Source organism: Oxyura jamaicensis, chromosome 2, assembly GCF_011077185.1.
Source record: "Oxyura jamaicensis isolate SHBP4307 breed ruddy duck chromosome 2, BPBGC_Ojam_1.0, whole genome shotgun sequence".
Classification (NCBI taxonomy): Eukaryota; Metazoa; Chordata; class Aves; order Anseriformes; family Anatidae; genus Oxyura; species Oxyura jamaicensis.
This window is the reverse complement of record NC_048894.1, coordinates 100,928,711-101,000,799: the sequence shown is the minus strand read 5'-3', so window position 1 is coordinate 101,000,799 and position 72,089 is coordinate 100,928,711. Positions and strand designations below refer to the sequence as shown.

General features: G+C 36.6%; 1 protein-coding gene across 3 annotated transcripts; it reads right to left on the bottom strand.

Annotated features, from left to right (window-relative positions):
* Positions 1-23,680: 23,680 nt before the first annotated feature.
* TMX3 (thioredoxin related transmembrane protein 3) lies at positions 23,681-48,838 on the bottom strand. 3 transcript variants are annotated; one of them, XM_035318045.1, is made up of 16 exons: positions 48,641-48,783; positions 48,409-48,469; positions 44,363-44,402; positions 43,141-43,264; positions 41,517-41,562; positions 39,320-39,400; positions 38,382-38,481; positions 38,071-38,148; positions 34,737-34,803; positions 32,559-32,657; positions 31,678-31,735; positions 30,809-30,862; positions 30,446-30,502; positions 27,599-27,728; positions 25,387-25,455; positions 23,681-24,353 (listed from the first exon to the last, which is right to left on the bottom strand). In XM_035318045.1, the coding sequence occupies exons 1-16, from the start codon at positions 48,759-48,761 to the stop codon at positions 24,087-24,089; spliced, it is 1,452 nt and encodes a 483-aa protein (XP_035173936.1). In that variant the 5' UTR covers positions 48,762-48,783; the 3' UTR covers positions 23,681-24,086. The 3 variants fall into 3 exon arrangements, with proteins under 3 accessions (XP_035173936.1, XP_035173938.1, XP_035173937.1); XM_035318046.1 differs by having other exon boundaries at positions 24,087-24,353; positions 48,745-48,838; XM_035318047.1 differs by lacking the exon at positions 44,363-44,402 and having other exon boundaries at positions 48,641-48,687.
* Between the last annotated feature and the right edge of the window lie 23,251 nt (positions 48,839-72,089).

Genomic DNA, 72,089 nt, shown 5'->3' with positions numbered 1-72,089 from the left:
AAACAGGAAACAGTGATATGCATTATGGAAAGGATTCGCCACTCAGCTCATGGCCTGTATAAACAGCTGATGTGTCCTGACTGCTGACCTCCAAGGGAGCTGAGTCTCCTTCTGGACAGAAATGTCTCCCCTACCTGCCTAACAGTGAGGAGCACCAAACAAACATTGATAGTCCCTCAGTCCCAGCGGGGGATGCTTTTCCCCTTTGCATCCATCTCTTTCCCTAATATTTCACTCATTGTTCGTGCAAGATGTTCTCTCTGCAACACTATTGTCTTACTTACATATCCAACAGTCCCCTGAAATGTACAAAGAAGATGATATGCCTGAAGCAGGCCTGAAAATTCTGCAAAATGACACATTTATGAGTAATTTATGCTATTTTGACTATTAAGTTTATTTAATATTTTGACTCTGGACCTTACTGTACAAGCATCTATGCAGTAAGAGTTTTGAGAGGATTTTTTAATTTATGGAGTAATTGTTATTAAAATAGTATGGATTGCATTTGTTTTTTATCGTACTTTGAAAATTATATATTACTTGCACTACTATAGAGTGACATATGTTGAGCAAAGTCAAGTGGAATGCCTGCTAAGTATGAAAAATCTTAGCTTTCAATTGCCCATTATGCCACTAGGAAAGGGCAAGAATTGAAGATGAGGGCATAGCAATCACAGAAAGAACACCTATGAACTTCACTGATGCAGCCCCACAGAGTCACTAACATATTCGGGAACAATAGAAAAGTCAGACTAATCAACCATCCAAGGAATCTTTTCAAGAAAGGGAACACAAAATGACAGCTGAACAGGGGACTAAGGGAAGAATCAGCATATATGTGAATTATGATTAAAGTGTTTTGGTGAAAGTGTCATCTAGTGGATGCTGGGGTAACTACAGTGGTTAAAAAACACTAGCTGCTCAATTTAGGCACGTCAGTAGGCAGCCCTAATGTTCACTCTTTGCACTTGGTCTTATAACTGTATTCCTTTGATCACTGGACCTAGATAGAGTTCACCTTATTAATAAACTTACAATTTTGCAGAAATAACAATAAGTGATGGAATAAAAAGTTACCTGACAAGTATGGATATTTGAGGGAGCCATTAACTGGCATTACTACCTGCTTCCAAGATTTCAGGAGTATTCATGCTTAACGAGAAATGTGGATAGAGAAGGAAAAAATAAAAATAAAAATGTTAGGAATCTGCATAAAGTATATCTGACCTTTAAAAATTTCGTATTACAAGGGCAATAGGCTGTCAAAGTAACATGAACTTTGTTACAGCACACACCCAGAAGTTTCTTAAAATTCATATATCAATTTGCAGTGAGGGAGTGAGGGTGCCTTTCATTAAAGAACCTGAAAGCACTGGCAAGTACTCTGTTGAGTGTGAGCAAGTATTACAACATCTTATTTACAGATGAATTACAACGAAGAAATGTTTCAAATGAAGCCTTAGACAAGAAGCCGGTGTGTTTTAAGATGTATAGGGCAACTTTGTCTTTCTAGAACCTGGAGGAAATTAGTAGCATTAAATAATTACAGGTGGTTTCTGAAACAACAAAACTACCAGTCTCTGTATGAAACAGAGAAACCAAGAACTGCTTCAAGGCAGCTCCCATCCAAGCTGGTTCATAGGACTTACCTTGCATTCTTCTGGAGCTCCTTGGTCTATTGTATTTTAGACTTATACTGGGCTTACAGTGACTGTGTAAGCCCCTGTTTTCACTCCATTTGATAGGATATTTTTTCCCAGTGTCCACAGTGCCAATGTGAAAGACACACACCTAGAATGTTGCAGCATATGCAGAACATAGAAAGGTCAAACAACTAGGTGTACCTCATAAAAGAAAGAAACATCATTTGTGCTTAAGGCACCATGTCATCGCATTTAGAACAGAGACAAGGTAAAATAATAGCATGAGTCATAGTGCAGGCCTTAATTCTGCACTTCATCTTCACTCTGTAGTACTTCCATAGTATATTTTTAGTTGGTTCTTTTTTTCATATACTTTATTAACAGTAGCAATTGTAACTAGGATAACTTCCTCAGAAAAAAATATTTGTATAAAAATTGCATAAATTGCAATGAATAAGTTTCAACAGAAAGAAAAAAAAAAAAAAAAAAAAAAAAAAACGTTTGTCTATAAAATGTTCATAAGCTAGAATTTATAGTTTAGTAATTTGCTAGGTAAAATACTTTGAGCACTGTAGGTTCACTTTCAAAGGAGCTTGTTCACAACCGTATTAAAAACGGAAGTAGAATAAGCTAGTAGTACTGTAAATTCAAACCTCAGGTCACTGAACAGTAACTTTCCCACACCTATAAATCACCAGGCCTGTGATTACAACCTGGTCTAGCTGCCCAAGCAATGTAGTAGATATGGATCTCTTACCCAGACAGGCAATGCTAATTTGAAATAGATTCAGTTTGAGCAGTGTGAGTTCAAAGAATAAATCAGAGAAGGACATTTACTAGGTTGGATCACAGGAGGGTTTTTTGCTATCTTGAAGAATTCAAGTTGGTACCTGTTCCACACCTTAATTTAAAGCTTCATCTTTGAATAAAGTCTACTTCTTGCTTAAAAACCTATTTTCTCCTCTTGTGATTTTTCCTAGATTTTCCTTTAAAATTTCTTTATGTAAGACTAGAGCTCAGAATCCCAAGGAACAGTTCTAGAGTGTAGATCTCCATCACAGCAAGCAAATGAACAAACAAATTGAAATATTATTCTCAAGTGCTGATACTTTCAATAAGAAGAGCTCTTGTTTTCACCTGAGAACTCTCTAATGTTAAAAACAGAAGCAAGGAAGTATTTTGGTTCTAACAATCTGAGTTCAGTACCTGACACAGCTTTTTCAGGATTTCTAAGATTGCCCATGCATTACTTATTCTCCATAAATAAATACATAAATAAAACACGGCTCTTTGCTGTTTTTATTAAGAATCAGAAGTTAAAATTAACTGGAAGAGATTCTTAAAATTATTTGTCCTGTTTCAAATCTCTATACAGTATATCTTCCATATATATAAAACATGGTGTATATAGAAGACAGCGTTGTGTACAAAGAGTAAGGAAGACCCTGATCAGAGATGCAACACCCAAATATTATTTAGTTTATATATACACATACAGACACATATATAAATATAGACACTCATTCTTCAATGAGAAATAGCGTAGTTTCTTATAGGCTCCCGTGCCACAAAGATTTTGAGGGGAGACGAGGGGGAATGTCTAAAGAAACAAAGACATGTCAGTTTTTTCAATTTGTTTGCAAACTTATTTTATTTATTTACTTTTAGATACTTTTAGATTGCTGGGCCTGGCAGCTGGTCATTCTCTGCGGATTCAGGAAGACTAGACAGCAGATCTGGGCAACACATTTTCTGGAATGTCAGGTAGTGACATTGCTCTAATGACATTTGCATAAGCTTTCAGAGCCTTCCCAATGGTAGAGGATTAGGAATTGGTTTTATTGAACCATGGAGCTCCCTTTTCAGCAGTATAAGCACAGCACAAGGTACAGAATGGAAGGTTTCAGACAATCACAGAATGACTGAGGTTGAAAGGGACCTCTAAGATCAACTAGTCCAACCCCCTGCCAAGAAGGATCACCTAGAGCACATTGCACAGGATGGCATCCAGGTGGGTTTTGAATACCTCCAGAGAAGGAGATTCCACAACCTCTCTGAGCAACCTGTTCTAGTGCTTTGTTACCCTCACAGTAAAGAAGTGTCCCCTCATATTCAGCCGGAACATCCTGTGCTTCAGTTTGTGCCCATTGCCTCTCCTGTCACTAGGCACAACTGAAAAGAGACAGGTTCCATTCTCTCAACACCTTCCTCTCAAATATTTATACACATTTATGAGGCTTCCCCTCAGTCTTCTCTTTTCCAGGCTAGACAGACACAGTTCTCTCAGCCTGTCCTTATACAACAGGTGCTCCAGTCCTCTAATCAGCTTTGCAGCCCTCCTCTGGACTCACTCCAGTATTTCCATGTCCCTCTTGTACTGGGGAGCACAGAACAGGACACACTACTTCAGGTGTGGCCTCACCAGGGCTGAGTAGAGGGGCAGGATCACCTCCCTTGACCTGCTAGCAACACTCTTCTGAATGTAGCATAGGATACCATTGGTCTTTTTGGACACAAAGGCACATTGCTGACTCATGGTCAGCCTGCTGTCCACCAGGACTCCCAGATACCTTTCTGCAGAGCTGCTCTCCAGCAGGTCAGCCCCCAGCCTGTGCTTGGGGTTATTCCTCCCTAGTTGCAGGACCCTGCATTTGCCCTTGTTGAATTTCTTGTTCCTCTTGGCCCAACTCTTCAGCCTGTCTAGGTCCCTCTGAATGGCAGCACAGCCCTCTGGGGTATCAACTACTCCTCCAAGCTTTGTGTCATCAGCAAACTTGCCGAGGGCACACTCTGTTCCATCGTACAGGTTGTTGATGAGTAAGTTAAACAAGACTGGACTGAGTACTGACCCCTGGGTGACACTGCTAGCACAGGCCTCCAATTAGACTCCACACCACTAAGTACAAAAAAAGAGAGACAGGGAGATGGAAGTGCTGATTTAGGTGGAGACAAGCAAAGTGCAAGGCAAAAAGAGAACAACTGCTCCCAGATGCTGGAAGTACCTTCATGTATTGTTTTTATATATGTAAGAGGCTCCATTCCAGTTTGGATTGCTCATCCAGTTCAAGCTCTGTTCCTACAACAGATTTTTGCCACTAGATTATTACTATGTCACAAGGAACTCAAGTGAAACATTAATGGCAGTGTCTGAAAGATGGTCAAAACACAAGCCAGGGCTAGCATGAAGAGAGACGATGTGCCTCAATAGGAAGTAGTAAATGTTTCCAGCTCCTATAAAAGCATGGTGTACAAACATCGTATGAGAATGATTCAGCACATACTTCCAACTCCTTTACAAACCCAGCTGTACAAACAAGTATAAACACCAACACCTATTTTTGAAGGCTCTGGTCTCCCATTTACCAGAATTTCCAGAGTCAATAGTTTTTGTTTCTTTCAAAAAACCAAATATTATTGGTTTTGTTTGAGATCTCTACTTTTTGACAAGATGATCTTTGATATGCCATTTAACAACTTAATACAGAGTGGCTAGAATAAGATTTTTAACAATACAATTTCATTTTTTTTTTTTTCTCCAACAGTTTCTGATATGCAATTTATACTTTACTAAATAACAAACTTACAAAATAATCATTAACATTTTATGAAAGCTACATAGGTGTCACCATTTTCATAATAATAATTTAAAAAATATATGGAACTAACACATTAACTTAGATTCAAATGCAACTCTTATTCAGTAAGCATTATGTATAGGAAAGGTGTAGTGCACAGTACAAGCATTTTGGCAAAACATTAAGTAGTTATTCTGGATTCAGCATCAATTTATACTATCAAAATACATTAGATAATTCAAAAGCATATAGCTGTTTGGGGTGGGGGGTGTTAATTTATCAGGATATGTTAGATAATGTCATTACGCTCACTAGAGGGAATATTAAGTGTTAAAAGTAAGGTGCCTGCGGAACTTGTCCATCCTTTGGTCCGTCCTGAAAATTGGCATAAACAAGTTGTTTATGCAACTCTTAGTGAAATCTTCTCACACATTATGAAAAACATAGTACATAACTGAATGTGCATCTTATTATACCAAGACCACCAGTAATTCATATCTGACTGCCTAAGTAGTGTTCCCTATTACACTCAGGCAAAGTCTTCACCTAACACATATGAGCAAAAAATTATAATACTGAATTGTTTATGTATGAAATTATTTTCAATAGAAAATTCTGAGTAAGATTCTGCTTTCAGTTCCTTTTACAGGCATTTTAATAAATTTCTAAGTGCACAAACCTCCCAAATTCCATTTGATATACAGACAAAGAATCTAGCTCATACCTTTAGTCTTAGCACTTCAATATCAGAACAGTGGAAAATACTAACACAGTATAAAAACAAAATAAAAATATATGGAATGGCAATTTAATTGTATCATGAAAATAAGCAGGGAGACATCTTCACACCCAGGTATCATATATTTCAAGCAGCACTTTCCAGTTTTTCTTGTCAGGTTTTAAATAGTACTATATGTTAAGGACATACTAAAGCACTTTGGGCTAGTTTTCTACATATAAATATGGATGCTCTCCTTGTTGGAGTTACAGTAGTCAAAATCTTAGTTTGCTGTCTTTTAAGCTAGCCAGCTATCTTCAGTAATGTCTTTGTCCAATCCTGCTTTCAATTATATATATATATATATTTATTAAACATCAATTTCTCAATTTCTATACAAAGAAAATAAATATTCACAAGATTTATTCAAAATTGTTTTGCTCTGCTTAGAAATCAATAAGAATATAAAAGTCTACTCTTTGCTGGATTTAAACACCATGTGTTAGAGAATGTCATCCTAACATTTTATACAATAATGTGAAATGAGTCCTCTTTTTATAAGAACATATCCAGCTGAGCAATAATTACACTGAAATGTGCCGTCATCTTTCCAAAGAATAGTAATTAGGAATATGAGCCTGGATGTCTTGAATGCTAAGGGAAACATTTTTTCCTTTCCAGCTAATGATCATCCAAATAGTAAATCATTCAAAGAAAAATGGCAAAGGGTGTTGTGGATAGAGATTGTCATCAGCCTTGTGCACCAGTTTGAAACTCTGCCTTTTTCTTTGCAAGAGAAGGAATGATGTTGCAAAAATTAAAGTTCTTCATGCTTCTTCGGAGAAAAAAACAAATACAACTATTTTATCTTTTAATTTATTAATGTCAATATTTAAAGAAAAATCTTCCATATTTCTCTTCCTTTACTGATATGTGAAAACATCTTTAAGTTAGACTATCCTTTATATAGCAGAGAGTATAGCAGAGAGTCAAATACTAGCTCATACAAAAAGTAGCTATGTATCTATGATTATTATAACAATTTAAACAAACACCTAAAAGCATAGGCATGCAAGTACCTCTCTGTCTCTGAAACCAATAGTCATCACCAATGTTCTTTTTTTTTTCTAATAAGATCAATTTTTAATACTTGCATACTAGTGAGAACAGATTGCCAAGAGGAATTAAAAATTACCTGAGCTTTATCACTGCTCCACTGCCCTGGAAACAGAAATCAGTCCTGGGCACATGGGTAAAAAGTAACTAATCAACAAGAATCTGGAGCTATTTTAATTAATCTATTTAATTTATTGTCTCAATGCCAGGTAAATATTTAAATAGATTAATTTGTACCAACTCTTGCTATTATTTTTATTATTTTTCAATTAATACTGCAAGGGTTACTGGAACCTTCTTTGCACTTTTTCAAATGATACATGACAGTCTGTTATATGAACAATATATGAACAAAATATGAATAATGTCTTCTTGAGACTTATCAGAACCAGCTTCCAGAGATATAGAAGAGGTTGCTTCAAACCAAACAGTGGTGTGACTAACTCTTATCTCTCAAATTACATTTATGTAATCTAAAGACCTCATGACAAAGTTTTCCCCTCTCCGTCACATAGGTGAAAAGCCAGTCTTAATTAAATATGCATCTCACTTTTTTTTTTTTTTTTTTTTTAAATCTTAATTGCAGCAAATTTATGAACTGCTCGCTTCGTCCCCCCACCATAAACCAGAACTTTGCAGTCAAAACCAATAGTTTTCCTCAACAGCTAATTTTTAACTTGTTCGGAAAAATATTTTTTAGAACATAGGACATGTTGTCCCCAATGAAAGCTTTATAGAAGTTGTGAAGGAGGAGACAGGAGAAAGGACTGAGAAACTATTGTTTAAAACAAACAACAAAAAATGTTTTTATTTTCAAATATTTTATTTTTATTTTTTTTTAAACAAATAAAGGATGTCAAATCTATTCAAAATTGATTATTCTTCTAAGCATTTTTTTCCTTCCTGAAAGCAATAATATAGTTCAAGGTTTGCATTTGTTAACCAATGTATGGCGTAAAAACCATGGGCATGTTAAGACACAGAGCAACACATATTTCATCAACCTCATTGTGATGAAGCAAGTTCATACATATTCCTGAAGCATGTTACTTGCTCACTTTGAAGAAATTCCAAAGGCGTGATATGATGCCTGCTACTCATGCTCACGATATAAAAACTTCCAAAACTGATAACTCTCCACAGCAGTATGATTTAAACAAAAACCCAGTAAAAATAATATAAGAAGATATGACACAAGATTACAATAATAATGTGTTAAGGCATTATGAAAGATTTACAAACACCTTACTTACAGCCTGTGTTAAGAGCTACAAGCAAGCTAATAACATACAGGTCATGGTTTAATCCCAACAATAACCATATATATATATATATTTAACTGTTTGATGTTTGACATACAAAACTGTAATTACAGGGATAATCCATTTTAGCTGTGCGTAAGTAATAGCAAACACTTTATAAAAGCCTCATGCTCAGAAAGGAGAGGTTTAGCAGCACCTCAGAGAGGTGCTAACTCTTTGCTATCTGACATTTGTCATTTACCATGGTCAACAAAGGATTCCTGTAGAACAGGTTCTACATTTATACTGAGCTTCCATTTGCCTTCATTAGGACATCAAAGAGCTTCCAATCTCAGAAAACACTGATCTGGATCTAAGAACAGGTTTGTCACTGACGGTATTAAAAATAAAAAAATAAAAAATAAAAAATCTATGGACAAACATATATATTATACTAGGATACACTCTTTACAACTGTTTTCCAGTACTGCCTAACTTCCAACTAGCTTTTTGCTCCCCTTTGTGTATATAACAAAATTGCAATAAATGTTCCACACTGGAAAGCAGAGATTAAATCTTTTAATTAAATCTAACATATCCCTTAAATGCTGCCTATATCGCTTAATAAACATGGTTTTCCTGCACGTTTTCAGTCCCTATTTCAGGGAAACCCTGTTGAAATACATCATACATCATACGCATTTACATGTACAAAATACATCATACGCATTTGTTTTAGAGTCTTTTATAATTTGCTGAGAGTTAGATAATGCTTTCCTGTGCCCCAGTTTCTATTGTTATAAATTAATCTCGCATGTCCTTGATTATACCATAAAAAATCCGCATTTAAATCTGTATTCTGCTACTGTACTGACCTTTAAAAATATTTTTTATGATGATCCATCAACATATTATGAAACATACAATAATTTGGATATTTCTGGCACGTTAAGAACTTAACTTTCTGAAACACTCAGTTAACACTCTTTCAAGTTCATTTTTAAAGATGCATTCAGAAATTCTTGGAGTAATAAAAGTAAAAGTGACAAGCAGATCATAACAGAAAAATAGCATTATTTCTTCTTAGACCTACTCTGAACCTGAGTTTTCCTTCCCAGACTTCAGAAAAGAGAAATTTAAACAGATTAATTAGTCAAGTCTTTAATGGAGGGGATTTTATTTTATAAACAGAAAAAAAAAAAAAAAGACTAATGTTTCAATCAAACTTTAATGCTAATTAGACTGTTAGAATATGAATATAACTTTTTTATTAAATAACCACCATGCAACAGTGAGGTTAAATATGAATCTAAACACAACTAGGAAAAAAAAAAAAAAAATGTAAAGAAGCTATGATACAATAGAAAGCATTCATTATAATCAGAAGTGATGAAAAATGTAGCCAAGTAAGGAATATAGGGCACATTGTTGAATCTTTTGGTGACTTCTTTGTCCAACATGATTACTAATTACTTTGAAAGAGGTAGCTGAAAACAGTTATAACACAGAAAACACATAATTAAGATGCTGTTTTTGTTGTTGTTGTTGTTGTTGTTGTTGTTGTTGTTGTTTCCTCTATTCATGAAACTAGCACAGCATTAAAATAAAAATAGTGATAAAAAAAAATCCACTATTATAAATGCTTTTATCTTATTTCAAGCAAATCCGATATGAAAGTCAAACCCATCATGGTCTGACTGCTAGTGTCCAAATTCTATGTGTTCTAAGAATGATACAGACATAAAAGTTGATATATGAACAACATTTAGTCACATGAAAAGCTGAGACTGTTGACTTCCTTTACATTGGCCTTTCCTTTTTTAGTGAAGGAAGCTGGCTTACAGTATACAGCTCTATTAAGTTCTCAGAAAAGGAATTTAAAAGTTTTGTTGGAAAAAAAAATTAGTATAGACAAGCCAACGCTCCATTGGCTCAAAGCATAAAAAACATTAGTAGGCAGCTTCATTGAAGTTGCATTTAAGTAGGAAATATGATCTAAGAATCCTAGACAGTCAGGTTTATGGTAATTACATGATGGATCGCATTAGGAATGTTTCTAGAACAGAATAGAGTATATTTATATTAGAAATACATATATTTACAAACTTAGCTGAGTAGAACAGTATAAGGAAAAAATACTGAAACTAATAACTATCTAAATATAGTCTGCTTTGTTTTACAGACTCTGTTTTAAAAAGAGGATTGAAGAGTATCCCAGCACAGAAAAATATAGCATATTCGTGGATGGACCATAAAAGTGACATCAAATGCATTAAGTTACAGTAGTCAAACCCTCTAAAAAATAAGGGCTGTTTTTGTTGTTGTTTGTTTGGAAATGGCATTATCCACAACATTCCAAAGCCCACTTGGAACCACACTGCAGGATAATTTTCAAGCAAATTCACCATTTTAGATGCATGCAATTGTTATACCTGTCTGTAGTAAGATATTATTTTGGATTACTCAAGCAACAGCTCAAGATGGTAATCAGAGCATTTTCAAAAATTTGTCTATAAAAATCAAATATCAGCAGATAACTTGACTCTACAGCTAATATTGCAAACTTCTGTCAGTTAAACACAGCATTCATCAAACACCTTTTAGAGCTGGTCAAGCTCTACTAAGTCATTCTTGGTAGTAATAGAATAGAACAGTTCAGTTGGAGGGGACTTTCAAAGGTCATCAACTGCCTGACCGCTTCAGGGCTAACCAAAAGTTAAAGTGTATTAATGAGGCATATTAACAGGCATTGTACAAATGCCTTTTGAACACTGACTGACAGGCATTGGGCATCAACCACCTCTCTAGGAAGCCTGTTTTAGTGTTTGACCACCCTCACAGTAAATATTTCTTTCCTAATGTAGTATCTCTTTTGATTAGTTGGGGTTTTTTATTGACAAAAAAAAAAAAACTCAAGTGTAAGAATGTATGTTGGAATTTTACACTGCATAGCCTATTTTAAAACATAAAACATTGAAATCCACTTCTGGGCTTTATTATTTGGTAGTTAAAGTGCTGAGTCACAAAGCACATTCTACCTATTGAGTGGTGGGGCTCACAAGGAGAACATTTGCAAAAGAGAAAACATTACAGGCAGAGACTTGAAAACATTATTTTTCAAAAATTCTTTTGAAAAACACTATGTTTTTTTCTCATTGAAATATTTCTAAATGTCTAATTATATTTCAGAGACTTCCAGTGGTCTTACACTAGAAGTATTGGATTAGACTGTTAATAATTAAGATTCCACATTAACATACTGAGCTACATTCAGACACTTGGCATTTACTAATATTACCATATTTACAGAGAGTCACTGCTGGAAGGTTAAGACTTGAAATCCCTATTAAATTCAATAGTTTGTTTTCAGAACGAACAGTCCAGAACTGTTTTAGTTATTATTTAAAAATGCATGTTCACTTCAGAGATGCTCTTTCAATTTTCTATGGAATGACCACCAATGGTATTTTAAATCTATTTGTCAGAGAAGACAATTTGCATTTTCCCTATTAAGCACCCTAGTAATTGAGTCACATGCAGCTAAAAATTGAAATATACAAACATCTGATGGTTATAATATTTTTCCCCACTTTTATTCACCAGTGTGATTCTCTTCCTGATTTCAGACAATTGAAAGAATGGATAATTAAACAATTCTTTAATATTGCTCTTATGTGTGAATACACAAAACTGAAAAGGTACAAATATTAAAGAAACATTATAATTGTTAATAAAAATATTTGCAATCTAGTAACATCTGTATGATCTAGATATGAAATTTTATTAGTGGTAAATTTATTTTTAAGTTTTACATCACCTAAAATCACAGTGACAGTCACATAGCGACCGTGCAGATACATGGGATCTGTAAATTTATAAACATATATTATTTACCATTACACGACAAGTTACCCTAGGACAGCATGAAAGTGCTGAACAGCCTGTTAATCGGTGGAATCCAAAAGCACTGAGACAGAAGAACATGGTCTAAAAATTCTGTTTCTTACAGCTAGGTTTTACAGAGTTGACAGGGAGATATTATTTTTCTTTAACAATCTGTTAACTTAATCTGTTAAGTGTAACTTCTGTAAAAGTTAGATATTGCTATCTTAGGTCTTTCATCTCCAGAGACCACGGTTCAAATACTTAAATGAACCACAGTTTATCAGATCTTAGCTATGATGCTGCAGGACCAGACAACTACAATTTTTCTGGGAGACCTGAGCTGTGGCACAGCTTAACCTACACTCATTATTTTGCTTACATAAAATCAACCATTTCAGCTCACTGAAGAAAACAGACACCTATCTAACCAGAAATTATGTGAACTTAGTGGCTAATTGTCTTAATGCCTAAGCTTTAATAATCACAGGCAAATTAACTTTTAATTTGTGATGTTTAGGTCTTTCATTGTACAAGGGAGAGACTTTGTAGAATCATCACTTCTGCTATCATTTTCTATAGGCAGAAATTTAGAACTTACACAACTAGAACTTGGCCAGCATAATGCCTGTGACAAACAAATGGTTCCCCTAAAAATTATCTTGCAAAAGGTAGCAAACTGCAGTGGTAGAAAGCTTTGAAGAATCCATAGAGACCTTATGGTTCTGCTTAAATTTTAAAAAATTGAATTAATTTGGAATTATTCTTGAGAATATTACAAAAGCATTAGTCATGTTTAAAACAAACAAAATGAGATGTTTTCATTATGTGAATTACCCATATAGCTGATCAGTTGTACAACATTAGTTGTACATACAGTTGGCCCATTAGTTTGTTTCTTTTGATGTTTACGTTAAGGAAGAAATGGAAGGAGGAAGATGTCTCAAAGGATATACCTTGGCTGGATGAGAATCAGTGTTGCTACAGCATTCTGGAATATATAATATTAATTATGCTCAGTTAAAATAGTTTTGTCAAGAGAACAAACACGTTCTTTAGTAACAACAATTATTTGCACCACAGACATTGTGTCATTACATCAGAATGACTCACTTTGAGATAACATTCATATCTGCATTCTCTAGATTTCACTCAAAACCATAAAAACAGGAGATGGTGAGGAAATAAAGCTCTCTCTCTCTCAAAAAAAAAAAAAAAAAAAAAAAAAAAAAGTATTTTTTCAGTCTGAAAAATATATGCCATGCATCAATATTCTAATTAACTGGTATCAATTGCTGATCCAAAGATAGACTATATGAACAACAAGAGTAGCAGATAAGTTTGTTTCCAAAGTATTTTAATCATATAAATTAATAATTGGTTTGAAAGAAGGAAGTAATTTGCAAGAGCAAGTTTATCATCTTAGGTCAGGACAAAATTAATTAGCAATTGTTTATCTGCATGGTTTGCATTGAAAGGAAGTCTTAAATTCTTCGATAACTGTAGTAAAACTTCAAAAGAGGCAAATTTAAAATTTGCAGTTTCTAAATATGTAACTGAAATTTAACAAATACCCAAAGCTAATAGAAAAATGTTTACTTACTGCATACAGATATGCTAAATCTCAAATCTATATGTGTAAATTACTTTTAAAAAGTTTTCCCTTTATTTTAATAAATTATTCTATTAATCTCATCTTGGCCAGTCCAAACTAATGCACAAACTAAGATGCTAGACTGCCAACATGTTGGGTCACTACAGAAAAAACATCATTACGAAACAGCCTGAAAGGCCACACAGTAGTTTGAAGATTTTTAACTACAGATTGTTTCTTCATCAGCTGATATTTTCTGTATATTTCTGACTGCTGCTACATAGAGAGAGAAAGAAAGGAGAATCAAAAAAAGCCTGGAAAAGGGCAGTGGAAACATTGTAGGATTGTTAGAGGGCACAATACAAAGAGATGAGACAGTGAAAATTACAGGAAATAGGAAAATAAGAGAAATTAAACAAAATAGATACGCTAACGAATAGATATAAATGAATAACTGGTTGAAGAAAGCAATCTTTTCAGCCAAGTTGTGGAAATCATTGCTTAACACATCACCATGCATCTCTGGCTGCTACTGGCTAAGGATGTCTTGCTTTTCTGTCAAGTTACTAGGAACAAAATATGTATACATAGTATCCTATGTTTCTCCAAGATTACAACCACAATGTTCTCATCTAACTTGGGTTAGAGGGGAAAGTACTTCCAAAATAAAACATTGAAGACATCTGAGATTTTTCTTTGATCCTTTGAACCATGTGGTTCTTAAATCTATCCTTCTCACAAAGCTCTTATATTCTCATACAGAGAATTCCACCGAAAACTGTAATTGCTACATGCCAGACTAGATAGACAGTCTAAAATTCATGTAGTGATCTCTCAGCGTATGAGACAGATTTCTCTTCTAAAATGCAAGTCTGGAAACCCTGTTCCTTTTCATAATGCAACTCCTATTATCTGCAAAGGTGGCCACGCACAAATGGAAAGGATTGCTGTATCTGGCCTCAGACATTGTGCAGTCTGCGTGTTTAAATGTACTTGCAGAACTGTAAAGCAGAACTTATCTACAGATGTATAACTTAGTGAGTCATCCTATCACTGTGACAGTGATTGCACATGGTTACACTCTGAGAAGTGTGACCTTCCTGTTCCTATCTAGGTATACTCTGTGCAAGATGCATTCTGTCTAATGTCAGGACTCAGATTTTTCAATTTTAACTGTCTGCTGGCAGGCTAATGTTAAGATACATCACAAAAATACTGCTGCAGTGCTGAGGGAGGGATTGTGGAATATCAACCCACGGTTTCTTTACTGTGGAGATTCAATCAAATCACTTTTGTTTTCCAAATAGAGCAAGCAAAGAATTAAATAAATAGCAAGTAAAAAAAAAAAAAAAAAAAAAAAAAAAAAAAAAAAAAGGATGAAATAAATACCTAAGACAAGAAAGTCAGCTTATTGTGGAAAAAATAAATAAATAAATAAATAAAAATAAAATAAAAAACCTTCCTTTCCCACTCTTCTGCTGCTTCCAAATCCACATCTCTTACCATGGCATGCTGTTCTGTCCAAGGAACTATACTCACATGGATAAGTTCCTTCATCCACTTACAGTAATGCATTTCCAACCGTTTGTACAGCCCTAATTTGAAGGGCGGTGTACAAAGGCATGAGGATAGAAACTCCTTAGGCCAGCGTTGTCATTAAAGCTGCAGTATAACGAAACTATGGCCTAAGCAACTTGCCTAAAAGTGCACTCCACGTCAAAGGAAGATGGCTAGAAACTGAGCTTAATGTTCCATGGCATGTCTACACTCTAATTTAAACATGACAGGGCAAGTTCATTGCCCAAAGACCAGCCTGCATCTGTGATCATTAACTCACTGTCCCCAAAACAGAGTGGCCGTGTCCTCATGTCAGCTGAGCTTGTATGGGCCTGAACAGAGGAAACAGCTTACGGGCTTCTATGCCTCCTCACCTCCATAGCTCATTTATTATGATACATCATCACAGCAATGCAATGACTATTTCCTAAAGTGTGTTGAAAGTGTCCTTTTCCCTATGTCTTCAGTCATTAAAACTGAAATCAGAAATTAAAATCAGTCATTAAAACTACCCAGAGTAGCATACAGACAGCACGTCAAAGCTGAGGCTCCTGAAATCTCTGCTACTTCCATGCTTAGGCTCCTTGTGGCCAACTTCCAGCACTTTCTAAAGACGGACCACCAGGGCTACCCATGCCTTTGTAGTGGATGGTAACAAAGCTCCTGCTCAGCAGAAGCTTCTGGTTCTAGAAATTACATCGGACAAGAAACCAGTGCTGGAGCCCATCTGTACTGGATCACACTGAGAATCTGGGGCTTTTCTTCCTTCTAAAAGGAAGAAATGAGAAGAACTACCACTGTTACGGAAACTTTTCACTATTTCTTTCCAACATATCCTCATGTCTTATAAACACTCCTTTAAGAAGACTGACATGACAGATTAATATATTATTTGAATGTGAATGTTACGAGCTTTATTGTTTTATTACGCACTGTCCTTAAAACTTTCCCAGTCCCCACTGCACCTTAATATTAGGAGTATTCTTACTTTAGATCACCGTGCCTTTACACCTCACTAAGTCTTGCCACATATATCTAGCCATGATCACACCTTTTGGACATCAATGTTATAGATGTCAGTATGAGAAAATTCCTCCCACCTCACAAACATTTACAAATTATTTACAATTATTTACAAATATATTCATTACTTGTTTCCTGGGATTATGATGTAGATAATAATTCTCCATAATGTAAAAACGTCTGCAATTTGATTTTCTGTATATGTCCTGAGCCTTTGCAAAGCTAGATGAGCAAACGGAGGTGTTCTTTCTAGGACATGTAAGCATTTACATTTCTGACAACTGTTGTCTCAGGAGGTTCTTTCACTGTTATGACCCATTAAAAGAATACCGTGCTTCTTCACTGGGCTTGAATTCCAGGTGCTTACAAGAAACTAAAACTTAACTTGAATGTGCTAATAGCTTTCCTCTTGAAACCCACTCAAATTTTAACAGCTTGTTACAAAGTGTAAATACATAAATATGCTATTCTCAGGTCAAGATGCATAACTGCATTTAAAACCTGTTCTAAAAATCATGTATTACTCCTACTCTGCTAGAAATCCTTCTATTTTAATGCATAACAGTATGATATGATACAAGAATCTCCCAGCTACTTAAAGATCCATTCCAAAGCATATTTTTCAAACTTCGGTACATCTGTATGTCAGAGACACTCAACACAGAACAATACCCCTGTTTACCTTTTGGAAAAATACTTCTCCTTCAACCTCCTTTGAAAACCTCTTCATATTTCCTACTTCATTAAATAACTCTCAGGACAAGACAAATTTTGAAAAGCTAACTATGCAACATATTGTGTTACCTCTTGAAACCTGTGGCATTTAGGACATGATTGAAGGATTTGGGGATTTCATACATGAGTCAAAAATTTAAAATATGCATTTCTTATGCATTCTTTTTTAAAAAAAATACTTATTTTCAAGAGGTTGGAGAAAAAAAGGAAGGGGAGATATGCATCATAGTGTTTCCATCTGAAGGTTTAACTAAGTTCTCAAATGTTTTTCTTTGCACCAAGCATAGCTTTGCATGAAAGCAAAGCATAATTTATAGTTTTCCCCCACTAAAACTCAGACACAGGTATTAATGGTAAATCTCCCAAAGGCAATTAATCTCTTTTGCAGCTCAAGAGAAATTAATGCATTGCCAGGGACTTGTCTGGACCAGCAGGTATTTCTCCCATCTTCTGTATACCAGGAAATACCCCGAAATACAATTTTCATTGTAATTAATTGATAAGCTTTCTAATGTAATTAATAAGCTTTCTTCCACCTGAAATAAAAGGAAATCTTTTATCCCAAGTGGTAATTCTGCTCCTAGAAACCTTAAGCTTCTATAAAGAATATGTCTTCACCTCCTTGGGATACAATCTACTGTATGATCACATTTTTTCTATAATTCCTCCCATTCTATCAAACAATATATTTTGGGACAAGAAAGTTACTCTGATACTTGAAGACTGAAGAGTTTGTTGACAAAAAGAATGTCTACAGATATCTTATGTAAACACTGATATTTTAGGATTTTCAGTATATTTTATTTATTTATTTCAGAGTCTGCTTTTAGAAAATGTTATTCAATCACATTTAACATAGACCTGAGGACAACATCATATATTGGGTGAGTTCAGTGGTCCTGCAAGAGGCCCTAAGAGGTCCAATTGATTCAGTATGGAAATGTAAGATCAAAAGATGTATTTTACAAAAGCGAAGAAAATAAAATTTGCCAATGACTAACCAGAGCATCAGTGTACATTTTAATTATTTATTAAATTACAGAGTACTGTCAGGATATTCAAATTCTTCTAGAGAAGCACACTAAAAGAAGACTTCTAAAAATTAGTCAGTTCTAAGCCCAAATGACTCAATGATAAAAAAAAAAAAAAAAAAAAAAAAAAAAATTTGGGAGGGGTTTAAAAATTTTAGTTATAAAAAAAAAATTTTTTTTTTTTTTTTTTTTAATCCACCCCCAAAAAAATTTTTTTTTTTTTTTTTTTTTTTTTTTTTTTTTTTACACTGAGTCGATAAGAAGTTTTTAGTCTGCCAAAAATACATCATCTGATTTGGATTAGAATTCAACATTTACTGTACAAGTAACAAGAATAAATTTGCAGCAACGACTGGAACATTTTTTTTTTTTTTTTTAAAAAAAAAAAAAAGCTTTTATTTAAGGTAAAAATGCAAATCCCACATTATTGATTAGATCCCTAATTCCTGGAAGCATTAAGACTACAAGTTAAGACTACAAGTTGATAACTTTGCCTATATTTAAATATAGTTTCAGTCATCATTCCTTTAAATTAGTGGTGTAGCAACCTAACATGAAACAGAAGAGCTATTTTTGTTTATTTTTTCACTTCAGATGAAGAACATCAAGCTATAGTACTGTGAGTGACTTGCAGTGTATGCTTCTACTGAGAAACAGCATAAACCTCAAAAAATAACAGTGATTGGGTAGTAATGCTACTATGTGGGGCAAACTTACCCAGTCAAAAGTTTACTTTGTAGATAAAAACTGAATGAAAAAGCTAAAACTTTATATTAGTAAAGTAAATTATTTCTTTTGAAAGGACTTACATTAGCTGCATAGCTAGTAGGTGTTTATATTAACCGTAACTCAGCTATATCAAAACATAAATCACAGACAGAAGAAGTGGAGCAGGGTGCATCTATTCTCCAATTCACACTTCTGTCTATGCATTTTCATCCCCTTCACATCAGCCCTTGAGCTTTCCATCTCTTAACTCAAGGGAGACTAAAACCGTCCACCTGTCCTAGACATGACAGTTGTTAGCCCAAAGACTATGTCTACCTAGCAATAAGGGTTGCTGAGTACCAGAAGTGATGCAATGAAAGTGAAGTGGCAGAAGCACACACAATGAAAGTAAAACCATATTTCGGTAAAATTGCTGAATTAGTGTACCTCTTGTCAGCTAATATAAATAATTCTCCCTTCTCCAATTTAAACTTATGGGGATATGCAGCCAGAAAACAACATTCTCTCTCTCCTTATTAATAGTCTTTAAGGTTTCTTCATTCCTCTTCAAAGGATCTTCCAGGCCTCTTAGGTTTTATTGTTAAAAGCCACAATTCTCCATTCAATCGTGCTCTGTGTAAAATAGCCTTAGATTATTTATCCTTGTTAAACAACTGCAAACACTTCTATGTTCCTAGGTATATAAGCAGAAAGAAGCTTGCTAGCATCAGAGAAGTTTGCACAAGCTGCTAAATGGTTCTCTGTGTCAGTAAATCAAAATAGAGGATAGTAGGAGTAATCCTTTAAAACGGTTAAAATTTTAGAAACCAGAGGAAGAATATTGTTTTGGGAATACCTACACCACCTAGGCAGACTACAGAAACCTTGCAACTTAAGAGTTCAACAGAAGTGTTCAACACAAGATTGTCAAAACTGTCTCCATCGGTTATACCAATATAACATGCAGCAGTTTCATGTGATTCAATCTGTTAGCAACATACTCAGTGATAACAAAACAGCAGAAAGCTGCTGTGCTCCCTGAAAAGATCTGAGTGCCAGAACTGCTCTGTCACAATATAATACAACCTGAAACATCTGAAGTCTCATGGGATATTAGCAGAACTTTAAGGATGTTCTGGTTTTGCAGCATCCTTTTCACTGACTTGAGCATTTGGCTGTGCGGTGGTTTTACCGTGCTAGGCAGCTGAACACCACAACCACTCTCGCTCCCACTCCTCAGATGAGGAGGGGAAGAAGTAAAGGAAAGAACAACTCACGGGTTGAGATAAGGATAATTTAATTAAAGGGAAAAAAATATTAAGGAAATATCATTATTAATTCAACAATTCAACTAAAGGGAAAAAAGGGAAAGGGGAAGAGGGAGGGGGAAAGGGAATAACAAAACAAAACAAGTAAAGACTATGTGGAAGTGCAGAGGAAAGAAATTACTCTCTACTTCCCACAAATGAGCGATGCTTGACCACGTCCTTGAAGCAGGGCCTCAACGCACGTAGCCGGTGTTCGGGAGCAGGACAGACGTTTTTGCAATGAGAGCCCACCCCTCAACTCTTCTTCCTTTTTCCACCTTTTATTGCTGAGTGTGACATCATATGGCATGGAATATGCCTTTGGTTGGTTTAGGTCAGCTGCCCTGGTGATGTTTCTTTCTCACTTTTTGCCCACCTCCTAGGAGGGTTAGAGAGAGTCCTGATGCTGTGCCAGCACTTCTCAGCAGCAGATACAACACCGGTGTGAAACCACTGCTGCTACAAGTGCAGAGCGCAGCGCTGTATGGGCTGCTGCAGGGAAAGTTAACATCCCAGCCAGACCCAGTACAAGCTGCCATCAGAACTACCATCCAAGCAGAACTCAATCCAAGCAGACTACAAATGTGCTGACAAAAGAGGAATTGGTAAAATAGTTCTGGGCCAAAAAAGAGCAAGCTAAACCTTTCACTTATACATTTTGTGAAAATTAAGCACCTCCGTGCAGTCTTCAACACATCAGATCTATCAAAATATAATTATGCCATCCTTTAAGCAGTGAGCACCAGTGTGGACAGCATATGTCAAGACAACCCAGACAAACACTGAAGCAGTAACAGATTGCACATGGCCAAGTGTCAGGACTACCCTAAATTAATTTCTTTCCCAACAAAATGTGTAATAGAACAGTTTACCTCAGGTTCCCTTTAATAATGAAACTATTGTAGGAATTTGCAAGTATGCTAGTAGAATTAATTGGTATTCTTTTTTTTTTTTTTTTTTTTCAAAAAGGCATTTGTTTTATTTAGTGAGCATCCCAGATGTATAAAGAAACTATTCACTCCTTTATCTGGAGAATATTTTCAAAATATTTAAGTGAAGATATCAGACAAGATGAACTGATTGTTCTTTTTAAAAGCTGTCAGCTGCATTTCTGAACTGAGTTACTCTGGGCCTAAAGTACATTTATAAGAAGATTCAGGAAATACTGACTCCTACAGAGTATGTGAAGTCTGAAGTTCACACAGTGCAAATTAAGCAAAAGAAACAAGCACTTTTATATATTTTTATTATAGAAAAAAAAAAACTTACACTTGAATTCAAAAAGCAGCAGTATTTCATGAATTTGAAGAAATTACTACAGTGAAGTTGCTTTAAGAAACCTTTTGAGATTCAAGAGAAAAAAAAAAAGTAAAATGTCAGATTCCCCTCAGATAGCACTCTAAACTATTTGCATGACCACAGTAAATCCCTTAATTGCATATAATTTCTGACACACCCAGTATATGATGCTCTTCTTTTCCCTATGCCTTGTTGAATACAGCTGAGAAAAGTATTTGGTGAAAATGGCAGTACATTTCAAGCTAAATTTTCAATAGTTCAGTACACATCTGATTGATAATACAATTAAGAAGTGACTGAGATACGTGTTTTTGTCTTGACTCCTGCAGTTGAATGTTACAATTGTAATGGATCCCAGTGTGATCTATTTCTTACACAGTATTTATAATTTTTAGGTCCATACCTCAGAAGATTTCTCAGCAAGGTCTTGGGATACTACTTTGATTATAAACACAAAAATAACCACAATAACGAAAGCTCACAGCTGAAACAATTCCTTGCAGTGCAGCAGAATTCAGGTTTGGGGTGGTTTTTTGTTGTTGTTGTTGTTTGTTTTGTTTTTAAATTACACATTATGGAATGAACAATGGTGTTCCACTGACAACTTTTTTTTTTTTTTTAGTCAAAAGCCACAAGTTTCCAGCCTGAGCCAAAATTAAATGTAATTGATTTGTACTTGAAAACTTATGAAAAGAGACAAATGAATAAAGCATCTTATTGCCTTAATAGTCCAGCATTTTGATTATTAGCACTGACTTGTGCTGAAGTCCAAGGAAAGTTACAGGTTTGTCCTTAAGTGACTTCTTTTTTCAGACATAACACAGCTCTACATCAAGTAGAAGATGACTCAAAGCGCATTTTTAAGCATCCTACTCTTCAGATACATGCTAAAACTACTTCTCAAAGTATTCTGTAGATTTAAAAAAACATTAAAAAGCAAGGAACTCAACTTACTATTTACAACCAACTATGCAAATATAATGGAAAAATGAAAAAAGGTGAAAGAAAAAGAAAGAAATGAAAGAACTTATCAGACACCTGCTATTCAAAATTCTATGAACTCATCCTTTCTTCTCCTCCCAAATGGAAAAAGAGTTGACTTAAAATCTGACACGGAAATTTTTCCAAAAAAAAATCCTGATCTCCTTAGGCTTTGTTTACGATGGTAACAGAACTTTTTCAACTCATGCATCTATGTATTATTATATCCTTCACTGCAACATTAAGCCAGCTGTTACCAAGGTACCAAGGTACTTAACCAGAAGAACCAAATTTCTTTCCTACAATGAAAAATTATACAATAATTTTAGCTGGTTTACATATTATTATACAATATACAAAATTATACAATAATTTTAGCAGTTTTAGCTGGTTATGATTTATATTACCATCAGAACTTGTCTATTTAAGCTTGCCAATGACTTAATTTAAAATTCTTTAACTTAGTGATACAGCACAGTAATTTCATGTGCGATCAAGCTGCCTTACGTGAGAAAATAACCTGTATTATACAGAAATATTACCTTAAAAGAGGAAAAAAACAACATGACTAAGAGGAGAAGCAACAGAAGTTTTGTTTCTATGGTATTATGACATCAACACCAAAGGCTGCTTTGTATTTTATCCTTGGAGATTAACCCTGGATACAAACTAGTCCTTTTCACAGTCACTGGGTTGTAGGTAAAAGTAACTTTTATAACTAAGTAGGTAACAAAAACACATTATACTGACCAAGCTGTATAAATGTTAATGTTTCATTAACTTCCTCTTTCCAAATAGGTAACAGTCTCAAACAGAAATACCAACACCAACTACCTCAAAGATACCTAATCTGAATTAAAAACTGTAAACATGTTTACACCATTCAAAAAGCTTGTCACTTGGGAGTTCAGCAAAATGGTTAAACAGTGCTTGCTTATGCACCTTTGCCAAATTTATCAAGTTGTACTGTGGTTTCAGAAAAAGTGAAGATAATTTTTTTACTAAAAGTCTGTGTAAGCACTCATACAAAAACAATTTAACAGGCAGTCTTGTTCCAAAAGTTTTATAACGTAGTTCTGCTATACTTTTAGCTGTTAACACATCCTGTATCAATTAGACATTATTGACTGCCAATAATTATATTAGTACATGATAAAACAGTCCTATAATTTATAACAATTTATATTTAACTTGATAAAATATTTTTTCAAAATAATGTGCAACAGGTAGAACACGTGACTTCCTGGAAAAACTCTAAGTTGTCTTCAGCTGTCAGGTTCTGAAAGACTTGACGGGTGTCTTTTAAACTTTCTTCGTATTCCGCCTTAATTTTATCAGTGTTTATCTGGGCTATATTAGTAGTTCATCACATATACAAAGGTCAAGTAGCATTGTCTTTATCTCGCTGTTCTGGAAATGAACAACCCAAACCTTCCAAAACAAAAGGTGTCAAATCGTACCTGCAAATTCCTTCTTTGATAATCATTAAAGACAACTAAGAGAACATCTTTATTTCAATTTTTTTTCCTGTCAATATCTGAGAAAATTTGAACACATGCAAGTCAAAACTACCATAATGCAGACAAAAAGGTCCTCTTTCATGAAGATCATCAATAAATGACCATCTTCAATAAATAAGTCTATTTGGAAATTCTAGAGAATTTTTTGCTCAACTAGTCTTTTTTCTTTTCCAATAGGTCTTTCTGTTTAAGATCTCCATCTGAAAGTTCTGTATAGTTTTCATTCTTTTCCTCCTCTTGTTCTTCCTCACTGCCTTCATCTGTGAGCTCCCGATCACTGTTCTCCTTTTTAGCTGCCTCATGTTCATCTACCCCTCCATCTGTATCAGCCGTGCAGATTCCATAACACATAATGCTGATGACACCCAGGGGCAACCCAAAGAGAAAGCATCCCAGAAGCGGTGAACTCTTGAACACTGACTGTTGGAACACAAATTTGAAGTCAAAAAAACTGTCACTGAACATTCAAAATTACCACATTATTTCTCTTATTATTCTGTAGTTTATTCAGAAACATCTGAACTGAGTGAGCTTGCTGCAGAAAGAAGGTGTCATTTTAACTATTCCTACTTTAAGTTTTTAAAAATGTCTTAGAACTGATACTACAACATTCCAAAAGGATGGTTAACGTGAATATGCCAACTACGTATTTTATTGTTTGAAGCTTGATAAACAATTGTTTTAACAGCATTAAAATAACACTTTAAAACATTCAGTTTTAACTCTTATTTGTACTTCATTCTCAAAAATTAGTTTGAGTCATCACAAATGATCTTGAGAAACACTTAAAGAGCTTCCTATTAAAGAGTAGCTTGAAAGACTTCACTGAACAAGAGGAAGGACTTTTGGTTTCAGAAACTGGTGCCTGAACACTGCACATTGACATAAGTTTGGAAGTTACACAGAGAAACATGCAAGTTTCAATTCAGATTCACAGCATATTTGTTTGTGTAGGACAAATGAAGAAACAAATTTACGTACATTTTCCCAATAAAGTTCTGTTATGCATTGCTAACCTCTAAGAAGAATTATAAAAATATTTGTTTCAAAACCACATCAAGTATAGTGTTTAATTCCCCTGTGCCCTAACTAATTAAATTGAAACCATAACATTTCTCAGAACATTAAAGTGCTATTACTTTCAGTTAAAGGAATACACGAAGGTCACGAAAAAGATTCTGAATTCTTCTTGTTCTATCCTTTAAAATATATCTTATACTTTAATACAGAAAAGGAGTGAAAAAATAAACTACATATATTCAACATTTAACACACTGAAAAATATTATTCAGACTTTAATCAAGTTAATTAGGCTTAAACTTCACATATATTACGTGTGCATGCACATGTGCATATAGGAACACATTTATATGAAGCATTTCTAAACTCTCTGAAAAACATTTGCATCTTTACTGGCAAGGTTACCATCTTGCTTACAAAAAGTAAAACTTACCACTACAGTAGACTTGGCATCATAGATTATTCTCTTGATTCGTTGCAGAACTCCATCACCACCCTGTGCCTGAAATTTTAAATGGAACCATGTCAGGAACTACTGACACTTTTCAGTTATGATTCCAAAAGTTCACTCTTCAGACCTTGCAACCTTAAGTCCCTTTAGAAGGAAATGAAAAGTAATTATTCTTGCATCTCATGCTGCCCAGATACTCCAACTTTTCAAGCGTGGATAAACATTTCAACAGCCTCAAAAATTCTCTCACAATTGTTTTAGACAATAGGTTACAAGTCAACTGTCACTCTAACACATCTCACCATAAACACTAGAAGAAATTACCAACTGTTCCAATGCAACAATTACAGAATTGCGGAGATCTTCTGAACTTTCCTGAGCTGAAGGATATCTATTTATGGGTAATGACAGAAGCAGTTAGAAAAATCTAAGAAGCAACAAAAACATACATAGGTGTAATAAAAAAAGCTTTTGTCTAGCAATGATAGACTCTACCAGTGTTACCATCTAACTTAGCAGAGCCTTCAAAATACTATACGAGTCTGAAGGTAATTTGTGTATTGAACAGGATGAGTCTTCACCTTTCTCAACATGCTGGAGAAACAAATAGGATGAAAAATTACATTTTGGAGGAAGTCAACTAATCGAGAGCATGACCCTGACCCAATCCCTCCAAAATTACAAAAAAAAATGAAAGACTCAAAGAATGCTACCTAGGACCATACAGAAAGGAACAAGGTGAATAATCCAACACCTCCCAAGGAATGGAAATAGTGTTATACTCTTCCAAAATTTGACTGTGGTTCAGAAAGTTTGTGTTCTATACTAGTTTACCAGCATACTTTAAAGACTGCCATTCCTCAAAAACTGTACCATCTCTTGGGCCTCAACACAGCTGAAGTAATGCCATTTCTGTCTACAGATACCAGCTTAAATGAAATCACATCCTGTATGAGCCCTGTCATACACATGTACAAGATGTGAATTCAGACAGACCTTTAATAATTCTAGCTGAAATATGGTAAACAAGACATAAAGGATATTATGACAAAAACACAAGGCATCACAAACACAGAATTAACTAAGTGTTAACTAAGGTTAACTAAGTGTAATAAAAACATAACTCAGAATTTTAAAGCATAATAAAAAATATTAAAGAAGTGAGAACAGAAGAACAAAGAGCCACCAAATAAGTTACTGGAATACTTCTCGCCTTGCAACTTGAAACATAGCCAGTAAAGCCATGAATAGCAAGCATATTATAAGCCTATCCATATTATGTTGCTACATCAATTTGTCAGACTAAGTAAACCAAAGTACTCCATATGACTGAAACAGCCTACAGCCTTACTTATCATTACACCATCTAGTAACTTAAAACTGCTTGTATAACATCATGTGGGATTCAGCTAATACAGTAAGCATTCAAAACAAACTGAACTGTCTTAAACCAGCACAGGCTGCTTCTTCCAGAAGGCAGCTGAATGATTTGTTAGCACTGCCCCCCCTCATTGCAAGGCTGTCTTTTTCTGTGAGCACAAATGAGAGTTCTGATCCACAATCTTTCCTCATCCATGTAACATAGCCTTCTGCCCAATTTACAGTCCACTGAATGTACAAACAAACCTGAGTTTGTTTTGCCAACATTAAATGAAAAAAATGACCAAACCATCAATTCCATGGGGATTGATGAGGTTTGTTAAAAGATTATTTAGAGCAGTTAGGGAGTAGTAAAGTTGTGTCTGAAATATGCAAAGGAAGTATACCACTGCTTTTGAATTTGAACCTACCATTCATCAAGCTACTGGATTTACTAATTCATCCCCCCCCAAAAAAGTTCATTTATGTACTCCACAGAAATTTTATTCAAATATTTAAGGCAAAACTACAGAAGAATAAAAAGCTCATCATTTAACAGTGAGAACAGTAAAAGAAATCAAGAGAAGTTAACATTATGCTCTACATAATAAAGCCTCTCTTGCTTTCTACCTGAGGTACTACAGTCAGAATTGCGAGCAAAGGCACTCCTCAAGAACTAAGAATCATGCATTTATTGACAGTACCCAAGACAAGAAGGCAGAACAGGAATTAAAAACACATGACATGGCAACTGGAGTAACCAAATTCTTTTCCTACTTTAACATCTAATGAAATAAACACCAGCCACAAATTTGAAGTCACAATAAAGACTTACTTCAGCTGTGCCATCCAAGATACTGTTAATAAACTGAACCATGTCTTCTGTATTCTCAATGTGCCTATCTGGTAGAAAATACTGCTGATTGGAGGTATTCAAAACAACAATAGTAGGGATTGTCAAGTCACTGGAAACATAAAACAGAAATGTTAGAGATTTAAAGAAATACTGCCTACAACATTGCAATTCAAATTTCTACATCATTTAATGTTATTCTACATCATTAATACTCTTTTCTTGTGTGTTCCTTAAAGACAAGAAGGAAGGAGGAACTTAATGGTACAAGAATTTTTCTAATTAATATTTTTCCTTCTCATCTGTGCCAGTGAAGCTACCGAAGTTTACTGTAATTTATGTGCCCATATTGACTGTAAATCAGATATCTTGTGACCTGAACATTAATAAGATTTCAAATGCAAGGCTACTGTGAGATGTACTGTTAGTACAACACACTACTTTAGCGCACAAAGGCAAAACTTTAATTCAAAAATTCAGTCCCAGTTGATCAGCTCTAATCAATCACCTGTGTGTCAAGTCAAGAGAGCAAGACATACCAACTGAAGTTCTATTACGTAGTTTTTAGATATAGCAGACAAACTACAGATTTTTTGAAACCATTATTAGTCATCAGTCGACATTCACATGCATAATCATTGCTAAGGATCACAGAATCAGGAAGGGAGCTGAGGAATTCCAAGACACCTACAGCTGACATTACAATGATGCTGTGTACCTCAGCTTCTACAGAGATGCATCTTTTCTTTCAGTAAAAGACCTAATATCCTGCTTTCTTCTTTTGTGCACAGTTTTAAGTACTATCATTTTTAACTCAAGAGAAGCATTCTCATCCACTGCTGGAGAGAGAGATAAATGATAGTATCTACTAGTGGAGTTATAGGCAAATCAGTAAGTTTATTTCTACCAGGGACTACTGGTGGAATTAGTTTGTCCTTTGTGAAGAAAGGGAATTTGTTGCTATGAGCATCTACAAGAATAAAAACGTATTCTGCAAAAGATTTGTTGCGCTTCCAGAGGCTTTTTCTACCTGTTTCCACTTGCTGCCATCTAGTGGAAAATTGAAGGAGTGGCAATAACCTTTTACTCAAATTATTCAGGTAACCATGTGAACCACTTCTACCACTGAACAGATTTTGCTGCTTTCTTTCAGTGCTTTTAAATTATGCTGGAAATGTGTATGTTTCAATCAGAAACTAAACTAAAAGCCTGTTAACAGAAAATTCCCCCCCCCCAAAAAACACAACAAATTGTAAATTCATGCATTTTGTATATTAATTTACACAATCCAGTTGAACAGATCTAGCAGTTATTACCAGATTACCACTACTGCTGTAAATAGCAGTTCTGTCTTCTTTCCCTTCATTTTATTGTTCCTAGGGAACTCATCTCCCTCCCTAGCTCCTTTGCACATCAGTTCTGGTACTCAGCAGACTACACAGTAAGACATATTTTATTTTTTTTTTGAATCAGCAAAATAACCCCCCATATCTCCTTGCCAGAAAAACAAACACTTATGCCATATAAACAAGAAGAAACATCTCAGCTGACAATCAGACATCAGAGCCTGCACAGGCAAGGCAATAATGAAGTAAGGAGGGTCTCATTTCTGGCAACTAGAAAGCACTGTATCAGTAACCATGCCACTTAACTTCAATTTAGACACAGCTGTTTTCAAATTACTTTTATTCAGGTACTAATCTGAATCACAAAAATATAGACTTAGTGCCTCCAGACTCTCCATGTATTTCCTAGAACTTTTAGTGGCACAAACACATTTGCAGTTTAGAATGGAATATTTGCATATCCATCTCAGTTTGTTATTCTGACCTTGTAGGCCTCTTGTGGTCTTAGATCTAGCATCCGCAACAGCTGCACAATCAGACATAAACAAGAAGACAGACACTGTGTAAGATGGACACTGCATACTTGTGCAGATACTCAGGCTCTGTGCTTTGATCTCTCAGAATGGGGCTTGGAATACTCTTCCATTACATAGCAATCTGTTACCCTCTTCCTTCACTCAGAAGGCCAGATAAGTGGTCAAAAATAAATGCCAAGCAATGTAACTCTCCTATTATGTATTTTTGAAAAATATGGGCAAATGTGAAGCATCTTAAGCTATTTAAATATTTCAAAAGGTAAAAAGTACATACTAGGTGCATACAGAATCATTTATGCATTTTATACTGCTTGTCTACATGTACATTGTTTGTGTGCTATTTCAACTCTCAAATCCATGGTGAAACCAGGAATTAATGATATCCGTTAATTGATACGCCAATTGATACTTCTAAACAGCTAAGACACCTATCTGTGGTATTAGGAAGATGTACAATCTCAGGCAAATCCTGTACTTCATTCTTCAACTGCTTTTCAGAAAACGATCGCTCAAAAGCAAGAGCCACTTAAACATCAGCCTTAAAAATGCACCAATAAGAATGAATGTGCTTCTCCAGAAATAAAAAACACTGCTAATGAATAAACATTTATATGTCCTGTTACAACTTGACATAACTTTTGATTTTGCTAGCGTCCTGTAAATTTAACCGAGGGGAAAAAAAAAAGTACTAATAGAGTAGTTAATTTAAGAAAGTAAACCTTAAAGGTGAACACTGAAAATCAGCACCACCAGAAGGCCAAACTTCTAACATTAAATTATGCTACTTTAATTTAACAAACAACTGATACTATGTTATATACTGACTTATGAGGACAGAAGTTTTTTTAATCCATGAAAGGCAGGACTTCTTCAGAAGGTTGTTTTAAATTATATTTAATTAGCAACAAATATAAGTAGAAAGAATACTGAAATAAGAATTTACTTACTCCATTAGTAAGCTATTAATGTAATCATTTCCATCCATATGGCCAAACTGGAAATCCCTATAACAAATGCATAATAAAAAAAAATAAAACAGAATAATGGATTTCAGCATCAAAGTAAATTCGTGTTTAAATAACTGTCACTGAAGATGAGAGCACACACTCAGAAATATAATGGAAAAAAACCTGACAATGCTGTAGGACGGTCAGCCACCCAAAACACTGCTAATGGAATGGTCTTATTAAAATCAGCATACAAATTAAAAAAAAAAAAAGATAGTGTAACATTTCTCAGGTGAAAAAATAACAGTCTTGGGAGGGTTAATGCAGAAGTTAAATTAAGATATTGTAGAAATGTGTGTATACCTGTGAAAGTGATCCCGATAATCTCTAGCAACTTCCCGAATAATAGATTTTAGTCTGGGGGAAATAAAAAGAATAACACTAAAAATCCAGTATATACTCCATTAAAATCCAAACATTTAGATTTCCCCAATAAGTGAGGAATAGTATCTCATCAGCATTTAGGATTCCCTACCCCTCGAACAGAAAAACACCTTGTTCATCTTGCCCTTTTTTTTAAGGGTTGAAATGGTATCTACCACATAATGTCAACATTAGAAAAAGACTGTCGTACTGTTTTGCTCCATGACCTTCTAAGACACCAACCTTGAGAAAAAAAAAAAAAAAAGATCTGGGAAAATAGTATATATGGTATTTGAGTATTTTCTTAGCTTACTTAACATGCACAATCAGAAAGAGACAGAGGAAAGTCTTGTTCCTCCCAGTCTCTTCAGCAAGTTCTAACTCAATCTAAAATGCTTTTTTAATGCAAGTTCTGCAAGCTAATTGAGAACCATTAAATTCATTTTAATGCAACTGAGATGAAGTCTTTTGTTTAACTTCACCAAATTTGTCTCAGAATTATGTGCATTCAAGCACTGTTATCCATGTTAAAAAGCTATGCAATCACTGTTTGTTCCTGTGATCTCACTGGTAAGTGGGAGAAGAGTGATCCAGAAACATGCATCACACCCCTGAAAATTCACGAGCCATAAAATGAGTCAAGTCAGTATGCCAAAGTCATAATCTAGAGAACATTCACAAGTTGAAACCTTCCACTTAACCTAGCTTTTCTGAATACTTAAACTTCTAAAATTCTGTAAATCAGTGAAGTAGTTTTCCACCATACAAGCACATTTCTCTCATAGTGTCACCAATACTGAATTCTGTACCTGGTATGTTCCAGTGAAGAGTTTTTATCATCAATAACTGCAATAGCCAGAAGTTTTCCTAAAATAAGGAATAGAATGCTTGAAACCATTTAAAAGCAAACGCATTTTCAGATGGAGGATACTGCAAAATTTCTGCAAATACTCTTCAAAATGTAGTTATAACTATTTTTTTCACAAGCATATAAGAACATAGACATTTTATAACCTTTAAAACCTCAACAAAGTCAATTCATGCACTGAATATAAACTTCTTTTTAAATGGGAGGTAACTTATAAGGTATCCTGACCTGGAAAGAATCAACAGGGATAGCATTTCTTCTGCTACTTCAGTGTATGCATGCCTTTAAAAGCAGTAGAAATCATTCCAGAAGTCACTTGAATGCAAAGCTCTCATTTAACTTGAAAAAAAAATTACCATAGAAATGCTAAAGTACTCTGAAACAGAGACAGGTCCATTTTGACGCTTGGTAGTCTTCCTTCCTCACCATATCTAGAGGTATCTGAATCAGACATACATCTAAGTTCATCCACATTCAAAATTTTAAATTATGTTCATAAAACCGTCAGTATTCCAAGAGTTAACATATAATTCATGCAAAACCTACACTGCTGTTAAATTAAAAGCATTACTTAGCTTTTGTGAATACGACAGGACATACGTATCTTTATGTTGTGAGTAAAGGACTAGTGCAGGCTTTGGATGAAGACTCTAGTTAATATAAAAGGTCCAACTAACTTCAAAAAACAGCAGACATCATTAACTCTAACTTTCAGAACAAGCAGTTTTTCGTTTTAGTACTGTTTCTTAGTGTTCTTTATTTTTCCTTAATGCTTAAGTTTAGTTTCAGAGATCACAGACTTTAAATGTAGCAGCATCTCACCTGTATCTCCAAGTTCATATAACGTGAAGCCATCTACATTAAGGTAACCTTGAAATCTTTCTCGGTTTATCCAGGATGACAAATCACCATCTTCATATTCTAAAAAATAAAGAATGCTAGAAGTTAAAGATACATCATGAATTAACAAATAACAAATACATTTTTTTTTGTAAAGTGAGCAATCGGATTTATTGTCAGGTGAGCAGTATGCTCCCATTCCTAAAATATTATCAGGCAGAATACTAAGTTTATAGTAAACTACATTCATTGCTAAAATGCTCCTATTGCATGACCAGCTGGCTTTACCTCAACTGCCCCCCTATTCCCTCCCAAAGATTCCAAAAGAAGAAGTGAAAGGCAGAGAAATAATTATTTATTTTACTCTACCAAGGATTTAGGCTGTAACCCCACATATTAAATGTCAAAGTTTTATTCTGTTAAATAAAAAAATGTGAAAAATTGATTTATGACTCCTTTTTGATCCTGTCAAGGATAAACAATACTATTCTAGGAGACAACTATGACCCAGTACAGAAAGGAACAGTTTAAAACCCTAGGAAGAGTTTCAGACTAAGAGAAGAGATACAAAAAAAACACAAACCAATTTTTGTGAACATCAAATGAAACAGAGGAGTCCAGATAAGGTAGATCCATTAACAGCATTGTGAATGTGAACGCAAATATTTACGTATAATTCACAATCATTTATACTGAAGACTGTAATTTTAAATGCTAGATGTTCTGACCCATAAAGAAACATGTGATGCACAGATATATACACATACATATATAAATGTATACTAAATAAATTGGCATTAAATCCTAACATTGGGTAGAGTGAATCATCCCTAATTTTAGGTTAACGCTGAACTGTCATAAGATTGTAACATGCAATTTCAAGTATAAAGCTTCCCACGGAGCTACATCCCTTACTATGGAAAATACAGATGAGGCTAGAACTTAGAAATGAATTTTGCTAAACCTTTTCCTTTTACTGAGATCTTCAATTTTTTTTCTCAATTGTAACAATTACACATACAACCTTATCCAGCCTCTCATAATGTTACACGTATAACTTTATCCAATCTGTTATAGTATAAATCAAACAAATTATGTAAACTGTATATTTCAAGTTCTTTATGAGTAAAATTTTTACAAAATAAATTAGAAAAAACAAGCTTAGAACACATATCCTCTTTTTATCTATATGATATGCATTCTGTCAGTGGGATTTCAGAATAGTACTACTCTCAGGTGGACGTTCTAGAGTCTACAAGCTGAACAAGCCAGAATAGTTTATGCCACCTAAAATCGTGCATCAACTGTTGCAGTTACAGTTCATACCCCCTTCACCTCTTTTTGGGAGACACATTTTTAGAAACGGAAAAAAATCACAGACTGGAAGTTCAACTGGTCTATGCATGCTTGATCAGTTATCTAGGGAGAGGTTATGCTGCCTGATCCTTTCCCACTACCAATATATAAGTAAGAAATACAAAAGTCACGTATGCTCAAAGTTGTCATTTATTCTCTCTTAATTTTAATATTGAGAATAAAGGCAGGATCAATTTCCTTCACAGTTTTTAAAGGAAGAATTGCTGTGCTAACTCTACAGCCTGTATTACCAAGACACAAAAAGCTATTTTACTGGAGTAAAGTACAAATCAAATTAAGTTCAAGAGAAAGATATGATGGTCAGGAAGACTATTTAGAGATAATCTGATTAAACATTTGGAACAGTAAACTCATCTATTAGATATGATACTGTTTTTCATTGTATCTGGATTTCCCAAAGCCTGTGTTAAGTGACTCCTCTTCAGCAAGAGTTTTCTTCTACTTTTCATATAATTGATTTGGACAGTGACTGAAGGAAAGCATTTAAGTGTTTTAATGCCAGCAAAGCAATAATAACATTAGAAGCTGCATCTCACTGAATAACACAAAGTAACCCCGTTAACTTCTACTTAAGTATTGATAAAAACCAATTCCTTCTCAAATGCATTTTGTTCCGTAAGTAATTTTTTTCCCCTATTCCTTCATGAAATAGCTATTATTTATTACAAAATAGGGGAATTTCCCACCATCCCAATTTGACCTTCAGAAGAATTCCACTTTCTTCCAGTTTCTCCATATATGCTTTTGGTATCTTGCCTTAAGGTAACGTACACTTTTACTTACCATCATATACAAAGTAAGTTCCATCTTTGAAGACAACAACAGCAGGCAATTCAGGCAAGGTCACATACTGAAAGAGAGATGTTCTTCAATTAATCCACAGAAGAGTTTTTTTTAAACAAGCATCTCAGAATTATGGAAATGTAGTCCAGTGGAAAATTTTGAAATACATTTAAACATTCTCTGCCTACATTTAGAAACATAAACACCCCTGATTTTCCACTATCAAAAACTAATGCAACATAAGCCTATTTTGGGCAGGCAGGTCTCACAAACTAGAAACCAAGCAGGATTTTTAATAGTATCTGCAGCAGCATGAAGAAAGTTTTACTGAAGTTTGACATTAAACTTTAGACAGCTCATAACATGAGGGTTCCATCAATCCTGTACTGTTCTCTGCTCTCAATTTGTGCTGTTGTCAGTATACCTATCATCCAGTTGCTTCTACTAAATGGTCAGTCAACAATACTGAATAGTAAAAGAGTAACATTGATAACATGCCCCACTAAATCTGGGCTATATTTCCTGTGGTTCAGGCTAATAGAAATACAAAGACACATTTGTTGTTTCTGGGAAATATAAGAACAGTATCACAAGTTCTTTTCTACTTGACACATGTTCTGTAATCATTCTGCATTATCTTTCTTGGAACAAAATGTAAAAACTCATCGGCTTGTTATGTAATAGCTCATATTAATGAGCAAGAAGGTTAATTCTAGACACTGGAATACATAGATGGCTATAAAAAAATATGCCAGTTCACGCTCTGCTAATCTGAAACTACTTTCAAGTTTACGTGTTGTCAGATTCTGAGCAGACACAGATCCCATTTGGAAACAACTAAAATTGAAAAAGCCTCTTGATTTTGCTTCAGCACTTAAGTAACAATGATTAGACTAACAACAGTGGTAGCAATTTTTCACCCTTTTGATTAAATGCAAAATTATTTCCTTTTCATCAAAGAACCCCATCTTCCAAGAGCTACAGTAGGATTCTGCAGCCAGCAGACTGGACAGACAGACTGGTGTTTTGATCAGCTGTATTGCACACACTGGAAAGAACTTATTTTTCTCTGAACTCCCTGATACTCATGGTTACCAGTGGCATCCCATGCTCCAGACACTCAAACAAGTTATAAAAGTGGCTGGTTGAAGGGCTTCCAGGAGCAACAAGGGCTTTGCATCAACTCAGAAATGAAGTATACATATTTTTGAGTAGGTTTGTGATTTAACATAAATGTGATTTAACCAGTTTATTAACTGGTTTTATATTAACTGGTTCAATAATATTAACATTACTGAACAAGCCGTTTGTGCAATACAAAGCAAGTAGACAAACTTAGTTTGTGTTTTTTTCTCATAGACTCAAAAAATTTGGAATGTTAGTGTAATTAGTTTGAAATTAGTTTTTTTGCTACTGCCGTTAAAGATAACAAAAAACGCTTTTATAAATACATCAACACAAAAAGGAGGACAAAGGAGAATCTCCATCCTTTACTGGATGCAGGGGGAAACTTAGTTACAAGAGATGAGGAAAAGGCGGAGGTGCTCAATGCCTTCTTTGCCTCAGTCTTTAGCGGCAATACCGGTTGTTCTCTGGATTCCCAGTACCCTGAGCTGGTGGAAGGGGATGGGGAGCAGGATGTGGCCTCACCATCCACGAAGAACTGGTTGGTGACCTGCTACGGCACTTGGATGTGCACAAGTCGATGGGGCCGGATGGGATCCACCCAAGGGTACTGAGAGAACTGGCAGAGGAGCTGGCCAAGCCACTATCCATCATTTATCAGCAGTCCTGGCTATCGGGGGAGGTCCCAGCTGACTGGCGGCTAGCGAATGTGACGCCCATCTACAAGAAGGGCCGGAGGGCTGACCCGGGGAACTACAGGCCTGTCAGTTTGACCTCAGTACCAGGGAAGCTCATGGAGCAGATCCTCTTGGGAGTCATCATGCGGCACTTGAAGGGCAAGCAGGCGATCAGGCCCAGTCAGCATGGGTTTATGGAAGGCAGGTCCTGCTTGACGAACCTGATCTCCTTCTATGACAAAGTGTCGCACTGGGTGGACGAGGGAAAGGCTGTGGATGTGGTCTACCTTGACTTCAGCAAGGCTTTTGACACCGTCTCCCACAGCATTCTCCTCAAGAAACTGGCTGCTCTTGGCTTGGACTGGCGCACGCTTCGTTGGGTTAGAAACTGGCTGGATAGCCGGGCCCAGAGAGTTGTGGTAAATGGAGTCAAATCCAGTTGGAGGCCAGTCACTAGTGGCGTCCCCCAGGGCTCGGTGCTGGGGCCGGTCCTCTTTAACATATTCATCAATGATCTGGACGAGGGCATTGAGTGCACCCTCAGTAAGTTTGCAGATGACACCAAGTTAGGTGCGAGTGTCGATCTGCTCGAGGGTAGGAAGGCTCTGCAGGAGGATCTGGAGAGGCTGCACCGATGGGCTGAGGTCAACTGCATGAAGTTTAACAAGGCTAAGTGCCGGGTCCTGCACCTGGGGTGTAATAACCCCAAGCAGAGCTACAGGCTGGGAGATGAGTGGTTGGAGAGCTGCCAGGCAGAGAAGGACCTGGGAGTGATAGTGGACAGTCGGCTGAATATGAGCCAGCAGTGTGCTCAGGTGGCCAAGAAGGCCAACGGCATCCTGGCTTGTATCAGAAATAGTGTGACCAGCAGGGCTAGGGAGGTGATCGTCCCCCTGTACTCGGCTCTGGTGAGGCCGCACCTCGAGTACTGTGTTCAGTTTTGGGCCTCTCGCTACAAGAAGGACATCGAGGTGCTTGAGCGGGTCCAAAGAAGGGCGACGAAGCTGGTGAGGGGCCTGGAGAACAAGTCCTACGAGGAGCGGCTGAAGGAGCTGGGCTTATTCAGCCTGGAGAAGAGGAGGCTCAGGGGCGACCTTATCGCTCTCTACAGATACCTTAAAGGAGGCTGTAGAGAGGTGGGGGTTGGCCTGTTCTCCCACGTGCCTGGTGACAGGACGAGGGGGAATGGGCTTAAGTTGCGCCAGGGGTTTTTTAGGTTAGATGTTAGGAAGAGCTTCTTTACTGAAAGGGTTGTGAGGCATTGGAACAGGCTGCCCAGGGAGGTGGTGGAGTCACCATCCCTGGAAGTCTTCAAAAGACATTTAGATGTAGAGCTTAGGGATATGGTTTAGTGGGGACTGTTAGTGTTAGGTTAGAGGTTGGACTCGATGATCTTGAGGTCTCTTCCAACCTAGAAATTCTGTGAAATTTATCAAAGACAAATATACTGTACTAAGCAATTTCTTGCTACCAAAACCTACAGAGGAGAGCTGTACCATTTCTATGGAAATAGTAGGAGCTGAACAGCTTACCTCAGGTAGCACATCTTCTGAGGCAGAAAAAAAGTATGTATAAACAATTAGTTCTGAAGCAACTTCAATGTATTTTTCCTGCAAAAATACAAACATTTTTTTTAATGTCTCAACTTTGAGTATGCTTCAAATGAATGCTTCACAATTTACCTTATCTTCAAGGACTCATTAGAAAATATGGTTAGGAAAAAACATTGTAAAAACACTTATTACAATCATGTACTTTCTCCAGTCTCTAAACTTGTTAGACATTATTTTAAACTGTCTGTGGAGAGCCAAAATAAATAACTTTATTTAATCAAGTTTCAAACCTTTAAAGGAGATTCCCCACCAACATACACAAAAAGTACACGATGCCTCTTTTGCACATGCTCGAACATATGCTGGCTAGGAAGTGGCCTGATAAGAGGTCTGGGAAGAAAAAAGAAAAGAAAAAAAAAAATCTTAGTTTCTGCAAGCTGCAAAAACCCGAATAGAAATTCCCAAGAAAATGCACAGGTGGTTTCTTTTTCTAAATTTTCCTATTTAAATTAATTTAATTTATTATTTCAGTTTCTATTAAAAACAGAAAACACCCCCCCCAATTAACTTGCTATGTTTCTCAAATAACACACAAATTTCAAGTCAGTATCCCTGTACAAAATGCTGTCACAATATTAACATCCAAGCCATTTTACCAACTGTACGATCACTTGAGAGAAAAATTTCTGAATGTAAGGACAGCAGGCAGAGGGTATAGTCTTCAAAATAAATTTCTTTAAAAACTCTAGTTATTAGAGATCACAGACATTCCTGAACTACAGAATTCTCAACAATAATTAATACTATAAATTCAAACGAATGTCACTTGATATCTAAGGACTAAATGAAGCTACTTGATTCTTTTTTCTCCCCAAAGGCCTCTCAGTATGAGTATTAAGAAGATTCTGTCTTAGTAATGTCTCTATATATTAGCGAACATTTAGTTCAGTATCATTGTCTCTACCTTCCATGAGTTTTCTTTATCCATATTTCTCATTACTTTGAAAAGCCCTAGTTCTTAGTTCTTGCACCATAAAGAAGTGCAAGCATGACTAGTTAGTCTCTATTTGCCTTCTCCATTCCACTCAATAACAACCTCATGTGCAACCACATGTATATTGCACATAAATTTTCATGCCAATGCCTTTTTTTTTTTATTAATTGCATTTCTGACCCACCACAAAATCCTACAGAATTCATAAGTAGTCTCACAGAATTGTATACTTACCCTGCTACTCTATTAGCAAATTCAATTATATCATCTTTTGTTCTAGGTCCTCTATAGTTGTATGCCAAATCTCCTTTTAAGCTGGATAAACAGGAAAGGAAAAAAAAGTAAAGAATGAGCACATATTAACAAGGCACAAATTCTGAATAAAACAGTAAAACCATCTAAGCTATAGCTGCACATGTAGCCCTAAAGAGAAGGACTTGGGGGGTTCTGGTGGACAAAAAACCTTGATATGAGCCAGCAGTGCGCACTTGCAGCCCAGAAGGCCAACTGCATCCTGGGCTGCATCAAAAGAGCCCAGTGGGTCAAAAGAGGTGATTGTCCCCTCCTGCTCTGACCTTCTTAGGCCTCACCTAGAATGCTGTGTTTGGGTTTGGGGCCCCCAGAACAAGAAGGATGTGGGGCTGTTAGAGCAGGTCCAAAGTATGGCCACAAAGTTGATCAGAGGTCTGGAGCACCTCTCCTAGGCTGAGAGAGTTAGGGATATTCTCTCAGCCTTATGAAGAGAAGGCTCTGGGGAGACCTCACTGAGGCCTTTCACTGCTTAAAGGGGGCTTAAGAAAAGACAGAGAGTGACTTCTTTACATAGGCAGATAGTGATAGGACAAGGGGAATCAGTTTTGAACTGAAAGAAGGGAGATTTGGATTCTTTACTCTGAGGGTGGTGAGGAAAAGGTTGCGCAAAGAAGCTGTGGATGTCCTATCCCTCAAAGTGTTCAAGGCCAGGTTGGATGGGGTTGGATGCCCATGGCAGGGGGGTTGGAACTTTAAGGTCCCTTCCGACCCAAACCATTCTATGATTCTATTCTATGTAGAATTACTCATCTTCACACTTTTATTAGTCATCTGTTAGCAACTGATAATCAAGTTTATTTGTCAAATAATCAGCCAAAACAAGTTATTAGTAAAAAACAAAACTCATTAATGGAATCACGGAGTAAAAATGTATTTATAGAATACCTAAATTACTGATTTCTAAAAGTAATTACCATTTTTTTCTAGTGCACAGCAGTCCTTTACTTTGTAAAGACACCAGTCATTGGGAACATTTGCTTACAATACTATAACAAAAACAAACACCAAAACTTCAGCATCAATTTTTTTTGTTGTTATTAATAACTGAAAAGTACCAAATGATCTGTAAAACCTTTTAAATGTATCTACTAAATTAAGCTTCCATGAAGTATTGGTCAGTTTATTATTCTTTGCTGGCAGGGAATGCAATGTGTTTGCACTGTAAGTGTATTCAAGTAAGATTTACTACATTCTAACAGGGCTTTATTTGAATCCAAATAAGTTTAGAAAATCCACATGAAGAAAGCAACCATTAAACCAATTTTCTATGATTCTATATGCCAGTAAAGTTTTCATCCCTAAATATTAATATTTAGGGACGACCCATTTTTGAGAAACCTAAGTTGAAAAAATATGTTATGAATACTATTTGCTTAAACAATAAACTGTTAAAAAGCCCAAAATATTCAGTGAAAAGTAGCCAAAATTAATAGCTCTTTCTTTAACATGACCTTGTACTAGACTATACACTCCACATATTATAAGTACATATAATAACATTAAAGGAAAAAAAAGGCCATAATATTATCCTCCATCAATTTTTCAGTTAGTGAAGAGACAAAAAAAAACACCACATAAATGCCCCTTCCTGAACAACTGCTCTCATGTTTTACCCTATACAGTAACCACTATTGTCAATTACATAAAATTTTCAGGAACACTTAAGAGAAGGGAGTCGTAATTAAAAATAAGAAAGTGTAATCGGTAACTTACAGAAATTAATGGGAAGACTTAGGTATGTACTTACTGCATGAATCACTCTTAAGGCAAAAAAATAAATTGGTGCATAACATTCGTTTAAATATTTCATCCTTATCATATATAAGAAATATATATTTATAGACATTTTTAAAGTTGTATACAAAATAGTAGGTAAATTAATTCCAAATCTGCTAAACTATTTAAAAAAAAACAAACACAATTCAGTATATCAAGCATCTTGATAAGAATTTCAAAGCAAAACACAGTCCAGCCAAAATCACTGATAACATCAAGAGGAGATGGTGTTTTTTTGTTTTGTTGTTTGTTTGTTTGCTTTTAGATAGAGAACACTTTCTTTTACAAGATCGGTTTCAGGAAAAGTAACTTAAAAATAATTTAATGGGAATCATCAACTTACAGCTTAATTGTTGGATAGCCTCGCACTCCAAATTCAGATGCAATACCTGAAATACATGCATTAATGCCAAACTGAACCAAGTGTTTCCTGCTCTCCTAACTTAAGGCTTAAACAGTGCTTACCACTCAAGCCACATAAATAAACAAAAAACCTACCAATTAGTTCAATATTAATTATTTCCTTTCAAAGTTTTGTGTCAGGAAACTTAATGAAGTTTTGGACCTCATTCTGTGGTACTGCAGGCTCCCAGCATAGACTTCCGATTTAGATGCCAGAAGTAAAATTGCATGAGAGCCAACTTGACCAGAAATAGAGGCTTTCTAAGCAATCAGTCACTTACCTGCTGCTTGCTAATTGATAAAAAAAAAAGACAATTGCAGCACTTTTCCCCAGTCCCCACCCTGTCTCACATGTCATTTACATTTGCAATAATTTGCAATATCCTCTCCAGATGTGAACACAAACTACCACCTTAAACAATACCTTCTAGTCAATTCAGTGTTTTCCAGAAGTTAAAATAAGCACTCCTAAAATAAAAAAAAATCTAGAATCAGTCTAACTTCTAACAATGCCTCTGCATTGTTCCTACCCCCGAGGGTGGGGGCGGGAAACATCAAAACCCTGCACTAAAAATGGACAAAAATTCAATGCTTTTAAGCATAAACATACTGAAGCTACCGACTAGATGCCAGAGGAGCAAATATGGGAGGACCTGTGTGCATACCAATTCAGAAATTGCGTCTTAAGATTGTTTGACTGGGTCAAAAACCTAACTGCACAGAACAATAAATTAAACTAGCAATTCACATACTTGCATCTAACTCAAAGACGACAAAATCTAAGAAACACACAGACTGTGCTGAATTTCATTCTGATCCTTTCCTCCCATATTTGTTTTGTAAAAAACTAGAACGAATTATGTGTATTAAAATATTCAATCACAAGAGCTGTCGTTAGGTAGATTATTTCTCTTTGCAGAGCTCTTAAAGCACAGTTGAAAAAACTAGAGAATAGACGGGTTTGATTTTTGTTTTGGTTTTCAAAACATTCCAGACATGGAGATTGCTAAAATTTTCTCAGCATCACAGAAGAGATTTATTTACACCATCATCATCATCTCGTGATGCAAAGAATGCAGTATAGGCAAACAGCAGCAACTATGCTAAACCCAAACATGATTTATTTTACCTTTGATTGCATTCAGTGGACATTCTAAGGCAAACCTGGACAAAAATTCAAGTAATAGCAACAGAATAGTCACCTGGTCAGGTATAACTGCTGCATCTTCATTCCATACAGCTACCAAAGGCAAAATTTATTGAATGTTTATATATATATATATATATATATAGTTTATATATATATATATATATATATATATATATATATATATTTAGTTTCCAACTCAACATTTGATGACAAGCTACCTAAAGTTCAGATAGTTCACGATGCTTCACATTCCCATCAGGAATACAAATTATTTACAGGTAACCACTCACGTTCCTTCACAGCCATGTGTGTGCACCCAGCTACATTTCCTTCTGATATTCTCAAGGTTGAATTACTTTGATTTCAGAAAATCTTTAGACTGGGAAGACATTATCCCCAACCAAACAATACTTACTAGAAAAGGAAGTTGCATCCATCTTCCCAACTTTTACTGGAGAGCCCATGTTTTTCATTTCTAAACCCACTTCATTCCAAACAGGCTCCAGTTTCTTGCAGTGGCCACACCAAGGTGCATAAAACTGAGAAGGGAATACATTGCATTAAAAAAAAAGAGAGAAGTTAATTAGCCTTCAGATACATTAGCAAGATTTTTTTTTTCCGTGTTCTTCTTTAAGTTGTAAGCCAATAAGCCTGCACATTACTTGTAAAGCTGAAGTGACAAACTGAGTTTTTATGATTTGGTGATACTTTTAATATGAAAGCAGAAGTTTGAAAAGAACGCATTCAGTTGCTACACTATTATACCATTTCTTCTTTAAAAAAAAAAAAAAAGACTTTTGTAGCAACTATTTAAAAAAAATCTGTCAAAATACTTTCCTCTATTTTTGGAAAGTTAAAACATTGTGTAATCAATCTATCCAGGAATATGAACTTATTTGCCAAATGGAAGAGGATATGCATACTTCCCAAAGCTGTCCCTCTGGATTTCATTTCTTTCAGGAACCACCTTTATACAAACATCGTATAAAATCAATCCGATTTTGTCAAGGCCAAGCAGATCTGGGAGACTTCACTTTACCTTTCTGCCTATGTCTTGCTGCAACACCTCAGTAAAACAGGGAAAATTCCAATGATATTTTAATGTATAACAAGATCAGGTCACAAGCACATGAAGGTGGATTTTGTCTAATCAATCCTGAAGCAGCATATATGGGTTTCACCACTCAAATATCACACCTTTATTGGTATCTTTCCAAGTATGCTGGAAAGAAAGAAGCCTTCTGTATATTTGATGTTGTAGTGCTAAATATCTAGCACAAATTAGCTGATGTAGCTAGAATGGAATTGTAAGAAAATTCTGCATGCAGATTATTAATTACCTCCTCACTGTGTTAGACAATCTGCTTTCCTTTTTTAAGGACTGTAAAATATAGGATGAAGCCTGTCTGCATTCAATACTCAGTCTAAATCCTGTTTCATTCTGAACAATGCAGGAAGATTGCTTATCCATCCTGTCAAAAGAACAGTCACGTAATTTTTCTGCACCACATACAAATGAATTTCCAGATGATGAAGCAGCCTTACTACACAGTAACATCATAAATTTTATGCTTTGATTTCTACTAGATTGGTATGAAATGAAAAGCAAGCCTTCACATTTTTCCTCATATACTCACATCTACAAGCCAAATATCATCTTTACGGTTTTCTTTAAACCTAGAAGGGGAGAAAATAAAATATATCTGAATATATTAATATATCTGCAAATAAATACATGAACTGTGTGTGCGATGAAGTAAAAGTCTACAATTAATCTGTTATAAAATTATAGAGACTAGATTTCTGCTTTGCTTCTTTCTTGGAATGGGGAAAAGGTGTGGAAAAGGAGGAAATTTATTCTTCATTAAAATAGCCCCTGCATGTGCACAATTATTTTTTTAATTATGCTTTTATGACCATTTGCCAAGACCAAAAGCAACCTAGAAGCCAGAAAACATACCAAAACCTCAAAAAAAAAAATGATTAGGATATGTAACCTAAGCAGGAAAATTGTTCTCTTGCTATTCTAGTTATATTAAGCACCGCATAATGTTAACTATTCAGAATACATAACATTTTTGTAGATGAACGAATTCACTTTCCTAGACATTGGTTTACATGATTAATCTTAGCTTTACTGAATGTACATGAAATTATTTTTGTGTTAAATGCAAAGCAATTTTAATTCAACCTCCTTCAACATTCTACATCTCTACTCCTTTTCATCCACTACAGGTGTTATCAGTTCAAATTTTTTATAAAAGTTAAATGAAAAACTTAATGGAAAATAAATAATTTGAAAATAAAACTGATGAAAACCATGGATACACTGGTACTACTTAATACTCTTAACGCTAGAGCAATGACATCTCAGTGAACTGACTATCTTTACTAACAAATCTGTCCCTAAATGCAAAAAACTCCAAACAAAAATAGAACACGATGCATCAAAATCCCTGGGTACCTCTTGAAATGTTATTTACACATTTCACTGCACTGTTGTCACTACAACAAAATTATGGAAATTACCCAATTACTTAACTATTTCTATTTTGAGAATTAAACTACATTTTTAATGTAAGGTTGTTTCTTGTTATAAAAAGATGGGCTTTCATAAAAGTGATTAGAACTGGGAGAAATTACAGAGCCATTTGAAACTTTTAATTTCAAGCTTACGGTGGTAATTTGAACCCTTTTTTGTTTTATTGATGGGATCTCAAGGTTGTAACACTTGGAAAAGGTATTTTTAGTGACTAACATAACTAATAGCTACAGTAAAGCAACATTTTAAAGTCATGATTACTGTAGTACATCATCTTTCTAAAAACGTGCTACAGAGCTACTGAGAACTAGTTAGAGCCTAGCATCTCTTGAGAACTCTAATGAAGCTCTAGCTACCTTCCAATTATGAAGACAAATAATTGGTCATGATGCAAGAGGCAGAAAGCAGCTACTGAAACATCAGGTACTGGGCTAAGCTTGCATTTAGAGCATCACCTTTAGTATGTAAAAACAAGAATTTACAATGAGTTGTTCTCCCTGTCACAGTATAACTATATTCCAAGAAACTGTACTGAAATTGTACAGAACACTAAAGCACTTGGAAAGGTAGGCTGAAGTCTTACAAAACTAGTATACAGCAAGAAAATGAAAGAAAGGGACCATCTGAAGACTGCACTTTCCAATGGAATTTAATAATTTTGCCAGCACATACACTGGGCCCCAAAAAAAAATTAATCATCGTTAGAATTGTAGTATAAGTTGTACAGCTGATTTAACAGCACCTATTTAGTTAAAACATCAACAGAACTTAAAATCCAAAGCGTAACATTACCAAAACTAGCCTGAGTTGTTTTTGTCAATGATTAAATTATTAGACCATATCAAAGCAGCTATACGCGCTGTTGAAGAAAAAATTATCTATACAAACAGGTATTTCAGCATTTTCTACAGCTGCTGTTTCTAGGCCCTGTAAATACATTCCCAAGAATAAAATCTTAGTGTTTTCTTGTTAACTGTCCTATGCAATCCTCTTGCAGTCAGCAGACACAAGTACAGTCAGTCATACACTGGTGGAAAGATGATACAGGTGTTGCATATCCTTGAAACAAAATGATTTGTCTCAAAAGCATAAAACCTCCCAACATTTGGAGGAATAATATGTGATCAAATGTTCCCTCACCTCCATTTAAGTACATACCCCATAAAGACATAGGCCAAAATTTCAAGGGACTTAAAACCAACCAAGCTGGTGCTTCCACTCTCCCCTCTCCCTTCTTGCACCATTTCTGATGATTCTGATCTGGGGCCAAGCTCTGACAGCATCCTCACAAACAGTGAAAAACGTTCCTTTTTAGTCAGGTTACTACTGCTTCAATATCACATTGCAACAACTCAGTAAGTATTGCAGGATGTGTACTGATCTGAGGCAGTCAGCAGTAAGGTTTGAATAAACTGATAGGAACCATCGCTCTCATTTTGCATCCCTTCAATGACCCAGTCAGGTGATGATGTGTCTCTGCTACTTGCTGGTTCCTGTCAGACAAACTTGGGAAAGGGACAGGCAGCTTGTGCTAGCAGGCATTATTTGCAACTACTAAAATTAAAAACAAAACAAACAAAAAAAATCTTTCATTAGCAGCAAAAACTCCATGTGTTTTGGGTATCTGCAAAATTGGGAAACTAGAAACTTTTACCAGGCACTGCTCACAATTTCTTCACCCCCCTCCCCCCAGTATGCCAGTTAGCTAAAAAGAAAAAAACTATACTGAACAACTTACTACTTAATTCCTATTCCCAGCTGTAAACTCTGGCATTGGTATAGTTAAATAGTTGAAAATGAAAAGTGTTCTAAAACAGAATTTTCTTTTATCAGTTATTTCATAAAAGTTACATGACTACAGAATTATGCTTCTTTATTCCAAACAATTACATTTAAATTTACACCTGTGGAAACATGATACAGCAACAAGATGTGGGAGCAGATGCACGTTACTTTATTCACTTAGTCTCTTTATCTTCAGTATGAGATATGCAAATATGAGGTATGGAACAAAAACAAGCATTGAAAATAAACTCCAAGCAGTCCCTGCTCTCCAGCTACTCTTTCATAACACTTTAAACACCAGTCAAAGATGCTCAGGTATCTGTCTCTTTGATACCCTTTCAATACATTCCCACTCCCTCCCCCATAACTTCATTGCAACTCATTTGATCCTATGATTATCTGCTCTAGCTGAATCAGCAGTACATTTAAAACAGAAGTGAATGGTTTTCTGACCACAAAGCTAAATGGAGCAATTTATCATGGACTGAAGCCTCATGAAACCACCTGTGACTGATTTAAGCTTATCAAGAAGTAGCTATCTAACACCTTCTCTGACAGCAAATATTTCCTATACTTTCTATTTCCACTCTAGTAATCATGCTGCTTTCTAGTACTTCAGAGCAATTTGCTGATCTGACCAAAAAAGTTAATTTTCAGAAAGTTAGTTTTTAGTGGGAACAACAAGTACATTGCCACAGAACTGCTACAGTGAAGCAAATAAAGGCAGTACGCAACTAGGCTAAGAGCAGGAGTACCTGTTTCAATGCTTTCACCACATTAGGGCTACATTTGCTGTAAAAGCATGTTTTTACACAGGAACACAACTGGCACTTCAAGCAGCCATGGGCCAGCCAAGCAAGCCTGCTTTTTTCCTCTTCCGTTTCTGGCCACGCATAAAAACACACTTACCCTTCTACCCAACTCCCTGTAGCAGCCACATGGCAAAGGCAGAATTTAGTTAAGCACAACCAGCTTTAATTTAGGATGGCTATCGGGTCACCAGCGTTCTTTCTTTTTTAGTGGGATAAATACAAGTAAGCCTGAAAACATCTTCAGAAACTGCACCCATAACAATACCTCAGAAGAAGCCCTTAAAATTAAAACATTCCCCAGCTTAGTTGATGACAACCACTAAATGCAAGCCACAGCCTTTCTGCCATTCATTTTATGTCAGAAATGAGCTTTTGCGGTATAACTTTCTGGACAACCACACACCGCACAGAACCATTGGTCTGGGTATGGGTCCAGGTCCGTGTTCCCCCCCCGCCCCTCCAATATCCCCAAAACCATCCAGCACTTAATTAACACCGCAAGACACACACACACACACACACACACACACACTCCAGCACTTACGATTCATCCAGGTCCTCCACAAAAACCGCACCTGACGATGCCAGCGCGAACGCAACCATCGCTAGGCAAAGGAAAAGCGCACCGTGAGTAACCCCCGCCGAGCTCTGCGAGCTCTCACAGCCGCCTCCTTCCCCCCTCTTCCCCCGCGCCTCCGGGACCCTCTCGCAGCCCCCACGGCGGCCCCCAAAACCCTCCCCGAGCCCCAGCTCCCCCCGCAGCCCCCCGCCTCCACCTGCCGCCCAGAGAGGGCCGCCCGGCCGGCCGCCCACCACCGCGGCCATGTTGCAAGGAGCCCCGGCACGGCCGGAAGGGGAAGCGGCGGGCGGCGGCACCGACCTCTCACCGCCGCGCATGGGCGCAGGAGGCGGGCGGCGGCTGCTGCCTGAGGGGGTAGCGGAGGTTCAGGCCCTCGCATCCGTAGGGCTCATTTCTGTGTTTCTTGAGGGCGTCGTCGCGTTTGGGTAGCTGTGTTTGGGAACGCAGAGAGCTGGGGCACCTAAAAGCTGGCTCTCCAGTCCTTGTACGCGACCCCACGGTCTCTGCCTTCGGTAGCAGGTGGAAGGCTTGTGCTCGCCTGTGAGGCTGCACGGTGCAGAGCCTGCCAAGAACCCAGCATTGTGATCTCACCCACGGTTTAGAATCGTAGAATGTCCCGAGCTGGAAGGGACCCATAAGGATCATCAAGTCCAAGAGTTGGGGGCCTCCATTCCCTCTCATTAAATAAAAACAATGTTCCGATTCCTTGAAAAGTGAGTTTCAACTGATCTCTACCATGTCTTCGAGTGGCAGAAGCTCATACTCTACTGCTTACTGATGTATCAGCAGTCCTCCTTCATCATGTTCATGAAAAACACAGGCTCTCTTACTGCTTTTTTATATCATTTGTTTTAATTTTCCTCATCCTTTCAAACCAGATAAAGGCCTTTGTATCCTCAGCTAGCTTGCTTTCAGTACAGAGTGGCAAATCCTGGAAGGGCAAACAATCCAGTTAAGAAACCTCTTTTAAAAAAGCATCTTTTCCATACCTTTCATACCTTCTTTAAAAGGTATTTTAATCTGTGTCTACATAAGACTCAGATGGAATCTTATTAATGTATATAAACAGCTAAAGGTTTAAAGGGAATTGAGCAAGGCTCTATCCTGTGGTGCCCAGTGCTAGCACAAGAGGCAGTGGGCACAGAGTAGAGCATGGGACAGGAGATTCTCTCTGAACATAAGGAAGCACTTCTGTGCTGTGCAGGTGACCAGCACTCAATACTCTATCTTCAAAAACTACCTGGACATGGTCCTGGTCTCTGGGTGTCTCTGCTTGAGCAGTGGGGCTGGACCAGATGACCTCCAGAGATCCCTTCCAACTTCAGCCATTCTGTGATTCTGGTTTTATGTTGTTTTTCTCTTTTGCCTCCTTGTGGATAACAACTAACATGCTTTTCTCCCCCATACTGTATTTACTTTCCTCAGCCATACAAGAAAACATTTGAGGGTATAACAGGGAGAAGCATAAATCTTTGCAAGTGGGAATTCAGTTCCCGTGACTTCAGCCTTCAAGTCTCTTTTTCTAATGGCAGGGTCTACATAAAGCAGCAAATCTTACAGTTGCTTCAGGTTTGGGCTCCTGTGTGTGTAAGCCAGGTGCATATGTAGATACATAACGCTACTTCTCTATCATAAAAAAAAATAAAAAAAATTCTTTGTGGCTGTAGCATATTGGACTCATCAAATAATACCAAGAATTGCCCAACCCTTTGGAAAGACCAGTTACCATGTCATAAGTTTATTGGTTGATAAATAGGTCAAGACCTGTAGGTGTATGTCATAGCTCACATTAGTAAATTATCTGACTGGCCTACAATAGGTATACTTTTCTTACATGAGTTTGTCTGAAAAATTACACAGCGTTACACACTTTAATAAGACTATTTCACACTTTATTTTTTCACAGGCCGTGGGAGAACTAATGAGTTGCCAACATCTGTATTGAACAAACTGTGAGAATTATTCCCTGAATACTTAGATTTTCTGTTCCACAGCATTTCACTTTCTGTATACCACTGTTAGCTAAGCGGTGTCAGTGTATGCCTGACCAAATGAGAACTGGCATCTGTCTTGATCCTAATCTAGCTGCTGTCTAGACTGAGACAATGAAAACAATTTACCCTATCAATCCTTTAGAAAAAAAAAAAAAAAAAAAATCCTTACAGAAGAAATGGGACTAGCCAGATAACTGATAAATTATTATAATCCTGTTCTCTTAGTCAGGCACAATTTGCTTTGAATAACTTAAACTGAAAGGAACGTTTTGTATTGTTTGGTATAGAGTTGATGAAAAGTATTTGCACATGCTTTAAGTCCTGTTTGTCAAGCTTTTAAGTTTACTCTCTCTGCAAATAATAAAATATGATTGTTCTGTCTCGTGCATTTTAAGAGCTAAATTCTTCTTTGACAAGCACATACACTCTTCTTGAACTAGATTATTATGAGATTTAAAGAGTCACTGTATGTTTACTTCTTAACTAAATTTGTATACACCCACATGCATAATATTACACTATATCTATTTGTGCAATTCATAGTTCAGGTTTACTGCCCAAAATGGGATATGCATATAAAAGGTCTTGCACTGAAGACAAGAAACAATGTATTATGGGAAATGCATGCAACATGTGAAAGAAATAAATAAGATAATGATAGGTGAGTTCTAGAGAAAAATCAAGTTTTTTAATGTTTGTATTATATCTACTATGAACATTTCATTTGAAAATAACACAGGATTAATAGACGACTATTTGTAGATTACTAAACTCACTGGAGATTAGTGTGAGAAAGATAAGACAAGAAAACGGAAGTCTCTGGAAAATAAGGAAACTGAGCAGGAGTTATAAATAAAAAATAAAAATAAAAAATTAAAAAAGAGGAAAAGAAGAATAAGAAACAAAAAGCACAGAGAATACTGTTTTGAGGTTGACAATCAATGAAGCACTGAAAATTTAAAGACAATTTTTCATACAATATTTCAAAAGCTCTCTCCAATCCATATTCTGTAGGAAGATGTAATGGATAGTTAGATAGATCTTTTTTGAATCTGATAGATGGGTTCAACAAAGGCAAGATAAAAGCTTTGTGTCTTGGCCTGGTAATAGCCACTTTTTCTGAGCTTTTTTTTTTTTTTTTTTTTTTTTTTTTTTCTTTTTTTGCTGCTATGAGCTTTTCAGGCTGCTTGTGCAGGTTGTCTACTCTTGCCCTTTGTGAAGTGCTGAAGAGCACTTATCTGTAGCTTTGTCTACATGAAACAAGACAGATTTATTTTTACTGGAATGTGCAGAGTAGTTTTATTTTGTCTCAACAGCAATTATCTCTTTCAAACAATTTTCTGCCCAGGATTCATTAACATTGTAAACAGATTACAAAGATCTGTTTAAATACATGAAGGCATAAATAAATTACATAGAATATTAAAGTTGTTTATGCATATGTTATGTGCACATTATTATACAGTGAACAGGGTTTATATAGGTAGACAATGTATCTGTGACACCATGCTAAAACAGGTTTCTGAGAACTGCCAGGCTAGGCATGAAAAGTCATAGGGAAGCTTCAGAATGAAAGTGTAGAGAGGACGATGGGAATTAAACAGGAAAGAAGGCAAAATGAGAACTTGGACAAGGAAAAGAAGCATAAAAGAAGACAGAAGAGCATTTGAAGAGTTTTGGAGCTGGATTCAGTGATGAGATGACAATGCGGCCCACATCAAGAGATTATGATTGGACAGATGAAGTTTTAGGTTCTGAAGAGCCATGAAGCTGAGATGCTGAAGAGAGAATCAGTTCTATCTAATGAAGAAGGCAAACCGAAAAATTCACATGCCTTGTAATTTTGCCACCACAATATCTCTAGATGTTGCTACTGCATTTGTGTATATTTCACTTTAATATAAATTTTACTGTATATTTTTATTTCATTTTACATTTTTGCTAAATATATTTGCTATTATATAACAACGTAAAACTTGTGTGAATATAAAAATGTTTTCCAAAATACAATTTCTAAACATTTATACGAGGCTTTTATAAAACATGTTTTCTAGCTCTTCATGTTTTACTTGCCATTGTGTGAAATGTGAGACTGTTTAGAAAAGTATTTTAATTTCAGTAGAAGTATTCCCAGAACTTAGTCATTTCAAAATGAAAATATGTTTCTTATTGAAAGTATAGAGAAATAAACATATATATATATTTATTGTACATTTATCAATGTACAGGTAGTTTGTACTTGGAGGATATTCACCTGCTTGGTATTTACTTTTTATCAAGCAGTTAAGATTACAGTGTTCACTCACACTTAAGAACTTCAGTCAGACACATGAAGCAAAACAAAATTCCAAACAAATATTACTCAAGTGGCTTTTCCACATAAACGAGATGCACTTTAGCACCAAAGAGGAAAGGAGGATACATGCTTTAATTTGAAGTTATAAGTGCACATTTGTGAACAAAAAGAAATAACATTTTTGCAAAACATCTATGAACTATTGCAACTACATACAAGCTACAGAGAATATTTGTCTTCATGTGTAATACACGTACTATTTTAAAAAAGAATAGCAGTATCTGTATAATTCAGTACTGATTTTTGTAACAGACAATATGCAAAGTTATATTGCTATGCAGTTTACATTATTGTTGTTTATTTCTTCCATTACAGGAATAAAGTTTTACTGATATGTAGATTTTTTCCATAGTAACTGAATCTATGATAGTAGTTTTATATCACTTAGGTCTGTCTTTTTTTTGTAGAATGAACAAAATTGCTAATATGGTTATCATAAATTTGAGTTCAATTCAAGGTAGTGATAACTGTAGTGAAATAATTTCTTGTCTAATTAGAAGGATAGACAATTGCATGCACCTTTCCACTTTCCTTGCATGCTTTGCATGAGTTCAGACTTTGCAAGCTGCAACATGAAGTAGAATCTGAATAAAAATTTTTATGACATTCATAAATACTGTTGACACTGGCAACAGAGTTTGGCTAGGCTGTATTAACATTTCACCCCCATATAGCTTTAGTTTTTATAACAGTTTGAACTGTTCATTAGGCTTTTCATTTGTCTGAGTGGTTTTGATGGGCTGAAGAATTTACTTACTACAGTTTTGCATTACTTTTATTACAGAGACATCTGGTGGTCTTTGAGTGTATTTACATTTTTTTTTTCTCCGTATTTTGTCTGCATTTTTGTATTTTATGATATATCACTCATGTATAGACCCTGCCATATTATGCTACTGTGTCATTTTAAAATTCCATTTAGAATATAAACATATGTATAAATATATATCAATATATAAGTAAAAAATATCAGTATATACTGATATTTTTTCTCATGTTTGATCATGGATATTTTACTTTTGTCTTCCCTATCATCTGTACATGGAGGAGAGATTTGGGCATATTGTTGGCTGACTAAATGAAGTAAAAATAAATTGTTCAAAATTTTCATGTTAAAGTAATCAGTATTTGCTTTTCTTTTTTCAGTATTCAGTTTATGTGTTTTGTTCTTGATTTGTCTGTTCTAAGAGACTAAAATGATGAGCAAAAAGTTTTGCCAGAACCAGTGTAATGTCCAGGAGTACGTATGTAAAAGAGAAAGAAGTGCTTTCTCCACTAGGAAAGAATAGTACTAAAAGACAAAATCTGCTACCATAGAAAAGCTTTAATAATACTCCACGAATGTGGTGTTTTATAAATAATAGGGAATTACATGTAATTCCATAGCATAATAGATAATCACACAGGATACTGATGTTATATCCCTCCTCACAGCATGTCCAGGCTGTCAATCAGATCCCAGAGCCCTGTGTCCAGTGTTGTAGCAGCTCCTTCCAGTTTCCATCCCTGTAGTCACCCTACCAGCACATACCCACCGCTGGCAGAGTTACTTCCTCCTTGTAACACAAGCAGCTGGGCAGGCGATGCCCTCCAGCCATGGCCTTCTTAACCAGCAACCAGATAGGCTGGCTTTTAGGTAAAGGGCACAGAATTCCTGCCCACTCTTTTAATGTGGACAAATGCAAAAGTAAGTTTTAAGTGCTAGGTATCTTTTTTTGACACAGGGTGTGAGTGGGTGGGAAACAAGCTGAATATTTGCAGTTAAAATGGGTGTTATTCACTTCCAGAAATAAATGTAAAATAAGAACATTCTAAACCAAATTTAAGATGTTATTTTATGGCTTTTACATTATTGAAACAAAATTGACACAGTTTTTATTGGAAATAAAATTTATTTATTTATTTATTTTTAAATTTTACAGTTATCAAGCCCATGCCCTTGATGTCATTTTACAGTCTTTAAGGGCTAATTAATGCAGTCTTTTGTAAAATAAAAGTTTAGTAGACAATTTGAGGTGATTGATGCAATGCTAACAATTATTGCAGTTCAGTTGAGGAGTGGTTTTCACATCTGATTTTTTTTTGTTTGTTTGTTTGTTTTCTTAATGAAGTGATTTCCTGTATGTCACAACACTGATTTGATACAGTTTGAAATTCCAAGTGAATAATTCATGGGGAAAAAAGAAAAAAAAAAAAAAATGTGTATGGTTTGTACTTATGAAACTCCAGGGAGCTGTCTTAAGCAATATTTCTATTTATCTTTAACCTTCACTCTTCTGCTGACTGCCTGAAAACATGCCCATCACTCTAACTATTGGAACAAAGATTCTTGGTGTTTTTGGAGATACACAGGAAATGTAAAGCATTACTCAACACTGTTTACTCCCCAACTGAGTAACATTTTTCTAGGAAAAATATTCAAAATAGCAGATGAAAGAATGAGAAAACAAGGAAAATATGCTTTGAATTAATGTTAGTTAACATAGCTGATGGTATAATTTAAGTCACAACATATTAGTAATAGTGTGGTCAGATAAATTTTCAATTACTCTTCCTGTGCAGCAAATGCAGCTCAGCAAATGGAAACCTTGTAGTCTGTGTTGGTAGACAGGTAACAAGTTGAAGTGACAGACAAAGCTATTAGTGATTTTTTAAAGACGTGGTTCAGAGTAATTAAAACAAAGATTACTTTTATATCTTGATGATTTTTATAACTTGTCTGGAAAACTGAATATTTGTATTTGTTTTTCAATAACAAAAAAAATAGTTGCAGCCAAGGAAATAATGCTTTTGGAATTTACATTCACTCATTTGGAAAGAAGTTCTTTAACTTGATGTTACTCTGCAGACTCCATGTTCTGAGAATGAGCTTGAATTATCAGCAGTCACTTACTCAGGGGAGGATTTCCAACAGTACAGGTAAATGATGTATAGGTTCCATAACCTCTGAACCCACATCTGAACCCACACCATTTAACCAAGTTAAACTAGAATACACTTTTCCCATTAGAATGTATTTTTTTTTTTTTTTTAAAAAAAAAAAAAAAAAGGTCTACTGTTCCTTAGCACTAGTAAGTAAAGCAGTTATGTCAGTAGTTCAATAGTTGACATGTTTAAGTTATTAAAACAATGGTTCCTGGGTGATAAACAACATTGCATGTTTTTTTTTTTTTTTTTTTTTTTTTTCTGTCATCCTGATGACCACCTGATTGGACAGTCTCATGTGATGTCAGCAGTACCGTAAATCAATCAGACAAACAAAAATACCCAGGAACAATCGTTCAGTATCTCTTCATTTAATTCTAGTACACAAATGTAACCATGACACAGGCCCTGAAACAGTAGTCTCTATTTTCCAACCTGATAAGGACAGACTCTACCTGCATCTCCATCATTTCTGTTGAATGTTTAGACTCTTGAAGCTGGAGAGTCTTGGAGAAGACCCAATGGTTAAGAAATGTTGTAAATGACCATCACCTCCACCAGCAGAGGGGTTCCTCCTGCCTGGCTGCTGGAGCCCAGCCCATTGTGCCCAGACTGCCATGGATCTCTGTCCCGCGCCGATGGATATGGCTGCTGCTTTCCCGTTTCCATGTTCTACCAGCAATAAAACTGAATCTGTGTCCCAGAGACCCACACAGATGTCCAAAGTCTCTGACACAGCTGGCCACAGAGGCTGCCACAGATAATGCACATGTACAGTAGATCCCCTACGTACCAGCATTCTCCCCCATGCACAAGAAGACAGCAGGCAGACAAGGAGTACCTTTTCTGTCCCAGCCTCAGCAAGAGGCCCCAGGCATCCCTTCAGCCACAGCCCTGCAGTTTCTCTGGGAGCTCTCTCCAGGTGATTCTCTGCTGTGTCAGGGTAGTTTTTCTAATGGGTGGTAGGGACTGTCCTGTGGGGAGTCATCACTTGTGCCAAACCCAGGGATGATCTTCTCAGCCCTTCTGGCCCTTTCTGTGTGCCCTTCTGGCCCTTTCTGTGTGCCCTACAGCCTGCTGTGGCTGTTGGCTGCTTCTGATAGCGGTACCCTGTATCAACAAGTATCACAAATAACACTCGAGTGGAGCCATATCTGCTGGTCAAGGAACAAACAGACTAAATTTGATGCACTGAAGATTATGTAAAGATTCCAGCCCATTTATCCTAGGGCCCAGGAACAAATCAGGACAGAGTTACTTCAACCAGTCTCATCAAGGGACCAAGAATTACCTCTGGGCAAAATCATGTTCTAACCAGTTGACACCTGGTAGTATGTTAACAAGCAGTGAGATTCATCCTGAGAAACACTCGGTCTGGACATGCTGCAGACCAACCTGGTTTCTTCCAAACAAATTTCTCAGAACATCCTAAAGCATTTTCCTGTTTTGGAGATGGGGAAACTGAAACAGGAACAAAAACAAACAAACAAACAAACAAACAAAAAAGTGTCATATCTATGTGCTGCAACTTCAGGAAATAGCTCAGAGTCCTATAATAAAATCACGTCAGAAGTCAAAACTAGCACCTGGAGTGCAGAACTACTGATGCTAACAAATAGCTATTCAGCTAAATGCTTGGGAAATACATTGCATTGGCCAGAAAACTATAAACACAAACAAGCCAGTGCTGTTTTACTTGAAAGGGAGAGATCTGCAAAATGATGCCAAAGATCTTGTCTCCTGTGTTAAGTACAACACTTTGAAGATGGCCACATCTGGATGTGGCCAGGACTTACTGGATGTTCAGGACTTACCTATATTGTATAACAAAATTAGTGATAAATACATCTGCAGTATAAAAATAAAAATAAATAAATAATAAAAAAACCCTTCCTATTTTGAAATACTGCTTTTTTCTATATATTACTTCATTTTTATTGCATCTATTCTGTAACAATGATATTTTCCTTGTGAAGAGTCAAGCTAACAATAATTTTATATAATTTACATCCAAGTAAATTATTTATGCTTGTGAAATTGAGCAGACTGTTTTAGTAGGTAGTAAAATTTTCTAATTATTCAACTGTTAAAGGCTGTATTTGCTACAGGAGAACGATGCAATGTTGCTAGTTTTCATGATAATTAGTTTGTTTAAAGTACACTTGTTCCAATTTTGATTTGTTATCTGTCCAATTTATTTTTCATAGTCATTAGCAAGCAAATCCATATACATATCACAGCTATCGTGACCCTGACCATGACAGAGGAGTTGGAAATAGATTATCTTTCAGGTCCCTTCCAACCCAAACAAGTCTATGATTCTATGATTCGATTTTACTGACAGAAAATAGGATTTAATAAACACGTGTTTGTATTAGAACTCAGATTTTCATTTTATTTGATCCGAACAGGCAAAATAGTCACACAATTAAATGTATTCTCAGAATGCATAGACTAGGAATTGCATAAATATAATTTGCCACTTACATAAAGGATAAATAGACAGAAACATTTTGAAGGAAAGTATTGCAAAATTTTAATAAAGAAAATTTTTGTATGGTTTTATTTGAATAATTTACAATCACTTATTATGATACAGTAAGAAATCTGATTTCTTCCCCCACTAGGCCATATCTCATTCATGCAGAAATATTGTCAATGAGACATTATGCAACATCTGAAGGAGGAATTGGGACAAGATGTAATTAGAGTTGTTCTCTAATTTCCTTATTTGTTATTTGGCAACTCCATGATTAAGACTGTTTAAGGTTAAAATAGAAAAATATTTTGCAATTTCTGATTAACTTGCCACTTCAGATATGGGTAAAAAACTTGGGTGGGTAAAAAAAAATATTAAGACTAATAATAGAAATTGTTATTATTATTATTCTAAATTAACATGTAAATGTAAAGAGATTTATTTTAACGAGAGTACCATTTTTGTTCCCTCAAGACGGCTTCAAGAAAAATTTAGACTGCAACAGTTCTCTAATATGGATGAGTGTCCTGGTTTCAGTTAGGACAGTTATGTTTTGGATTAGGATGAGTGCTGATAGAGTGCTGATAACATGCTGATGTTTTAATTGCTGCAGAGCACTGCTTACACTAAGTCAAGGACTTTTCAGCTTCTCGCTCTGTCCTGCCAGCGGGCAGGCTGGGGGTGCAGCAGGAGCTGGGAGGGGACAGACCCAGGACAGCTGACCCAAACTGGCCAAAGGGGTCTTCCATACCATCTGATGTCATGCTAAACAATATATAGGGGTGGCTAGCCGGGGTGGGGGGCCGGCTGCTCGGGGCTGGGCTGGGCATCGGTCAGCAGGTGGTGAGCAATTGCATTGTGCATCACTTGTTTGTACATATTATTATTATTATTATTATTATTATTTTCTATCTTAATAAACTGTCTTTATCTCAACTCACAGGCTTCACTTTCCTGTTTCTCTCCCCCATCCCAGAGAGGGAGGGGGGAGGGTAAGCGAACGGCTGTGTGGTGTTTAGCTGACGGCCGGGTTAAACCACAACAATGAGGCTGCAGCATACAAGTTTGATTTTTCTGCTTGAATTGTAAGATGTAATAGAACCCAGACAGATTGTTCTTGGTATTTTAAACATCCACGTGAACATAACATATTGTTAATTTTTAAAGCCAGACATTTTCTGTCAGTAGGCATCCAGTGCTGCACTATGATGACCTTTGCTCCCATCCTAACTTTGTTTGTAATCTCCCATTGTTCTGAGGTTAAAGGCTTAGAATTAAGGTTAATGTTTTCCCATGGTTCAAAAATAACTTTTCTTCTTCTTATACATAATAAGGAATAAGGATTATGGAATGGAATAGGTGATGATGATAATTACAGAATCACAGAATCACAGAATCTGCAGGAGGATCTGGATAGGCTGGACCGATGGGCTGAGGTCAACTGCATGAAGTTCAACAAGGCCAAGTGCCGGGTCCTGCACCTGGGGCGCAATAACCCCAGGCAGAGCTACAGGCTGGGAGATGAGTGGTTGGAGAGCTGCCAGGCAGAGAAGGACCTGGGAGTGATGGTTGATAGTCGGCTGAATATGAGCCAGCAGTGTGCTCAGGTGGCCAAGAAGGCCAACAGCATCCTGGCCTGTATAAGAAACAGTGTGGCCAGCAGGGCTAGGGAGGTGATCGTCCCCCCTGTACTCGGCTCTGGTGAGGCCGCACCTCAAGTACTGTGTTCAGTTTTGGGCCCCTCGCTACAAGAAGGACATGGAGGTGCTTAAGCGAGTCCAGAGAAGGGCTACGAAGCTGGTGAGGGGCCTGGAGAACAAGTCTTACGAGAAGCGGCTGAGGGAGCTGGGCTTGCTCAGCCTGGAGAAGAGGAGGCTCAGGGGTGACCTTATCGCTCTCTACAGGTACCTCAAGGGAGGTGTAGTGGGTTTATGTGACAAGGTTTTGGTAGCAGGGGGCCATAGGGGTGGCTTCTGTGAGAAGGATCTAGAAGCTGCCCCATGTTTGGTAAGGGCCCCACTGCTGACCAGAACTGAGCCAATAAGTGATGTTATTTGCGCCTCTGTGAGAGCATATTTAAGACAGGGAAAAAAAACGCTGCACCACACAGCAGCTGGGAGAGTGAGAGGAGTGAGGAACAGCCTTGCAGGCGCCAAGGTCAGTGAAGAAGGAGGGGGAGAGGTGCTCCAGGCGCCGGAGCAGAAGTCCCCTGCGGCCTGTGGTGAGGACCATGGTGAAGCAGGATGTCCCCCTGCAGCCCATGGAGTACCACGGTGGAGCAGGGTTCCACGCTGCAGCCCGTGGAGGAGACCACGGTGGAGCAGGTGGACCTGCACCGACGGAGACTGCGGCCTGTGGAAGACCCCTGCCGGAGCAGATTCCGGGCCGGAGCTGCAGCCCGTGCAGAGGAGACCACGCAGGAGCAGGTGACCTGGCAGGAGCTGCTGCCCGTGGGGGACCCAGGTTGGAGCAGTTTGCTCCCGAGGGATGGACCGCGTGGTACGGACCCATATCTGGAGCAGTTCTTGAAGAGCTGCTGCCTGTGGGAAGCCCACGCTGGATCAGTTCAGCAAGGACTGCATCCCGTGGGTGGGACCCCACAGCACAGGGGACGAGAGTGACCAAGAAGGAGCGGCAGAGAAGAATTTCTATAGACTGACCATAGCCCCCATTTCCCCGTTCCCCTGTGCCGCTCGGGGGGGAGGAGGTGGAAGAGGGTGGATGGGGGGGGAAGGTGCTTTTGGTTTCTTTCTTTTGTTTCTCACTTCTCTAGCTCGTTCGTAATAGGCAATAAATCTTACTATCTCCCTATGCTGAGTCTGTTTTGCCCATCACAATAATTACTGCGCGATCTCCTCGTCCTTATCTCAACCCTTGAGCCCCTTTCATCGTATTTTCTCCCTGTTCCTCTTTGAGGAGGGGGAGTGAGAGAGCGGTTGTGGTGGAGCTCGGTCACCCACCCGAGCGAAACCATCACAGGAGGCTGTAGCGAGGTGGGTGTTGGTCTGTTCTCCCACGTGCCTGGTGACAGGACGAGGGGGAATGGGCTTAAGTTGCACCAGGGGAGGTTTAGGTTGGATGTTAGGAAGAACTTCTTTACCGAAAGGGTTGTTAGACATTGGAACGGGCTGCCCAGGGAAGTGGTGGAGTCACCATCCCTGGAGGTCTTTAAAAGACGTTTAGATGTAGAGCTTAGGGATATGGTTTAGTGGGGACTGTTAGTGTTAGGTCAGAGGTTGGACTTGATGATCTTGAGGTCTCTTCCAACCTAGAAATTCTGTGATTCTGTGATTTTTTTTTTTTTAATATATATATATATTTATTTGTATAATCTAAAAGTATTAAAATATTATACATTTCTTTTTTTTTTTTTTGAGATACAATTACACATGCACACAATCAGCATTTGCCATACAAGAGTTTCAATTGCACCTAGACATATTTTTAGAATTCCAACCTCATATAATTTATAGAAATAAAATTAATTAAAAAAAAAAAAAAAATCTGTCCCAAAATAGCAACATTTCAAAAGGGTACATACATTTCACCAGGGAAATACCTACAGAAGATACAGAAATTATACAGGCAATTTTATATACATAAACAAAATATTACTGTTGCACATAACTGGTAGTGCACAAAAACGATGCACAGCTGGACGCCAGGCTGAGGATCCTAAGAAAAACTTTCTCAGCCTATTTTTTACTGCCTTTGTAGAAAACAGCCCCCTTGCCAGATGGTGTGTTGGAGTTAGTTCTGATATCCCCTCTGGAATGTTGGCCAGAATCTTGTAACCAATAGCTGAACTTATTTTTTAGCTTTCCAGCATCCCACTGATTTTCACAGAACTCTATGTCCCCCTTTTGGGCTTTGAAGTTGCAAAAGAAAGTAATGTTTTGCTGGCTTGTGAACCAGTCTGTCAACATCTTGGGCCTGTAAATTACATGCTTACTGCAGTTTGCTTGGATTGGCAGATAATAGTTGTAGACATGTCAGCATCCTGTGATTATTAGCAACAGCAGTAACTGGGAGAGTTAACATAATAAAGAACTAAATAAGATACCTGGTAAAAGTATTTATAGTGTTATTCTAATTCTGTTCTGATTCTTGCATCCATTTAAGAAGTTATTATGCCTTTATTGATTTGAAAACATTTTGGTAGGCAGTCATATAATCTTGTTCAAATAAATAAATAAATAAATAAATAAATAAATAAATAAATTCCCAGCATTTTCATTTAGACTCTTGAATTTATTTGCTTGTTTTGGCACTCTCTTTTTCTTCTATATCTAAGAATCTAGCTTCTGCACATTTCTTTTAAAGATTCTAATCTTTCAGAGACTAGGAGTCTGAATTCCGTATCATCTATGTCACTTAATTCCTGTATAACATCCATTGTATGCATTTACTTCATCTGCAAAGACCCATAAAATATATTATTATAATAAGGGTGTTGTGAGATCTAGCTACTATTTGTAAAGCACATACTATGCTCTTTTATTCTGAAGTCCCATGAGAGAAAATTTGTATTGCTCTGAACGTTACCTCAGAAGAATATGAACATCTAACAACTAAATGTAATTAAATCTCACTTTGGGAAGATTTACTTTGGTTTTGAGTTAGAGTTAAGTAAGCTAATATTATATAAGATTCATAGACATTGCCTGTATTATACCAATACCAATATGAAAAAAATGGTTAAGGTGTTTGACTTTTTTTTTTTTATTATTCTTTCTGTCATTCCTTTATCTGAAATATTAAATTTCACTTGATAACAGTGCTTATGAAGTACAGTTTAACATTATTTTTGTGTTTGCAATAGCATGTCTCCTGCAAAAAAAACCAAACAGATGTAACATTAAACATCGTAATACATTATGTATGAATTTGAAATACCTATGAACATCAAGGAATATACGAGTCCCAGGATATGGTCTAGGAATTAAAAGACATAATATAATATCCTGGTATACCAGAGACTTTCTTTCTGAGAAGTCACAGTTTCTGTGGTTTAATATCTTAGTTTTGGGAAAGGCAATAGTGTGCTAACCTAAATCTGCAAGAATTTAGATATTCTGGGAAACTTATGTTTCCAGATATGTGCAGGAGTTTCTTAGCCAGATTTCATCAAAATTGTTTCTGTCACTCCTTACTGACTTATATATACTTTTATTAGCTGCTTACATTGAGAACATTGGTGCCAGTAATTGCAAATCATTTACTGTGGATTTTTCAATAGTGTTGTTAGATGAATACTCAATTTCTAAAAACTTGTTTTCTACGGCCATCATGCCTTAGTCTGTTTTATTTCAGTGGAAGACTCACACTAAATACAAGTGCAAAGAACTTGGTAGGATTTTTCAGCAAAATGTTTTTCACTGAAAATGCATATTAGGAACAGATCTGTTGATGGAAAAGTTTTGGTTTCAATTAACTTTTCATTCTTGCAAAGAAAAGGAGGGGTTCTAATTTCTAAAAATTAGACAAAAAAATATTTTTACTCTTTCAATGACTAATTTTGAATTTTGAGATGACTACATAAAAACATTGTGTTCTTATTTCATCCTTTCTAAATGTTTCCTGAATATTTTTACAGCTGATTGTTAGAAATTTCTGGAAAATCAATATATTTTAGCCTAAATTCTCACAGGACTGGAAAACTTTTCACTAGCTGTACCATGGGCACAGCATCCTTCTTAAAGAAGCTGTAAATCCACCTTTACTTAATTCAGGCAGTGTTCATAATGAGCAGAGACTCTGTAGCAAGGTAAGCACTACTAAGGAGTAGGAAAAGATTGTTGTGTGATATATGTGATGACTGGCTAGGATTAGCAGACTCTTGGGTTAGGTATGAGTATGCTCACTAGCCCTGGAGCGAGTCTGAGTCCCCTGGTCACTGTCAGTCAGCTGAGGAAGGGTCACGGAGGGAGATGTTTTACATTTTTAAGCCAGTACTTCCCTTTGAGTCCCAGAGCTGTTACATGTTGCTGCGTCAACAGTTACACTTCCATATGTTTTTACTATGCTTATCTCTCCTTATTTTTTCTTGCTTGCTTTCTCACACCTCAAAAAATATTTTCCCAGCAAGCTGGAGCCAAGGCAGGCCAGAGGGGCTGTGCCCCTCTCAGACAGCCAAACCCTGCTGCAGGGCCATGTGGTGTTGAATGAGAAGCTACCAAGAGGGAAATACTGGTGGAGAAGCCAAGAAGACAGTGGAACAAATCTCAAAGTCAGATTTGGAAAAAGTAGGCAGAAAAGCACACCATAAATGTTTTAAGATACTCAGCTTCGTATGAGTATGATTTAATCAAATTGTAGCTTTGAATTACACGTCCCTGGATGGAGGCACAACATGGCCAACTAGCGAGGTGGGATGATGAAAGATAACTATCAAAAATATGAAAGATATCTTTAGTATTAAATTACTAAGATTATTATCAGGGTATCAAAGATAATTATCTCTTTTTCAATTCATATGTGTAACTACGTTCGCTTCTAAAATACAGTTGTGTTTTATATTAATTTGTTTAAAATATCCAAAATTGACTGAAAAGACACCATTAGATGCCATGAGGCACCACCAGCTCAGCCTGTCCATGCCCGCTTCTGGGGCTTCTGCACCTGCCCAGGCCCAGGATGTGCACCAGGCCATCAGACCCAGAAAGGCCACAGCAGGGCCAGGCCCCATTGTATGCCCCCATGACCCTGGCTGTCCTGCTCCTGGCTGGGGTGTTGAGAGGGAGCCTGACTGGCTTATTTATTACTCATCATTTGATTGTTAAGCTTATTCTAGCAGTACAACAGATGCATGTGGTCATACAGTAGTGTTGAGTTTGGATACTATAGTCTGACTCATAGCACATAAAGTACATTGTATTCCACAGAGCAGAAGAAGGTTGTTTGGTACTGGTTTTTCAGTCTCACAAACATCATTATGGATAAGTAATTTATTAAGTTATTTAGCTGTTTATCTATATTTTCTTGTTACCCTTCATTTGACACAAGTTATTCCTAAGCACAAGTGCCTGTAGCATGCATCCTCTCAGCTTCATTAGTTGGCTCCAGTAGGAATAATCTACTGGTAAGGACTCTCTCTCTCAAATAAATAAATAAATAAATTAAATAAATACAATGTTTTAGTAAAACTGATAATAGGAAGTGATTCAATCTTCTACCACACAGAAGTTGCATGGAGTACAGTTGTTGTATAACATGTTTTGAAGTATCTAGAAACATGTATAACTCCCAGAATGTTGCCACATAAATGAGCAAGAAAATACCGAAGCATATATGCTAGTAAAGCATACTAATACAAATTAACCGTGTGCTCAAACTTACTAAAAAAAAAAATGGAATGAATTTTAGAAATAGGAAATTTTGAAATTTATCTCCTCCATTTCATCTAGAGAATATTGCAGGAGTCAGAGGGAACTATGGGGAAATGTTAAGTGACTGAGAGAGCATTGGAAGGTCTTAATTTTCTATTATTGTAGAGAAACCTAGGGCTATAGTGCTAGGCACTCAGCCAGACACTTCTGGCAGCTCTAGCTTCCCCTGCTGGAACAGATGTACAACTAGCCGTCTCCGCACAGCTGTTCAGTGACAACCATAGAGGGAAATACAATAAGAGCTGACACCAATGCAGGTGTTCTCACCTCATCATGAAAATCAGACATTTACGGGGTGTAATCCACTGAAGGTATTTTTTCCAGTTTCTCTATCCTTCTGCTTGCTAATTAAATCTTGTACAGCCATTTCCAAATATGGGTCAGAATTGCAAGGTTTGGAAGATAATAATCTTTTAGATGAGATAACATAAACTTGCTCTGAAAGTGGTATCCTGTCTTTAATGAAGAAATGGTATAACTAGGCTTTGGAAAGCACAAGCCATCTGTGCATATATAAGATATGTTTTAACTCTATGTGATACTGAAAGTAGAAAAATTCCTAACAGGTCAAATTATAATTCCATTTAAATTTATAAAAGAGAAATCATGGCTTACTAGCCAGATGCTAGATCTGGTTCCATGTAAAGAATAATTTAAAACCAAAAGCATGTGGTTGATTTTAAATAACTTGTGATGTGTCTCCTCTTAGGATTTACTTAGGATTTAACATTTGCTAAAGCCAATAAGGAAGAAAAAGCTTATGTCAAAGGTGAGGTATTTTTCATATTTTTTTGTATTTCATAAGAGTTTTTTTTTTTTTTTTTTAATTATGAAAGCATTTTAGTATCAGGATTATGAACCATTTTGATTAATTGGTTTTATAACTTATATACTTGCATATTCTCCTTTCATTTATACACATAACCCTCAATAATGGAAATCAGCTGGCAGTCATACCAGCTTTCATCTATTTCTGTGAACATTAGCTAGCCATCTTTTTTAATTTTTATTTATTTATTTATTTTTTCCCACATAAATTGTAGCCAGACTGTAAAATTAATTTTAAGTAAGATACATCCACAATCATATTCATGATTTTTGAATAGTGGGTTTTTGTTGTCATTGTTTTTCTGTATTGGAGAGAGAATTTGGTCACAAGTTATTTAACTGAACACTGAACTTGTTATTTTTTGAATGACAAGGCTAAAGCCACACATAATTTAAACTAACAAGTTACCTTCTTCAGATTAAACTCACTGGGTTGGAATCAGCCACAGATTTAGAAAAAAAATGTAATCCCACCATAAAAAATATTTACATTAAAAAAAAAATCTATCTGTATTTTAAATCTGTTCTTCTAGTCAAGGGGCTGTTACCAACTAAATCACTCAAGTTCAGAGTTGCCAAAAGATATATTTAGCCAAAGGGAAATTTGCAGAACTCGAACTGTTTGCCTTCATCAGCATTAGCTCTTATTGCCATCAGAATAAAAACAAGTAATGACAATTTAACTGAAAGTGGCATCATTTCTTTCTCTTAAGAAAAATATTATTATATTCTATGTATGTAGCTGCTTTTCTAAATGTCACATATATTTTAGGTGTTATCTGATGAAACACTAGCCACATTGCACTGCTGTTACAATCTTACGTATAGAGTAGAGATATTCACGGAAGATATTGTTAATCTTAGATTACAGGAGGGGAAAAAATAAAAAGTTGCTTTTGAAGCTGTGTTTATTAATTAATTGTGTTTATTTAGTTGAATTCTAATGATGTAAAATAGCTTCTCATCCTGCAGCCATCCCAAAGTGATGCTGGAAGATGCATGTACTTCATCACAGTATTTGTCAACCTGTTTAGAAAACTATGTGTATTTTTTGAGGAAAACAAAGATACTTAAGTATATAAGTGACTCATCAAGAATTATATGTTCCCTAAAAATTTTAGGCTTTATAATTTTTTTTAAAGTGCAGAAACAAGACCTTTCACACTCTTCATCAGAAGTACATATAAAATTATTTTTCTTGCATTTTTACTTCTATTTCTCATCATAAAATTGCTGGCATACTATCTGCTGCAAATTCCACAAGATCTCTGAAAAATAATATGAACTAGTCAAGATATATCTGTGTTAAAGACAGGAACAGATCAAATAATTGAGCTTTTCATGTTGTTGTTGTTGTTGTTGTTGTTTTGTTTGTTTGTTTGTTTTACATAAATCTATGGGTTCAAACTCTGCCACCATGTAGGAATAAATTCCAATGCACAGGAATTTTCAGGTTTGAAGACTATTTTATAACTTGCTCTGTTTATATTTCTGAGCACTAAGAATCAGTGTTAGTTCTGCGAAACTGAGGCCTGTCGAAGTATAATAATCTATAATGCAGAATCCAGTTCAAGGTGGTACATTAATTTTCACTAAAGAGTATAAACACCTTGATTTGAGATTGCATTGATCTGAATCACTTTGAAGAAGCTACCTTCTTATATCTTCTTACTAACACCCAAATCCTCCCCACCCCAAAGGAGTGTTGGTGCATCTGTGATATCTCTATGGTGCTCAATATGCATATGAAACTCGTTTAAAAATAGTGAAGAGAAACCTTCTTGCTTTCACAGCTGAAATTTTATTATCCTAAAGTGGAATGAGGAAAAACTGTGGGAGGTGAGATTGAGTCAGTTCATTTTAAGGCAGAGGTGTGTTGACTCAACAGTTGCTGTTAGGTGTAATACCTTCCTGTAAACTTACTTCAAGACTACAATTAACACATCATGGAGAGTTGTTCCTAGCTCTTGACAGAATAACACATCTCTTGAGCAATATCTTGAAATGCCATCTGAATGTCTGAATGTCATGTACATCCATGTACATATTCTGCCACTGAATTTCAGAATATCTGAGTTAAATATGTATAAAAGATTAGGTCCTGGATCCTCTTTATTTTATTTTTATTTTTATTTTTTTTCTTCCCCTCCCCTGTGAGAAACACTAGTAATTAACACTAGAAGATATACAGTAAAAGACTTTCTCAGCCTGTCTTCATAGTAGAGGTGCTCCAGCCCTTTGATCCTCCTTGTGGGCCTCCTCTGGACTTGTTCTAATACATCCATGTGCTTCTTGTGCTGGGAGCCCCAGAGCTGAACACAGTGCTCCAGATGGTGTCTCATGAGAGCAGTGTAGAGGGGGAGAATCACCTCCTTTGACCTGCTGTCTGATCTTTTGATACATGCATGTGTTGTTATTCATAGAATCCTGTTATGCCTGCACATAACTTTTAGTTGTCTGCTTTGAAGATTTTATGACAAATATCCTTGTTATGTAACAATTATTTTGCTTGATTATTACTACCTAAATTGTAGGTTAATATTGCTAATGAGTAATATTAAATTAATACCATTGAATTAAAAAGACATAGAAACAAAGCTTTATCAGGACTGTTTGTTTGGTACATGCTAGAAATCAGAAAAAAATGAAACAAACAAACAAACAAACAAAAACACCAAATATATTATTCCTCTTCTGAAATTCTAATTTTAGAGAGAGGTTCTGTAACAAAATTACACTGTTTTTCTCTTCCTAATCTGCATGCCAAAGAAACAGAACTGCAGTCATTCATCCACACTAGTTTGTGCATAAGGTTTGGTGGTGTCTCATTTCTGTTTGTTTTGTTCACTTACTTAGCCCTTTTGTAACTAATTATATCTTCACAGGTGGTGTGGTTTAACCCAGCAGGCAGCTAAGCACCACCCAGCTGTTTGCTCCCCACCAGGGGATGTGGGAGAGAATTGAAACAATACAAAACAAAACAAAACAAAACAAAACAAAAACTTGTGGGTTGAGATAAAGACGGTTTAATAGGACAGAAAATGAAGGGAAAAGTATAATAATAATAGTGATAAAAGAAAATACAAAGCCAGTGATGCCCAATGCAATTGCTAACCACCCACTTACCGATGCCCAGCCAGACCCCAAGCAGTGCCCCCAACCCTGGCCAAGTCCCATTTTATTGTTCAGCATGAACAATAAAATTATAAAATTAAAAATAAAATTATGTAAAATATGTAAAAATATGGTATGGAATACCCCTTTGGCCATTTTGGGTCAGCTGTCTTGGCTGTGTCCCCTCCCAGTGTTTCCAGCACTTTCCCCAGTCTCCTCACTGGTAGGACAGCATTAAAAGCAGGAAAGTCCATGATTCTGTGTAAGCGCTGCCCAGCAACAACTAAACCATTGGTGTGTTACCAGTATTACTCTCATCCTAAATCCAAATACAGCCCCATACCAGCTACTAGGAAGAAAATTAACTATATCCCAACCAAAACCAGGACAATATCTACTTTTTTGTTATGTAACTGTGAGCTTCTCTGTTGCTGCAGAGATGAGATTAAAAATTAAATGACTGTTTGCCTCTTCCTTCTCCTCTGTATGCCTTGAAGGTACGTTTTACTGTCAAGTTGCCTTCTGTCCTTATAGTCCTAAGGACCTTCTGTCCTTATATCATAGAATTATTTAGGTTGGAAAAGACCTCTTAGATCATCTATTTCCAAATGTGTTGTTATACCACTTGTTTCAGTTCTATAAAATGCTGTGGAATAACATGAAATTATCGTTAGAATAAAGACAGGTTCCAACAACAAAGAAGACCAGTTTCTAACAACTGAAGTTTTAATTTTTTGTTTGTTTGGAGAATACCTGAGGAATTTCATTTTCAAAAGGTTCCGATTATAATGCATGATGCCCCTCTGTTGTCCAAGTTGGTTAACAAGAATGTTCCCATCTATTGCTATTTGTGCTTGAAGCACTTTTTAAAATTATTTATTGAAGCACAATAGTGCATTTTTTTTTAACTTTTTATTTTTTTTGGATTTGCTTAGGAAATGCATCAATATAGTAAGTATAATTAACTTCTATGTTTTGCAAGAAGATTTGCTCTAACTTTCTTCTCTGACACAAATTAAATTATTTTCTTCATTGGCTCAATAATCCTGAAAAGAATTGTGTCTCTTCCTTTGTGATCCCAGGGTCACATTAAAAAATTTGAAGTTTGTCTTTCGTGTTTTGTTAATGCTCCTCTGCAGATCTTGAAAAATCAGATTAGGTGTACTGCTAAAAATCAAATATACTCCAAGGGAAGGGAGTTCATCCCACACTAGTCAGGGATGCAAAAATCCAGATGACAACGGATGCCATGTGTCAAAACTTATGTTACTTCCTTTTTTTTTTTTTTTTTTTTTTTTTTTTTGTTTTGTTTTGTTTTGTTTTGTTTTGTTTGATTGTTTGTTTTTTCCCCCCAAAATAATGACTATGGTCTCATTCTCTTGGTGGGTGTATAAATATTCTTAGTATGAGCTTACTATCTCATACTAATTGTTTACTTACCTAGTGATTTCTAGGAAGACAACTGTGGTGGTTTTACTCAGCTGGGCAGCAAAAGTCCACCACAACCACTCTCCCACTGCCCCTCCTCAGAGGAAAATGGGGAGAAAATACAATGAAAAGAGCTCATGGGTTAAGATAAGGACAGGGAGAACAGTCACCAACTATTGCCACAGGCAAATCAGACTCAACAAAATGAGATCAATGTTATTTATTACCTACTACTAACAAGCTACAGCAGTGAGAAACTAGAAACAAACTAAAAAACACCTTCCCTCCATCCACCCTCTTCTACCTTCACCCCTCAAGCAGTGCAGAGGAATGGGGAATGGGGGATGTGGGCAGTTCCTAAAGCTTGGTCTCCACTGCTCCTTCATGGTCACTCTCTGCCCCTGCTCCACATGGGGTCCCTCCCACTGGATGCTGTTCTTCCCAAACTGATCCTGTGTGGATTTCCCACAGGCAACAGCTCTTCAAGAACTGCTCCAACATGGGTCCATACCACGGGGTCCATCCGTCAGGAGGAAACTGCTCCAAGATGGGTCCCCCACAGGCGGCAGCTCTCCCCAGACCCCCTGCTCCTGCGTGGGCTCCTCTCCACGGGCTGCAGCTCCAGCCCTGGGCCTGCTCCTGCAGGGACTCTCCATGGGCCGCAGCCTCCTCCAGGCCACATCCACGTGCTCCTCCAAGGGCTGCAGCGTGGAGATCTGCTCCATGTGGGACCCATGGGCTGCAGGGGGAACAGCCTGTTCCACTAGGGCCTCTCCACAGGCTGCAGGGGACCTTCTGCTGCATGCCTAGAGCACCTCCTGCCCTCCTGCTGCACTCACCATGGGGGCTGCTGGACTGGTTCTTACTACTGTCTCCCAGCTTGTGGTGTGCAGCAGTTTTTTTCCCTTTCTTCCATCTGCTCTCCCAGAGGCCTGACCTGGGAGAGTCACTCTGGCTCATCTCTGGCCAGCAGCAGGTCCCTTTGGAGCTGGCTGGAGCTGGCTCTGATCTGACATGGGGCTCACAGAGGCAACCCCAGCAGCCCCCTGCTACCAAAACCTTGCCCCGTAAACCCAATATAACAATATAATTCACTATGGGAAGTTTACATGTTAGCAAGTTTGCATGTTGGC

Excerpts from the sequence above, each read along its gene's own strand:
- TMX3 (XM_035318045.1), bottom strand. The coding sequence starts at position 48,761 with ATGCGCGGCGGTGAGAGGTCGGTGCCGCCGCCCGCCGCTTCCCCTTCC. Across the intron at positions 48,470-48,640 it reads CGGCCCTCTCTGGGCGGCAG|CGATGGTTGCGTTCGCGCTG; the intron begins GTGGAGGCGGGG and ends TCCTTTGCCTAG. Across the intron at positions 25,456-27,598 it reads TCTTGGATGGCACAGCTGAA|GCACAGGGTGGTGATGGAGT; the intron begins GTAAGTCTTTAT and ends TTAAAATTTCAG.